Source organism: Amaranthus tricolor, chromosome 4, assembly GCF_026212465.1.
Source record: "Amaranthus tricolor cultivar Red isolate AtriRed21 chromosome 4, ASM2621246v1, whole genome shotgun sequence".
NCBI lineage: Eukaryota > Viridiplantae > Streptophyta > Magnoliopsida > Caryophyllales > Amaranthaceae > Amaranthus > Amaranthus tricolor.
The window spans coordinates 25,593,866-25,648,865 of NC_080050.1; the positions used below are offsets into that span (position 1 = coordinate 25,593,866).

General features: G+C 32.3%; 1 protein-coding gene across 1 annotated transcript; it reads right to left on the bottom strand.

Moving 5' to 3' along the window:
• Positions 1 to 31,685: 31,685 nt before the first annotated feature.
• LOC130810235 (phosphopantothenate--cysteine ligase 2-like) lies at positions 31,686 to 48,753 on the bottom strand. Its single transcript, XM_057676214.1, has 10 exons — positions 48,521 to 48,753; positions 47,249 to 47,421; positions 47,039 to 47,165; positions 46,913 to 46,957; positions 46,744 to 46,829; positions 46,598 to 46,650; positions 46,415 to 46,474; positions 45,397 to 45,498; positions 41,120 to 41,239; positions 31,686 to 32,296 (listed from the first exon to the last, which is right to left on the bottom strand). Exons 2-10 carry the CDS (start codon positions 47,394 to 47,396, stop codon positions 32,060 to 32,062), a joined length of 978 nt encoding a protein of 325 aa, XP_057532197.1. The 5' UTR covers positions 47,397 to 47,421; positions 48,521 to 48,753; the 3' UTR covers positions 31,686 to 32,059.
• Positions 48,754 to 55,000: the final 6,247 nt, after the last annotated feature.

The window sequence follows — 55,000 nt, forward strand, 5'->3', positions numbered from 1 at the left end:
ATATCATGTTTTAAAATAGGTTCTTAATACTTGTAGATAATAATTGTATTATTAGCAAATTGATATTATAACGCAAATTTTATATAGTAGTAACATTAATAATAATGTCAAATTGAAACTAATTAATTCCTAATTTTAAAGCACTAATTTTAACATAACCCCTTGCTGAAGATTTGACAATAATTGAATTTTTGGTTTATCAAAGTACAGTTTCTGTTTTTTTTTCTTGTTTATTACAAAGTATTATATTCTATATATACATGAATACAGCACCATTCAATTATAGTAACTGACAAAATGTAACTGCTGTAACTGCAATGTAACCTCTGTAACTGCTGTAACTGCATAATAACTGCATAATATAAACATCCTTTCCCATACTCCCCCTCAAGTTAGGTCGTGGGATTACCGATGCCTAACTTGCATAAAGTGCTATTGAAGACCTCTGATGAAACTGCTTTTGTGAGAATGTCAGCTAGTTGGTCTTTAGATCTAATAAAAGGGAGACGGATGACCTTACTTTCTAGTTTCTCCTTGATAAAGTGTCGATCGATCTCTACATGTTTCGTTCGATCATGTTGGACTGGATTTTCGGAGATGCTTATTGATGCTTTGTTATCACAATATAGAAGACTTGCCTGTGTCTGGTGAAAGCCTAGCTCTCCTAGAAGTTTCCTGATCCACAGAATTTCTGTAACTCCTTTCGCTATCCCTCTGAATTCTGCTTCAGCACTAGACAGAGCAACTACCTTCTGTTTCTTACTCTTCCAAGTGACTAGATTACCCCCTACAAGAGTAAAGTACCCCGAGGTAGACTTCCTGTCGTCCCGATCACCAGCCCAATCTGCATCTGTATAACCAATAAGATCAAGATTATTATTCTTTGAGTAAAAAACTCCTTTATTACTTTTTCCCTTTAAGTATTTCAGGATCCTCAAGACTGCTGCCATATGTTCCACTTGAGGTTGATGCATGATCCCTACTGCGTAGGCAATATCGGGTCTCGTGTGGGATAAATAGATCAGTTTTCCCACCATCCTTCTATAACGATCTTGATCTGCCACTTCTGGCCCTTCAACAATTTGTAGACCATGATTAGCTACCATAGGAGTATCTGCTGGCTTGCAGTCTAACATGCCTGTTTCTGCTAAGAGATCTAAAATGTACTTTCTCTGATTGATGAATATCCCCTTCCTTGATCTTAGGACTTCTATTCCAAGGAAGTTTTTCAGTTGTCCCAAATCCTTCATCTCAAACTCTTGGAATAATTTGCTCCTGAGTCGATCAATTTCCTTGGAGTCGTTTCCGGTAATCACCATATCATCTACATAGATCACGAGGCATGTAATTTGGTTTCCACTCCTCCTGAGAAATAGAGTATGGTCTGAGTTGCTTTGTTTGTAGCCAAATCTCTTTATTGCTGTAGTGAATCTCCCAAACCACGCTCTAGGGGATTGTTTTAAGCCGTATAGAGCTCTTTTAAGTCGACATCCCTCTCCTTGGCTAAACTTATCTGTGTACCCGGGAGGTGGCTTCATGTATACCTCTTCTTCAATCTCTCCATGTAGGAAGGCATTTTTTACATCAAATTGAAACAGAGGCCACTCTTTATTTGCTGCTACTGAGAAGAGGACCCGAATGGTATCAATTTTAGCCACAGGTGAGAATGTTTCCGAGTAGTCTACCCCGTAAGTTTGTGTGTACCCTTTAGCAACAAGCCTTGCCTTATACCGCTCAACGGTTCCATCAGCATGATACTTGACTGAAAAAACCCATCTGCAGCCAACCGTCTTCTTATCATCTGGTAATCTACACTTCTCCCACGTTCCATTTTTCTGGAGAGCTATGATCTCTTCGTTCATAGCTTGCTTCCACTTTGGTTCTTGGAGGGCTTCTTCAGTGGTTTGCGGAATAGTATTGGAATAAAGGGATGCATTGAAGGCAACAGCTGTTTGTGATAGTTGTTCATCACCCGGTCTACCAATAGGATATCGGGATCTCTGGGATTCAGACTCAGGATCATACCGCTTAGGAGGCATTCCTCTTATACTTCGAGGGGGCAGATTATATTTCCTGGGGATCACACTACTACTTGGCACAATATGGTCAGTGGATATATCAATGAAAGGAGCAGTAGGACTCGGTGTTACCTCTTGTTCGGCCGGATGCTCAGGGACTAGAGTGGTAGTCTGAGGAGATGATTCAGTAACAATATCGTTGGTAGTACCTACTTGCTCTTTGGGAGCTCGACTGTCAGCCAAGGGATGAATCAACCAGCTGAGATCCTCATTCATAATCTCCCCCTGAGATTGAGGCTGGGTGAAGTAAGGAGATTGTTCAAAGAAGTCACAGTCCATGGTGGTTTAAAGTTTGTGATGGACGGGATCATAACATCGGTAACCCTTTTGTGTAGTGCCATACCCAAGAAACACACATTTGACTGCCCGTGGTTCAAACTTTGTTCGGACTCTAGATGGAAGATGGACATACACAACACATCCGAAGATTCGAGGTGGAAGGGAGTGAGAAGAGGGAACAGGAGTAAAGGTATTGAGTGTGGCAAGAGGAGTCTGGAAGTTAAGGATTTTGTGGGGTAGGCGGTTGGTGAGATATGTGGCAGTAGCAATAGCCTTAGGCCAATACTGGACAGGTACATGAGTGTCAAACATGAGAGCGCGTGCTACCTCAAGAAGAGTACGGTTTTTTCGTTCAGCAACCCCATTTTGTTGTGGAGTGTCAGGGCAGGATGTTTGATGAATAAGACCATTATCAAGAAAAAATTGTTTCATTGCAAGAGAGATATATTCACCACCATTATCTGAGCGAAGGATTTTAGGTTTAACATGGAACTGAGTGAGGATCATGTTATAATATGTGACAAAAACATCAAAAACCTCAGATTTGTGTTTCAAAAAATAAACCCAGCACATCCGAGAGCAATCATCAATAAATAACACAAAATATGAAAAACCATGAGGGGTAGTGTGTGGGGCTGGATCCAATACATCAGAATGCACTACATCAAAGGGTTTGGGAGCACGAGTATTACTAGAAGAATAAGAGTGTTTATGGCTCTTAGCGAGTACACAAGTTTCACAATCTAAGGATTTAGTACAACTATTAAGAGAAGGAAAAAGTTGTTTTAAATAACTTAGGGATGGATGACCTAAGCGACGATGCCAAGTCCTCAATTGGTGAGCAGGAGATCCATGAGCAAGCATTGCACCACTATTTTGAATCACCTCATCGACATAGTAGAGTCCATCTCGTTCAGTACCACGCGCAATGATCGTCCCCGTCTGAGCATCCTGCACAATACAATTGTCAGAAGTTAAAAGCACAGTACAATTTAAGTCCTTGGTTAACTGGCTAACTGACAATAATTTATGAGACAAAGTGGGAATGAGTAAACAATTTTTAAGATGAAGAGAGGGAGAGATATTGACTGCTCCAGCGTGGGCAACCGGCACACAATCTCCATTAGCCATCCGGATATGGGTTAGGTTAGTAGGATGGGTGGATAAAAAATCACTGGGGTCGAAGGTCATCGTATCGGTTGCCCCACAGTCAAATATCCATTGAGAATTTGTGTTATGACTAAGGAGCCCTTTGGAATTGGTGTTTTGTGGGCCAGAAGAGTTATTGGGCCTGGGGATGGAAATTGGGCCGGAAGATTGTGAGGGAGGAGTATATAGGGTTTGATGGTTATAAAAGGGGGTGGTGGGACATTTAGGGTTGGGCGTCCCTTTCCCTTTCCCTTGCTTGACGGCTACTGTTCCTTTCTCTTCCCATTCCCGTTTCTCACCATGGTTGGCCTCCTGTTCTGTAGTTACGGTCACTTCTCCTTCCCCTTTGCTCCATCCTTCTGGTTCACCTGATTTCAGACATGATGTCGGTTGATCGGCAGTACCAAGGTTAGCCTTGCCGCCGGTCCGGCTTGCCGGTGCCTTGGTGGCGGCTCTCCTTTTCTGTAGATCGTCCCACCACTCAGGGTACCCCACAAGTTTGAAGCAACCCTCCTTTGTATGCCTGGAACCACCACAGTGAGTGCATTGGAGTTTCCTCCGGTCATCCTCTTCTCGGCTTCTTTGGAAAGGTTTGTTTCTCGTGGCTAATCCCGATCCAATCTCTGAGGGACGAGTCCCCGGTGATGAGACGCCGTTCATAATTTTCCGGCGTGTGATCTCCCTTCTAATTGATGCATAGGCTGTCTCCACCATTGGTAACGGTTCACTATTAAGAATTTCCCTTCTTTCTTTGTCTAGGTTGTCGTTAATCCCCGTGAGGAATTGATAAAGTCTCTGTCTTTGGATGTATTTGTTAAATTCTGTTATATCCTGTGGGCATGTCATTGGATTTGGCATTCTCCGATCAATTTCTTTCCATAGTATGTTGAGTTTACCGTAGTATCCTTCGATAGTATCATTGTCCTGCCTTAATGTCGCTGCCTTTGAACTCAAATCAAAAATTTGCAGTTCGTCCCGACCACATCCTAAAAGAGTTTCAATCCCTTGCCATAGGCTGTGTGCTGTTGTGTAGTCCAGGAATTGATTTACGATATCTCCATCTATGTTTTCAATTATCCATGCTATGACCATGGCATCTCTTTGTTCCCATTGGATATAATTTGGGTCTGACGGTGGTGGGGGTCCGGCAGTGATGTGGCTGAGCCGCCCCGACCCCCAATTGCGACGTGCATTAACTTGCACCATTTTGTATAATTGTGGTATGTAAGTTTCTTTGAAATTTTGAGTGATGTTGGATTTTCAGTCTGATTATTTGCTTTGTTGAGTTTCTGGAACATCTGAAATATTTGTTCCATCTGTTCCATTGACATTAGGGTTTGCTGTGTTTGCTCTTCTGATAAATCTGATAAATCGGCCATTTGCAAGGTAAGAAACGGTAGATGATGATGCCTTTTCCGGATTCAAACCCTATGGCTCTGATACTATGAAGATTTGACAATAATTGAATTTCTGGTTTATCAAAGTGCAGTTTCTGTTTTTTTTTTCTTGTTTATTACAAAGTATTATATTCTATATATACATGAATACAGCACCATTCAATTATAGTAACTGACAAAATGTAACTGCTGTAACTGCAATGTAAGCACTGTAACTGCAATGTAACTGCTGTAACTGCATAATAACTGCATAATATAAACATCCTTTCCCATACTTGCATCAAAATTCATTGATCATGGAGCACTTCTCTCCAATCTTCATTGATGCATATCTCATCATCCTCATAATCATGTTGATGCACATTATCACCAATCATAGATTCCTTGGAGCACTACTCTTTATTGTTACATTATCAACCAAAAATCTAAAATAAATTTTCTTCTATGACCATTTGTGCAATTTTTTCTTTCTCACCATTCTTGAACCTGCAATTTCTAGTTATATGCCCAAATCTTTTACAATCGTAGCATTGTGGGTTTCCTTTATGCAAATAATAATCATTTACCTCATGACCATTTTTGTGACAATGATTGCATTTTCCAAGCTTTCCTTTTCCCTTTTGATATGAAGACTTAGCAACTAGTGCATTTTTAAAAGATTCACCATCTCCATCTCCTATGCTTCTTTTTTTATCCGTGGCATGAAGTGGGTCTGTAAATGTCAACTTTGATAGATCTTTAGCATCTTTAAGAGAAGAAATTTTTTATTCATACCTTTCCGAAAGAGTAACTAAAAGTTTTCTACCACTCTTTGGCTTTTAAAGTATACACCAAGTAGCTTGATTTGATTGACGATGGACATCAACCGACTTCTGTACTCTTTGACTCCTTTACCGCTTTTCATCTCCCTTTTTTTGACTCTTTTTTAAGATTTAAAATTTGCATTAATTTAGTTTGAGCATTGCCCTTAAACTCCTCACTGAGTTTTTCCCATGCTACTTTTGGAGACTCACAATCCATAATAGTTGTGAAAATTTCGCCTACACACTAGAATGTAAACATGTATGTGCTTTAAGCTTTTTTGTCATTTGTTCATCATAACTGTTATAACTTGAAAAGACAATTCATGAATGCATTGGGTTCTTCAACCCTATCCTCATGAATAGTGTTGTGTAATTTGCCTATAAAAGCATTGCTTCTGTATTGTAAATACATGATAGATATTGATATACGAAGTAGGCATCAATCTCATATACTACATTTTCTCCTTATATTCTCCCTACCTTTTAACACATTATCAGCACCAATTTTCGTTCTCAAAACCCAAGAAGGTAATATTTTTTTTTCAAAACATTATAACATTTTTAGCCACAATATGGACCAATAATCAAATGGTATCAATATTATTATTCAAGGTGTTACTAACACCGTTCTATACTTTATCCTTGAAGAAAATTGTATATCTGTTACTACCAACCCAGCTAATAGTGATCTAAACCAATTGCGAAGACATAATCCAAATAATACCCATATAAATGAAAACTCAATGCCAAGTCCCAATAATGCAGCTAATCCACCAACACAACCACCTACTAATCAGCCACCACAATCTACTGATAACCCACCAGTCCAACCTATTAATGATCCTACAGTCCCACAAGAAAATAGGAAAAGAAAAAATGACGACGGCGAAGAAACTAGTAACAAACGTTTTCAGACTAATAACCCATAAAATAATTTATTTTAATAATGTCATTTAATCTTTATGTTCGTTTTTACTTTTTCAGCCGCCTATATGGACTGGCTAATATTATTTTGTAATGACCACCTTTATGGACTAGCTAATTTAGTATTATTATCGCCTTTATGGATAGTTTTATCTCTATTTATCTGATCATGTCATCATATTATGTGTATATGCATTTGGTTATTTTAGTCTATAAATTATATAATCACTTAATAAACTCATAAAATATAATTTCACCTTCAAATAATAATAAATAACGATTTTATTTGATTCTATTTTGTTTAACATTATAATAATAAATTGTCTTAATTTACCTAATAACACAGATTATTAGCAGACATGACCACATTATTTCTACACAACATAAAATCCTTTTTTAATTGTAAAATATCACCCTGGGATGAATGCCAGAGTGGTCCGAAAATTATAATTTAAGTAAATCGTCAAGGGTTCGATTCTGAAAAAAAAAATAATAATAATAATAAATAAATAATAAATTTTTTTTTACCTTTTTACCCCCTATAAATAGGGACTTCTACCCGTCACAAACACACACACCACTCACACCTTATCCCAAACACAATAAATAATTTTTTTTCTTCATCTTCTTCTTCCTTCAACCATCCATGGCAAACAATACATCTACAAACACCCACATCAATCCAATTGCCGACAATATAAGTAAAATACTAGACGCATTCCTTATCATTATGGGTTTAATTGTATTACTCGTAGCATTAATGCTCTACCTAATCATCCAAAAATAAATTATAAATCTTGCATTTGTTTAGCAATATGTATTTATTTTTTGTTTGTTTTATTATCTATTAATACTATCTATTTTATTTTTATTTATGATTATATTGTGCTTATTATGTTTGAGATATTAAATCAGGGGGAGATAAGACTAATATGCTTTTATATCTCTGATGATACACAAAATCATTAAATAACCTTGTCATTTTCTCAATTGTAGAAAATAATGGCTGATCTCAAAAAGAGAGAATTCAATGCCCTGGAATTAACAGGAAAAAATTTTATACAATGGGCTTCAGATGTTAAATTATATCTAAAAGGAAAAATTTTATTATGCACAATAATTGAACTTAATCCCACCGACAAAGGAAAGGGTATTGAAAGTGATCCCATAAAAATTGAGGAAGATAAAGCAAAAGCTGCATCAATTTTGAGACATCATTTAACCGACAGTCTCAAACATGAATACACCAATTATGAGGACCCAAAATTACTTTGGGAAGAGCTAAATGAAAGATTTGGCTATAATAAAAGTGTACTTCTCCCAAAGGCCATTGATGAATGGCGAGAGTTAAGATTTCAAGATTTCAAATCAATCAGTGATTATAATTCAGCCCTTCATCTGATAAAATCAAAATTAGTCTATTGTGGACAAATAATAATAGATGAAGAAATGATAGAAAAAACATTATCAACCTTTCACGTAAATAGCATTTTGTTACAATAACAATATCGTGAAAGACATTTCAAGAAATATCATGAATTGCTGAAAACACTTCTTGTTGCGGAGCAAAATAATGAAACAGGAGACCGGTTGGGACTATGCCCTTTAATGAAACAAATATGATTGAGAGGAATGTGCGCCATCGAGGTCGTGGGAACTATTTCATAAGAGGTAGAGGTCGTGAAAAATATCACGAAAAGGGCGGCATGAATACTTTTGAACAAGGAAATTTCTAGGGCCGTAGTCGTGGTCGTGGTCATGGAGTTAGTCGTGGCCGTGGACGTAGCCATGTTTATGAAAGAAATATATTCCCCCCCGAAATGATAATTTTAAACAAGTCCAGAAATACAAAAGCACATGTAATAGATGTGGCATGACTGGATATTGGGGGCGAACTTGTCGTACCGCCAAACATTTAGTGGATTTATATCAAGCTTCCCAGAAAAACAAAGGAAAAGGGGCAGAAACAAATTTTGTAAATGAAGCAAGTACATCTGGGCCCACCTTAGATGTCTCTGATTTCTTTACTGAGGATGTGAACCTCCACAAACTTGATCCCCAAGAAGAAGATAATTACATCTTTTGAGATAATTAGATGCATTTTCTGTTTATCTAACTTGTTTTTCATTTGATAAGTTGTGATTCTTTACTTATGTTTTTGTATTGAGTATTCTAGCTTTATATTAATAATATAAATTTTTTTCTTCTTCTTCTCTTGTCTTAGAAAAGGAAATGTCAGTTTTTGGATCAACATTCCATTGCCTCCTGAACAGTGGAGCAACACATACGATATTGAAAAATCGAGAATATTTTTCAAACCTAACATTGCTTGAAGCAAATGTCAATACCATATCAGGAACAGAAAAATAAATCGAAGGCACTGGAAAAGCATGCATCATACTCCCTATGGGGACAAAATTAGAAATAAATGATGCACTATACTCGAGTAAATCACGAAGAAATCTTATTAGTTTCAAGGCAATAAGACAAAATGGTTACCATATGGAAACCAAAAGTATAAATGAAAAAGAATTCTTATGCCTTACAGCAGAAAGAAATGGAACGAAAATTATCCTTGAAAGGATGCCAGCATATTCATCGGGGTTGTATCTCACCCATATACGCCCAATTGAAATAAATATGATAAGATTAGACAATAAGGAGCTATTCACTTTATCGCATGACCGCTTAGGTCATCCTGACACTGGGATGATGTATAAAATAATAGAAAATTCAGTCGGGCATCCACTAAGAAATATTAAGATTCCCCAGTCAAATGAGCTCTTATGCACCTCTTGTTCTCTTGGAAAATTTATTACTAGACCATCAGTAAATAAGATTGTTACTGAATCTCCTATATTTCTTGAAAGAATTCAAGGAGATATATATGGACCAATTAATCCACCATGTGGACCTTTTAAGTACTTCATGGTCTTAATAGATGTTTCCACAAGATGGTCACATGTAAGCCTTTTATCAAGTAGAAACAATGCATTTGCAAAACTACTTGCACAAATCATCAAATTGAAAAATCATTTTCCTGATTATACAATAAAAAGTATTAGATTGGACAATGCCGGCGAATTCACATCTCAAACTTTTAATGATTATTGCATGTCAATTGGAATTAAAGTGGAACACCCTGTGCCACATGTTCACACACAAAATGGTCTTGTTGAATCCTTAATTAAGAGATTGCAATTAATTGCAAGACCACTGCTAATGAAATCAAAATTACCATCATCGGCCTGGGGTTATGCAATATTACATGCAGCATCATTGATTAGGCTAAGACCTACAGCTTATCATAAATATTCGCCAATGCAATTAGTAGCTGGTCATGAACCAAATATTTCATATTTGAAAATCTTTGGATGCGCTGTATTTGTGCCCATTGCTCCCCCCTCAACGTACAAAAATGGGTCCACAAAGAAAAATGGGAATATATGTCGGTTTTGAATCTCCATCAATCATTCGATATCTTGAACCATTAACTGGTGATCAATTTCAAGCTAAATTTGTTGATTGCCACTTTAATGAGACAATATTCCCATCCTTAGGGGAGAGAATGTGGACTTACAGAAAAGAAATATGGAACTTATTTGGAAAGCAAAACACATTTAGAATATTTAGACCCAAAAACAAAATCATGTGAACAAGAAGTACAATGAATTGTTCATCTACAAAGTGTTGCTAACCAATTACCTGATGCATTCACAGATACTAAGAGAGTTATAAAATCACATATACCAGCAGCAAATACTCCAGCTCGAATAGAAATTCCTGATGAAAAAGCAAAAAGTGATGAAATTGTTGTGCAAAGAAAGCGTGGAAGGCCACTTGGTTCAAAAGATTTAAAACCAAGAAAATTGAGAAAACTAGAAGGTGCACCAAATAATATTCAAAATGAAAATGAAAATAAAAGAGAAAATCAAGACATTTCCGATAATGAAAAGGATGAAAATTATGAAATCTCAATGAATTATATTTTCTCCAAGAAAAAATGAAATCGAAAAGGGATCATTCCAAATGAATCCTTTGCTTATTCCGTAGCTATTGAAATAATAAATGATGAAAATGATCTTGAGCTAATATCGATAGATGAATGCAGAAAAAGACCTGATTGGCCAAGATGGAAAGAAGCAATTGAGGCAGAATTAAAATCATTAGAAAAAAGGGAAGTTTTTGGGCAAATTTTACAAACTCCAAAAGGCATAAAACCCGTAGGTTTCAAATGGATATTTGTAAGAAAAAGAAATGAGAAAAATGAAATTGTTAGATACAAGGCAAAACTTATAGCTCAAGGTTTTTCTCAAATGCCAGGAGTTGATTATGAAGAAACATATTCCCCAGCAGTTCATGTAACCACACTCAGATTTTTGGTAAGTTTAACGGTTTCTCAATCCATACACATGAGATTGATGGATCTCGTAACTGCGTGTTTATATGAGTCACTCGACACAGACATCTATATGAAGGTCCCTAAAGGGCTAAACTTACCAAAACAAAAATGTACCCAGAGAAATATTTTCTATAAAATTAAAGAAATCATTGTATAGGTTAAAGCAATCTGGGCGAATGTGGTATAATCGAGTGAATATCCTATGAAAGCAGGATTCAAAAACAACCAAATTAGCCCATGTGTATTCATCAAACGATCTCAAGTCGGTTTCGTAATAATTGTTGTGTATGTAGATGACTTAAATCTGATTGGAACCTCAAGAGAAATTGAGATAACAGCTAAATATTTGATGAAAGAATTTGAGATGAAGGAATTAGGAAAAACTAAATTCTGTCTTGGTCTACAAATTGAACATCTGAAAAGTGGAATATTTGTCCATCAGAGCAATTATACTGAGAAAGTTTTGAAACGATTTTACATGGACAAGGCTCATCCACTAAGTTCCCCAATGGTGGTACGATCATTAAATATAAAAGATGACCCATTTCGCCCACAAGAAGAAGACGAAGAAATTTTAGGCCCGGAAGTGCCATACTTGAGTGCCATTGGTGCTTTAATGTACTTAGCAAATAATACAAGACCTGATAAAGCATTTTCTGTAAATTTATTAGCTAGGTATAGCAATGCACCAACAGAAAGACATTGGAATGGGATAAAACATCTATTTCGATACCTAAAGGGAACTATAGACCTTGGATTATTTTTCCAGTCGGGAAATGATGCCATACTCACTGGGTATGCTGATGCAGGGTATCTATTTGATCCACATACGGCCAAGTCACAAACTGGATATGTATTTACATATGTAGGAACCGTAATATCTTGGAAATCAACAAAACAAACTCTAACGGCTACATCCTCAAATCATGCAGAACTGATAGCTTTATATGAAGCCAGCCGAGAGTGTGTATGGTTGAGGTCCATGATCGGCCAACTCCAAAAGGATTGTGGCTTAAACGATACAACTAGGACACCAACTACAGTTTATGAAGATAATGATGCATGTATCAATCAAGTCAAAGAAGGATACATCAGAGGAGACAGATTAAAACACTTGTCACCAAAATTATTCTTCGCACATGATCTACAGAGAGATAAAAAGATGAACATCCAAGAAATTCAATCTTGTGAAAACCACGCTGATTTATTCACAATATGTTAACTTCAGGGGGAGAAATATGCTCACTGTACTCTTTTTTTTTCCTTTGATCAGTTTTTTTTTATCCCACTGGGTTTTTCCTGATAAAGGTTTTTAATGAGACAGTTTTAGGATTATGAATGTCATAATAAAATTTTCACATATATGTAATGCATTCAAGGGGGGTGTTATAACTTGAAAAGACAATTCATGAATGCATTGGGTTCTTCAACTCTATCCTCATGAATAGTGTTGTGTAATTTGCCTATAAAAGCATTGCTTCTGTATTGTAAATACATGATAGATATTGATATACGAAGCAGGTATCAATCTCATATACTACATTTTCTCCTTATATTCTCCCTACCTTTTAACAATAACTTTTTAGTTGGGCAATAATTGTATTATTTAGAAGGGTTGGATTTTCATCCTTTTCAATACATCCCATAAACTCATTGCTCTTAAGTATGCTTTCATATTAATAGCCAAGGGTGATAATTTTTTCCATTAAATTCTAGAATGGAGAATGAAAAATATTTGGATACCATGAAGAAAAAACAAATATAGAATGCGATATGTTTAAAGGAAACTGGCTCAGATACCACTATGTTGGGAAAAATTAAATAAAGTAAGTATGGTAAAGTGATAAACGTATAACTACTATATTTAATAATCAGAAATATAGTTTATTTATAGACTTACAAAGTCATAAAAAAAATACCTTAATAAAGAAAACTAATTCTAGATAATGGGTCAACATGATCCTAATAATTTCCATATTTCTGGCAACTAATTTACCCACTAAGAAACAACTTGCAAACTAACTGTGAAGACTAATTTTTTACCACATTAATAATAATGTCTAATTAAAACTAATTATTTCCTAATTTTAAAGCACTAATTCTCACACATACCCATACCCATCACATATCCATTGCCTATTACAGGTAAAATTTTCATATCCACGTGGGCCAATCTGAATATGCATTCAAATCCATCTCCACTTACCATGGCCAACGGGTATATCCATCATGGACATACCAACCTTAAACCAGCCTCAACAATCACTACAAGATCGCGTTAGATGCACTTCATACAATCTCAATTACTTAAAAATTTAATTGTATATCTTAGTTTACATAGACCTTGCAATGTTATAATATAATTAATTAATCTCTTCAATTTATGTCAATAGTTTTAAATAAAAATATACAAAATTGATATAAAAAGTAGTACATTATAAATATGTTGTGCAGGCGTGTATGAAACAGGGCGGGTGGACATGGAACCGGTAAGTCCTCGTATCCACCACACTTAAATAATTATACGGGCTTTTCATTCTGTTAGAATTTGGTGAATGGGTCTGGCAATTCTGACAAGCACACAAACCCAAAAGAAATTCACTACTAAAACCAATTAGCAGTATTAGGAATTACTTCTCAATTTTATAAATTGGCATATTGTCTCCTTTTTCTCCTACCTATGACAATGCACATATGGATTTTAATAGACATTTTAACGTACATTGTACCCAAAATCACCTTCCGACCCACTTAACCACCCCTTTACCAAACCTAAGCAGTAAGCAAACTACAATCAACACCGCTCCATCTCCGTATCCACAGCCAGAAAACCCCAAAAATGAAAGATGGATTTTTAATTTGCATTGGAACAAAGGAAGAAAGATGAAAACAATCAGATTATGTGATGATTGTAGTTTGCAAAGTGGAACCCTTATGAACTATAAAATGAAACTAACAAATTCGACAGGTAGGAATTTGCATTCAGCATTAAAACCCCGAAATCATCGAATGTATTCTTCCTTTTTTCGAAAAATGTAAAATCCTTGAAATGCAAGATGAAATTTTGGCTAATGAGTAAAATAAAATAACCTATTAATATCCCTTCTTTGAATCTTTTGAGAACCTGCACATAGCCACTTTCGAGTGCAGCTCTGTATAGCATTCCATGGCAGCTCCTCTCAAATTGTATTACTAGAAAAGCCAAACTTTGATTTAAACTCAAACGAAGCCTTTAATTTCTTTCCAGTCCTTAAGGCCGGTATGTTCATAGGAGTGGTGTGGGTGTTTGCATGGACTAGGGTTCTTTGGTGTTTACCATAGCCTCAACGTAAATTTACTTTTAAAATTTTCACTTTTTAAGATATATATATATATATATATATATATATATATATATATATATATATATATATATATATATATATATATATATATATATATATATATATATATATATATATATATATATATATATATATATATATATATATATATATATATATATATATATATATATATATATATATATATATATATATATATATATATATATATATTTTAATTCCAACTTGATTTTTTTCTTGAAAAATTTCACTTTTGCCTCAATTTTCTAAGGACAAATAACATATTACTCCTAGATGAGTTCTATTTAATTTATCTCTCTTTAAAATATCTTACAAAAAAAAATTAAAAAAAAAAAAAATCCCTTGAAACCACCTTTCCTCGAAAACCTCCTACTCTTCCCTTCCCCTTCCTTGTAACTTGTCGCTTTGTTACTGCCTCAATTTGTCAACTCCAAAAGCTTGGCGATTTTTTTTTTTTTTTGTCTTTTTCTTGAGCGGCAAGTCTTGGCTTTTGCTGTATGGGCCTGGAAATGACTGGTTGCCGAGACTCTGACCTTGTGCTCCCTTCTTCTTCACTTGTTAGGAGTTGTAGACCAATTCTCCAAACTTTCACCCTTTTACATCTCCATAGTCTTTATCTATTGTCATAATATCTCTTATTTTACCTCAAAACACAATAAAATATTGTAATTATGATCAATATGAGAAATTACAAATATACATCATAAAACCATGCAAAATACGAAAATCAAAAATAAGTTCAGTCTAACACCAATAGGTCTGGTTAAATAAGTTAAAGTATAATTTGTTAAATAAGTTTAATTAAATGGTAAAGGACTTTATTCACAGATATTGATAAATCATCATCATCATCCTACCCGGTATATCCCGCTCTTAGAACACTAAGGTCAGGGTCTAGGGAGGGAAAGACGGCAGCAACTCATACCCATAAAAGAGAGCGTTGCCAAAGGAGTCTCCCGGCTCGAGATAGATAAAGAGACGTGATTATACGTGCAAGATAACTTAAAGGCATATAAAAAATAGAACCACTACAAAAGAAGACAAAGAACTAATAGTAAGAAAACAATAAGAGCAAGAGGTTAAAGAGACTACAAGGTAAACTACAAGGACATTGGTAATCTAAGACATGTATATGACGTCTCCAACTGCTCCTATTCCTAATCAGGTCCACCGAGAGGCTCGTGTAAATTATCTCAATCTTTTAAAATAAGCCTAACTAACTTAATAAAAAAAACTAATATTATAAAAAATGCAAATAATAAGAAAAAGAATTTGTCAAACTAGAATGTAATAAATTTCAAATAGTAAGATCAATTAAGTTCAATTTTGAAAATTTTAAGTTGGTTTGTTGCTCGAAAACATTCTATTTCACTCTTTGTATATATATATACACAGAGATCAACTCTCTCTCTTGTTTTGCATGTAAGAAATTAACATGATTGTGAAAAACAAAATGAAAGTTTAAATTAAACAAATACGATAATTAATAGTGGACACCATTAATATAAACTTCTATGTTAAGTTTTATTAATATTGATATTTACTTATAAATAATTTTCTTAGTTTGTGTTTAAATATAAACTTTCAGAAAAAATTTGCTACTTTATTAACATTAACATTTTAAAAAATTTATTAACATTTTAAAAAAATTCAATTCAGTTCATCTATTGTTAACTATGATAGATCGACTACAGTGATTGGCTTTTGAGTAAAATTACCATACCCCCACTAATAAATACGCTAATATGTTTATGACTGGATGGCTTAATTATTAGTACTAAATAGTGATAATGAACATAATTTATATTCTATATTTATGAAATGTATGATTTTATTTTCATGGTAATAAAACTGTGATTAGTAAAATATTTTTTTCATAATTTTTCATTATCATGTAATATTATATTTTCAAATCATAATGCATTGAAATAAATTATTTAAAACAAATATAAATATTAATTGAAAACAAATTCAAAAATTATCAAAATATTTTCCAACAAAAATTACACTAATATTTTCATTATAATTCATTATTTGATATTGATTATCAAAATTTAGTTGACCCAAAGGACATACAATAACAAAAAGTGACATAAAAAACAAACCCAATTCTTATATATCGCCACCCCTTTCATTTTATCGCCACCTCTGAGTAAATTACCAATTTGCCCTTAAATTTTTTAAAAATTACGATTTTTCCATTGAACATAAAATTTTCTATATATACCACACTCCCACTAAAATTATTCTCACCACAAGTAAAAACCAACTTACAAAAGCTAATTTTCGGAGAAAAAATTATGTTCAATCCGCAAATTATTAATCGAGGTAAGTTATTTTTAATTTAATTAGTTGCAAAAATTTTAAAAAAAAATTATGAATCGCCCAGATCTGGGCGATTCATTATAATTTTTTTTTTTTCCGTATGTTTTGGAATAATTATTATAAATTTTGAAGTATGTTATTATTGTTATTGTTATAATTGTTGTTAATGTTATTATTATTATTGTGATTGTTATTTTTTTTATTATTAAATATATGTTTATGTTTTGTTTTATAAATTATTAATGTAAATTTGTATGTTGTAATGTGTATTTATTTATTTTTTAGTAAGTTTTATATATTGTTTTTAATATAATAGTTATTAATAATTTAATTTATTGAAATTTAAAAAAAATATATATATGAATCGCCCAGATTTAGGCGACTGAACCGGGGTCCAGTCGCCCAATTCTGGGCGATTCATAAATAATTTTTTATTTTTTATTTTTTCGTATATTTTGGAATAATTATCATAAATTTTGAAGTATGTTATTATTGTTATTGTTATAATTGTTGTTAATGTTATTATTATTATTGTGATTGTTATTTTTTTATTATTAAATATACGTTTATGTTTTGTTTTATAAACTATTAATGTAAATTTGTATGTTGTAATGTTTATTTAATAATTTTTTTTAGTAAGTTTTATATATTGTTTTTAATATTATAGTTAATAATAATTTAATTTATTGAAATTTAAAAAAAAATAATAGGTGATTATTATTTTTAATTTTTTTTGTTTTAATTTTGATTGTTAAATTTTTTGTTGTTAAATTATTATTTATGTTTGAATTATTAATTTATTATTTGGTTTTTTTTGTTTTTTTTTCCATTTTTAATTTTGGATTAGTATTTTGTTTAGAAATATTATTATTTTTAATATTTAATGAAACTGTAAAAAATTGTAGAAAATGGCTGGTAATCTAGGAAAAGGAAAGGGTTTCTTTAGACAATTGTTGAGAGGTAATAGTTCTAGGCTTACCTTACTCAGAGGGGACCCGCATGAGAGGGGGGTAACGGGTTCTGCTAGGCAGGAAGAGGCTGCCAGACACAGTGAGGCCCAAAGGTCGAGTACGCTGAACCAAGTGCGTACTCATTTTGATGACCAAGCTGAACCATAATAAGCAATGGCAATGTTTAGAAACGTTGCTGCAGAGTACAAAGCCATTGGTGCATCCATCCAGCGCATAAAAACCAGGAAAATTATCTCTAATAGAATTCATAATAAAGGCGTTTGCATTCCGGTTGCACTAAGCTGTCGTGTGTGCTCCCGAATATCTACATTGATCCTATTCGCCCTTACATGACCATCTCTATACACTAAGAACGGGTGGTTATATTTTCCTTTTTCACCAGGACACACCCTTACCGTCCAAGGTCTTTCTGATGGTTTATGACTACTTCCTACAATCAAAAATTTACACCCGCAACTTCTACTTTTAGAACCAGGTCGTGCAGTATTATCTAGATTATGTACATCACCCCTAATATTACCATAGCGGTGACATCTTAAATAGACACTAACTCTAGAACGTCCTTCTTTCTTTTTATAAGGAGCACGTGTAAATTGAAAACCGATTGTTATTGTTATCGCATCGGCCCAACTATGTAACTCATCTACGGAGATAAATTCCCTATCCGTAACAAAGATACCGGAGTAGTCTACGTTGTCTCCAAAGTTTTCAAACTCCTGCAAATTTGAAATATAAATAATACTCCCTCCGATCCTTTAATTTAGTCCCATTTCCTTGGGCACGCATATTAAGGGTTGTGTGGGGTCCATGTAAAAGGTGGTAGTTGAGTATTTTTAAGTAAGTGGATTAATTGTTAATGACTCCCTCTTTTTGATTAATAAAGTACATAGAATGAATTTTGGAGGGAAAATTGGGTTTGACATTGTTTGAGACTTAATTGAAATTAATACATTTCCGAAATTTTTATAATTACACAACCATTAAACTAGTTAATTTAAATTACAAAAAATTACATCAAATAAATTACAAAAACCGTCAAAATCATAAAATAAGCTAAGTCTTCAATACTTCCTTGATTTCTTCAACGTTTTTTGAACGGCAATTGAAAACGAGCAACCCTCTCGCCACATGCGCATGCGGATATTAAATTTTTCGTTGACTTCAGATTTATAAAAAAACAAACACGGTATGCATTTAGTGTTCAAAATTATTTAAATAACTACAAAAAATCTAAATGTTTTCATTTTGAAAGGAAGCCATCAATGACAGTGGAACAAAAATAAGCTGATCAAAAGATTGAAACCATGAAACTGGAAGATTGAAAAAAAATAAAAAGAAGCCAACAATGAAAAGAAGATAAATACAGTAAAGGGAAAACAAGCCATCAATCCAATGAGTTGACAATTAGTAACACAGTAAAGGGAAACCAAAAAATTAATGTCAATGGCGCCAAGGTAAAAAAAAATGGCGCCCATAGATAACAAATTATGTATATAAGACAGCATTAAGTGAAGATATCAGACACTTCATTTAATTTCCACCAACTTCAATACAATATATACAATGGGAAAAAAAAAAGATGTAGATAATTTAACTAAGACTCAAATAATGCATGAGCTTTTAACGTCAGCAAACAGTAATGGGAAGCTACAACACGGGTACATCAATGAAATTGCGAAGAAGTACGATTTGCATAGGAGGACAATCGGAAGGATATGGAGACAGATACGGGATCAAAAAAAAACAAAGTTCCAATTAATTTCAACAATAAGAAGACAGTGACCAACGGTAGACCTTCAGTCCCCTTTGATGAAAACAAATTCAAATCAATTGAAAAAGTGAAGAAGACAACTTTAAGATCACTTTCAAGGGCCATGGAAGTTAGCTACAGCACAGTATGCAGATGGAAAAAAAACAGGTACTTTCGAAAGCACACCAACGCAATCAAACCGTTACTTACAGACAAAAATAAACTCGACAGGTTAATTTTTTGTCTTAGTAGTTGCATTTTAGATGAGCAAACAAGCAACTTCACATTTAATGAAATGACAAATGTAGTCCACATTGATGAAAAGTTGTTTTACATTACAAGGACACAACAAACATTTTATCTAACTCCAGATGAAATACAACCACATAGAGAAATCCAATCTAAAAGATTTATCCCCAAGATCATGTTTATATGTGCCGTTGCAAGACCAACCTTTTCTATTGAAGGTGAGATGATATTTGATGGAAAGATAGGCATTTTTCCTTTCACACATGAAGTGGCAGCACAAAGGAGTTCAAAAAACAGGAAGAGAGGAGAGCCAGAGACCAAACCAATACAATCAATCACTAAAGATCACACAAGAGACATGATTGTGCACAAGATACTACCAGCAATTAGAATTAAATGGCTATCACATTTAAGCAAAATAATTTTCATTCAACAGGACAATGCTAAACCACACATTTTAGATGATGATGAGGTGTTTAGAGAGGTGGCTACACTTGATGGATTTAACTTCCACTTAGTGCAACAACCTCCTAACTCACCGGATATGAATGTGCTTGACTTAGGGTTCTTTAGGTCAATACAATCTTTACAGCATAAAAAATCAGCATACAACTACGCACAATTAGTTAACGCAGTGACTACAGCATTTGACAATCTTACACCAAATGCACTGAAGAATGTATGGATCACATTACAAGCATGTAAAATTGAAGTTATTAAGAAACTAGGTGGTATGGATTATGAAATTCCACACATGAGCAAAGCAAAACTTGAAAGGGAAGGGAGACTCCCACATTGTTTGGGGGTACAGCAGGAAACAATTTACCAGGCACTAAGATATCTGGACACAAAGGTGGATAAAACTACATTGGAGGGCATTTTATTTTACTTGGGGATCAAAGACGAATCAGTTTTCCATCAACTTCATTTAACAAGAGCAAGCATAGAAGCAACAACAGAAGCAACAAGAGAAGCAGCAGCGTATATTCCGGCAAGAAATGAAGCAACAACAGAAGAAACACCAGCATGAACACCAGCAACATGTAAATATGATGACACACATGAGTATACTTTTGGGTTACCTTTTGTACTCACTTTTGGGTTACAGTGTAAGGTAAATGTTTAGGTCTAAACACGATGTAGAAATTAAATAGGGGAGATGTTTAGCCGTAAACATTTAGAAGGAAATATCATGTAACAATTTATTGATGGCTTCAAAAATAAAATGAAAAACAAATTCATCTCAGAGAACAATTTGAACTCATCACAGATAACCCAAATTCCATACTAATTGCCTCCTACATCTGGTAAGAACATAGCCTTCTAAACATAATATTTGGTGGCTTATGAACTGAAAACCCTAGATTGGTGGCAAAATGAATGGATTTAGGGATTTTGTAGCTATAATCAATTGTTTACCCTCAAAAAAAAAATCATAGGGCAACAAAAACAGAACACGAAAGACATGCATACCATACATAGCACATAAACAAAATCATCATTAGTCATAGAGGAAAGATGTATCCATACGAGAAAATGGGCCTCGAACATCAAAATCAAACACCAAATCATCATCATCCAATGATTCTTCATCTGAGGAAGGGAACAAGTTCTCAATGTATAGATCTTGAAGATCCAGTTGTAAATCAAACATTTCCTGTATTTCTTCATCTTCAGAAGTTATACTTCTTCCCCAGTTAGGATCCGTTTCATCAGAAGTCGTACACGATGCAGGTAGGCGATTGTAGAAATCGAACCACGGGTTAGGAGATCCAATCGTAGGATCACTTTCTTGGGACGAAGACAAACAAGAAAGACAAGACGTTAGTGAGGCCATGTTCGAAAAAACCCAGAAAACTTAAGAAAAAACCCAGATTTAAAAATCCCCTAAAAGCATTAGGGTTTCAAAGAAGACGAAGATGGTGGAAAAAAATGAAGATGAAGATTATAAACCGTAAACCAAGGTATTCTTGATGATGAAGATGAAGATCATTGAAGAACACGAAGAGTTATACACAGTTTGAGGATGGAGATGAGAGAGAGGGAGGGATGGGTAGGGATTCAGAGTAGGTGAGGTTATAAAAGGGAGGGAATGATTAAGGTGAGGTTATAATGTTAATTATTTTAGGTTAGTAGGGTTTACGGGGGTAAATTCGTAATTACGTGTGTGAACTAAGGGTATCTAAGTAAAAAAGGATTGCCAAAAATAAAAATTGGACTAATTCAAAGGTTTTGCCAAATAAGAAAATGGGACTAAATTAAAAGATCGGAGGGAGTATAAATTAAGTACATTAATGACTACAATAATAATAATAATAATGACAACAACAACAACAACAACAACAATAATAATAATAATAATAATAATAAATAAATAAATAAATAAATAAATAAATAAATAAATAACGAAAAGTCAAATTAATAATGACAAGAACAATAACAATTATAATAATAATAAAAATATTACGTAAATTAAAAAGTGAAAAAAATTTTTTAAAAAAATTATCAACAATAAAAATAATAATAATGACAACAATAATAATAATAATAATAATAATAATAATAATAATAATAATAATAGTAATAACAATAATAAAAAAATAAAAAAAACTAAAACAACAACAACAATAATAATAATAATAATAATTAAAAAAAACATGAATAGTAAATTAAAATTTTAAAAAAAAATAAAAAATATGACAATCGCACAAAATGGGGCGGCTGAACCATGGTTCAGTCGCAGAAAATTGGGCGACTGAACTTAGGATCAGTCGCTCAGTTTTGTGCGACTGAACCATGGTCCAATCGCCCAGTTTTGTGCACTTGAACCATGGTTCAATCGCCCAATTTTGTGCGATTTTTTTAATTTTTTTTTAAAATTTCTAACGATTCCAATCGAAAACTTTACGTACCGCATCCGACTCATTGTCGCTTTCGTTAGCCATATTTAACCAATTACGGGTTACAACTTCCTGAACAATTTTTAGAGAGATAGTACCATGTTTGAATTCGTACTTCATACGCATCTCAGAATTCGATATATATAAACAAATCTTCCGCATTAAATTCTTAGTAGTGTTATTAAGCGTGATTTAAATTTATTAATTAAGTTTTAAGTCCAGTGACATTTTTGTAATTTTTTAAACTCTAGGGGCAAATACGTAATTTTAAGAAGAGGTTGCGATAAAATAAAAAGAATGACGAATTTTAGCAATATGGTGTCCCTAAAAGCGTGATTGTCAAAATTTAGTTGACCCAAAGGACATACAATAAAAAAAGTGACATAAAAAACAAAAGAAGGAAAAAGATAAATAATGTGTAAAAATGACGTAGGGAATGTGTGGTGTCCCTAAATTGAGGTGAGAGATCATGTGAGGATTCTGTGCTCCCGTACCCTCTGCTGTCAGCTGCCAGGAAACCATTCCTCTTATTTTCATTCTCTCTCTTCTCCTACTTCTCTTTCTTTCACATCTCACTACTATTTACTTTTTAAAAAAGTGTTTATTAAATGAAGAATAAATTGTTAATTAGAGTTTAAAAGTTTAGGTTTTTTCTGGATTTAAATTTTAACTTTTTATTTAATTACAGTCATTAAAGTATTTAAGTCTAAAATATCCAAGCTAAATCATACTAATTGTAACTATTTTAATAGTCAAAATTTTAAGATAAGTGATAAGAATTATATAGTTTAATCTAAACATTGTAAACTTCAATACTTTAATATATCATAAACTATAAGGTTGTATATAGTTCACAAATTATTTTTAAATTGAAAAGATAAGTTAAATATTCTTTTGTATTATGCCTATAAAATCTATTTATTTTTGGGTTACTATTCTCTTATTATTTTTAATCTATAAGTTAAAATATGTTAGAAAAGTAATACCTTTATTTTGAAATACTTGTTACATATTGCGGTTAGCGTGTAAGAAAAATATAGATTTGTAGGATCTTGTTTAAATTTTTTAATCGCGTATTTTCACGTTATTAAATTTTGATGATTTTAAGTTATGCATTACCCGAGATAAAAATGATCAAAAGAATACATTAAATTGCATCATAAAAAGTAAACAAATTTAATGTAACTAACGGTCCGTTTGATAAGTGGTATTAAACAGTGATGATGAGAATGAAAATTAGGGTAATTTTGGTTGAAAAATTTCTTGGTTACCTTATGGTCATGCTTGTCCAAGTTCAATCATCTCATTTTCTTCATAAAATTCATTTCAATGCATTATCATTGATAGCTCATTTGGTTATGGTACTAAATGATGGTAATGGTAATGATTTATGGTGTAAAATTTATTAAAAGTTCCATATCATTCCAATGGTAATGAAATTTTGATCAAAAAAAATATTTTTTGTACAAATTTCCATTACCACCTAATACCACCTCTCTCAATAGTAATGTATTAGAATGAATTTTATTAAGAAAATGAGATGATTGAAGTTAAACAACCATGGCCATCAAGGTTAAGAGATTTTTCAACTAAAATTGCACTAGTTTTTCATTTCCATTATCAACGTTTATTACTACCTACCAAACGGGTCGTCAGAGATTTGGTATTAAATGATAATGAAAATTTGTAAAAAAAAAAATTTGTATCCAAAGTTTCATCATCAGGGAATGACATGGAATTTTTAATGAAATATTACAGTAATTACACTATAAAATCATTCTTATTAAGTACCATTAATCAAATAGGTACTAAATACGACGTATCATTTTATAAAATACTACATGTCCTTATATATTTGCTCTATTTGGTTTGTATTTTTTTTTTTTTTTTTGGGTCAAATGTGGCTAACTTTGAAGGACGGATGATGGATACTCGTCCAAAAATCAAAACCCAGCACACCTGTAAGCCTCTGACTGTGAGGCTCTAAATGACCTAACTCCCGTTTTCTGTTTCCCGTTTTCCGTTTTCAGTTTTCCGTTTTCCGTTTTCCCGTTCCGTTGGAATGCATGCAACAATGTATTCTGCAAAATGGTCCTCTCTCTGATTCTGATACCACTGCAAACCCAGAAAAAGATAGGACTCCCTCATCTCATTTAAATTTATCTTTTTTTTAAAATTAAAATGAATTTGTTTAGGGCTAGCTAATAAGTGCTTTTAGAATTGAGTAATGAGTAGAAGGTGATGAGTAGTGGTAATTTGTATGCATAAGAAGCTAAGATTGTTTTGTCTTGTAATGAGAAGAGAGAGAAAGAGTGAAAACAAGAAAAAGATGAGTGGACGTCAGATAAATAAAAGGCTAAGGACATGGATGTTGACAACACCATGTAAAGGCAGAATACTGAGATAAACTTTCATTTTCTCCCTCTACCTCACTATGGGTAGACCGCCCAATTTGCTATCCAACAACCGCGAGAACTATGTAAATCTCGATCGTTTTCAGGTAGTATTCGAATTATTAAGGGGTTTAAACTTTAAATTGAGTTAATTTTTATAATTAAAAATTAATATTTACAAGTAGCTTTTAGGATAGATCAAACTTGCAACATTAGATTTTCAATTAAGCATATAACTACTGAACTACATAGCGGGAGAAAAAAATAACTCAAACTTTATTTATATAAAGGAACCCTTTTTATTTTTCGCCTAGGGTCTAAAAATTGTCAGGAACGGTACTGACTGATAGGGAAGGTGAAATAGGCGGGTGGATACGGTATACTCTTTTTATACCCATAACGGATAAAATTTTCTTATTCACACCCATCCATTTGATAATATATTCAAACTCATTTCCATCCATTATGACTATTAGCCCATCATGAGGTCTACTTCCACCTTACATTCACTCCAAATTCGCATTATATACGTCATAAATCTTTACAAGCTTAATTGTAAATCTAATTTTAGGTGGATATTGGATAAACCCATTATGTTCAAGTTGACCTAAACATCATAGATAAACCCACCTTGTATATCTAATTTTGGGTGGGTATGGGGCTGGGCGAGTGGGTTTAAGGCGGGTAAGGCTTCATACTCACTATCTACTCATTGCATATGGTAGGTAGAATTTTTCATACTCATAGCCACCTACTCCCCACCAAAATCATCCCCATACACACTGCAACTGGGGAGAAACATTGCAAAGCCAACATAATTTTATCTGTCCGCCATCTCTAATCATAATGAGAAATCAATTAATTAATTAATCAATTAATAGATATAAGCTATTGAAAAATGCAGAGTTATAATAAAAAAAAATTATACTATTAGGTTAAGATTGCTACTTAAATTGACCCAATAAATTTTGTTATTGAAAAATCAATTATAACAATCTTTATAAAACACAGGAGTAATATTATTTACATCCCCATTTTTAGTTATACTCAATTTAATTTTGCACTATTTATTATTTATGGTATTTTGAGTGTTATGGTTATTATACAATAAAAAAAACATATTTATGGAGATCTTGTTTCTAGTTGTATGATTTCATAATATTAATTTTTTTCTAATTTTTATTTATGTACTTCTATAACTATGGATATAAACAATCCAACAAACGCATAAGACTACGAAGTAGTTAGTCACTTTGTCCTCCTCTTTTAGCACAATTTTTCATTTTTGTTTGTCCTATTGATTTTGCGCACTTTTCTTGTTTGACAATGGTCTCACTTTTAATCTTTTAATCTCATCTATAAACTTGTATTTTTTCTCCATCTTAATCAATTATTTATAGGAAAAATTATCAAGAATAATCTAACTTCTTTATGATTTTCCTACAATAATTCTACCTATTGATTAACTATGAATAATCTCACCTTTAAGGGATATTTGCTTAGAGTAAACTTGATAAACCCAATGACATACTATAGTAGGTAATTCACCAAAACAGTAAACTGAAAATTAATTTAAATTAAAGAAAAATTTTGTATAATAAAAAACGTTATAAGTTTTTTAACTTTTTTTCGAAATTTTATTTGTAATTTATCTTTTTTTTTAAAAATAAAACTTGTTATAGCAAATTATCTGGTTACCGGTTTAATCTATAAAATAATCCTCAAAGCTGGAATTATTCATAGTTAATCAATAAGTGAGATTATTGTAGGAAATTCATGAATAGATTGAATTATTTTATTTAATTTTTCCTTATTTATATCCTCCACATATTTTTTTTCTTCAAACTCCAACTCAATTTGTCATTCACTAAATTTATTCCATTCATATTAAATGCAAAATAAAAGGGACATAGTGAATAAAGAAAATACTCCTTCCGTTCCATTTAATTTATTTTTGTTCGTCCCACTTAATTTACATTATTTTTATTTTTGGACTATGGCCCACCACTTCTTTTTAATCTCATCCATACATTTTAACTCTCTTTTAATTTTATCCACACAACTCATTTTCTCTCTTTATTTATTACTATTTACTTTTTTATAAAAATAATATTTTTATTATTAAGAACCGAGGAAGTAAGAGATAATGTAGTAATTTTTTTTGAATTGAGGAATCAATTTGGATATAATTTCCATTTTAAATTGCCATATTTGATGCTTTTGGCAGCCTTTGTAATTTGCCTCTTTCCCTTTGTCAACGTGTCTTATTCTTGGTGGGTGGATAATGGGGGGTCCTCTATCTTCACTTACTTCATTAGGGCAAACTGTAAACAGCTCATTATATTATAGGAGTACTTGATATACTACACTTGATCATCTTTTTTCCACCATTTTTACTTTCTCTATTTCTTAAGCATTCCTAAATCTTTGGCTTTTTTAAAACCTAAAGATTATGAGGGGCAAAAAGGTACTAAGAGTAGTATAATTGCACAAAATGTTATAGTCCTTTTTATAGCAAAAAATGGTATTATATATGGGGGTCCTACAAGGATTCTCCTTTTTTTCTTGGGTCCCCTCCCCTATCAGACTTGGGACCATAATTTGTAGCTAAACATTGAAGAAAGCCTCTTATTTAGCTAAGCAAAAGTTCATTAACTATCATCTACTATGATGTATATCTGCATAATCTACTTAATACTATGTATTTATGTTTGTTTACTTGTGTCAAAAGCTGATACTTTTCATTAATAGATCTATATTGAGTTGTATGTCTTTATTGATTCGTAATTTTAACCTATGGAGACTTTGTCCTTTCAATTTAGTAGCAAAAAGAAAATAAGGTGTTTTTAAAAAATCGTGTATATATATGTTGATAAATGAAAAGAAAATTTGAATTTTGTGTATGAAGCTGAAATAAGTAAAAATGTATGGATAAGATTAAAAAAAATATTGATTCGTCGTCTGAAAATAAATTTAATGCAAAATGAATAAAACAACGAATTAAAATAAAAGAATTATAGAGAGCTATTAAGAGTTAGAGAACAATAAAGGTCAAGAAGGGAAAATGTACAGTTAGTTGAAGAATATGAAAGCCGAAAGGGATAGAAGAATTGGAGGATGGGATGATAAGGGTTAAGTTGGATGAGTTATGTTAATTGATCAAAGGTAAAAAAGTGAAGTTAAAAGTTAAATCAATTTAGTAGGTCATTAAAATATGTTCGGTTAATCATTTGACTATAATGGTTACACTTTTCGATTTATAATGGTTATATCTCAAAAAATAAGTGAGGTTAATATTCCAACACTTAATAAGCGTGGCTAAATGCAAACACCATATCACAATTAAGTTTTTGGAGTTTAAGGGTCTGGGTCGAATTTGGATCTAAAAAATAATTAACGGGTTCGGGTTCGAGTCTGGGTCTAAACCGTTAGACCCAAACCCTGTCCTGGACGGTAGACCCATCCCTCAAACTCGGACCCTAAAAAAATTAAATATTCTAATCTACATTCTACATAAGTTTCTGGATACTTGAGCAAATTAGAATGGGATAATTTTGTGAGCTTAAATGATGCATTTTATTTATCCTCATTACTCGAATTTGTGGGTAAGAACTCACAGCTGTACTGTTACTTACAAAAACATGTTGGGTTATTACTATACTGATTCTTGTAATGGAATAGTGTTTTTAATAATTACTGTATTTGAATTTCATGAACTCGAATTAGTGCTTATAATTGAATTTAAGTTTATATGGATGACGCTATAGATGTATAATTAGTATTAAATATTTGAAAAATATGCTATTAAGTCCCCTTAAAAATATGAAAAATGTAATGACACGGTTTAAATTTTACAAATTAAAGAGACTTTTTTAGACTCATTAAAGACCCTAACCCATTAGATCCAGAGGGTTTAGGTCAAGGTTTAGGTATGAAAATTTTAGACCCTTATGGTTTGGGTTCGAGTCTGGATCTATAAAAAATAAAAAGGTCCGCGTCCAGATCTGACTGGACTCACTCCAGACCCGTCCCATGCCCATCCCTACTATTAACACTTCATCTACCTTCCCTATTCTTCCCTGATAACGACGCTTCATACCCATTTTAGTCCCAAGTACTAGTGAAAAAAAATTATTTGCTGCATTTTTTAAGGCCATATATATTACAATTTAGACCCCAAGTAATTTTAAGACCAACAAATTGAATATTACCTGCTCTTGTTTAAAATTGGAGTATAAAACAAACAATAATTTGTATAGCGATGACCTTTTCCTAATACTTCTGTTATGAATTTTACTCTCATAAATATTCATTAATATCCCTTTAAATCTCTCTCTCTCTCCCCACTCATTAAACAAATAAAAGATTTTTAATCTTTTTAATCCGCTTCCCTTCCCTTCATTTCTCTAAATCAAATTAAGTGTTAAATAATTATATTGTCTATCGCGTGCTCTAAATTGTTTGTTTTCATTTGCATGTCTTTCTCGAACCAAATATATCTGTATATAAATATACCTAGATTATTTTCATACTAAGTTGATCCTATTTATAATACAAACTACATAATATACATATATATATATATATTATATATATATATATATATATATATATATATATATATATATATATATATATATATATATATATATATATATATATATATATATATATATATATTAGAGTTGAAGGATAACGTATTGTTTTGAAAAGTTTAACTGCAATTTTTATTATTTATGCTAGCAAGTTGAGAGGAGAAGAAACAATGTAAATCAAAACCTGTGGGCTTGAGCAACTATGGTGGAACAAGCATCAAACAAGGAAATTGACTTCTTAGATTCTAAGAGCTACTTATAAGTATGAAGAAGATATCCTGAGTTGGATTTAGTCAAGGGACTGCAAAACAAAGTGAAGGAAGAGTTTGGCATAGTGGAAGGGTATTATAAATGTTGGTAGGTGTGGTAAGAGCCAAGGTAATGTTGCATGGGGATGGTGCTGATAAATTCAAGAGAGTGTACGATTTAGTGAGGAAGCACAATTCTAGTAGCACTGATTTATTCAAAGTTTTATTAGGGGTAAAGAGACCCTTATTTTAGAGCTTGTTTCTTTGTCTTAAGTTATTATTGAAAGGATTTTTAGCAGATTGTAAACCTATTGCTGGATTGGATGGGTGTCACTTGACGGGCATATACTGAGATTTTGTTAGACAGTAGTGGGCAACTACGAATACAACAACATTTACCCATTGGCTTGGGCAATTGTTGATGTCAATGTTTTCAAAGGTGTTCTTGACTTGTTTAACAGTGACCATAGAAAGTGATACTGAAAAAAGGGTGTACATTCATGTGAACATACATAAGATCTATACATATAATATCCTTTGAATGTTACTTATTGTTTGGAAGTTTTGTGATAACTAAACTATCTTTTTTTTATGACATGGACTTATTAGGGCATTAGATGATTTTGTTGTAGGTACATGTACAAGGTAATGTTGGAGACATTTTTTGGGAAAATTTAAACATAACAAATATCTCTATGATCTACTAATAAAGCCATAACTAAGGTAAATATCAGTTTTTTCATCTACAAAGCCATTTATTCTTAGGATCAGATAATTAATTCTAATTTTCATTTATTGTTAGTAATAAGCTATGTTTAAAGAGAAAATGTCTGAGTTAAAAAAACTCAATGCACAGGCTCGTGATTTCATGGCATCAATTCAACCAAGTTCATGAAGTAGGCGTGTATTTAATACAGTTGCAAGTCAAACATGTTATTGAACAACTTGTACAAGTCTTTTAAACATGCGTTAAAACCAGCTAGTGACAGTTCGTTGTTTGTTTTAACACATATGGAGTGGATAAGAAGATTCTTTATACAAAGGCACCACATAAAGAGGGACAGATTTAATGTATTAGAGGGTGGTTGTTTCCCTACGTGAAACATTAGTTCGAGTGGGCTGCTAATGAGGCTTATAAAGGGTATATTGTTAGAGTAGCTAGAACTGTAGTTTTTGAGATTAATTTCAAGGAAGACTTAATTAGTTGATTTAGATAAGAGGACTTGTAGTTTCTTGAGATGGAAATTGACTGGTTGTCATGCTTACGCAACCATAATGAAAAGTAGAGGAAATTGTACACGTTTGTGCATGAGTATTATAACAGATCAAGCTATACTAAGAACCATGCTCCAATAATCAAACTCATGCCTGGTTATAAACAATCCAACTCCTTTGTACAGATAAACTTATAGCCACAGTAGCCCTCTATATTGATGTTTATAGGGTTGATCAAGAGAAGGGAAGAAACTAGTGAGAGATTATTTGACTTTGTGTATAAAATTTGAATATCACTAAGCTGTTAACAAAAGACTAAACAAGATGAATCGGAGACAAAGTTTGTTTAGTAATGCTTGTACTGAAGATGAATTTGACATCACCAAAAGACTCTGTTTGGCACAGACATGAATAGTGATTTTCATTACAAAACCATTAATAATTAACATTTAAGTACAACTCCGATTGTTAAACAACCATTATTCGATCATATTCAATTAACACAGTAAAGGGTTATTTTTTAGAGGTGAAAACGAAAAGGAAAGGAAAGGGTCGAGGAATAATACATGTTATTAATATTAATTATTTGTTATAAAAAAGGTAAAGAGTACGACTACGAGAATGGTGAGAGAGGAAATGAGAAGAATGTCGTGATTTGCTTTTTTTTTTTTTTTTTTTTTTTTTTTGTTCTCCCATGTCGTTATAACAAAGTAAACGAACTGTTTAAATGATAAAGTAATGAAAACATTATCCACACAAACAAAACAAACATTAAATAATGGATTTGCTGATTTGATTCCATTCCTAATCCTTCAAATTGGAAGCTAATTTCAATTCATTCAATTATACACTTCAAATTTAAAGTTGCTCTTATTACAACTTAGGTTGACCATATGTTATTTACTTTCTCCAGACTAGAAGCTCCTATCGTTGTTGTATGGTTGTTCATCAAAGAAATACTCCTAACCCAACTTAACAATTGACACATTCCGCGGGAAATAACATGTTTCATCTGATCATTGATTTTGTGGCGTACCAGCGACATGCGTCATATGCTTCTCTACAAGAAGTTCAACCAGTGGATTCTCTATGTCATCTCCGACTTCACGACGAATACAAGTTTTCCCATCTGGAGTGACCACCGTCACCTCCTCTTTGCGAGTAGCTAATTCATTAGCTATGACTGCATGCATGTTGTACTTCTTAAGCGCCAAAGAAGCTTTCTCCAACAGGATTTCCGAATTTGTTTCTAACTGCTCAAATGTCAAAGACAAAACCCAACAAAGAACCAATGAATCATCATAATTTAACATTTATAACTGGAAAGATATCAAAATGTCCCTAGTATTTGTAAGTCGATCTCTTCTTTGGAAGTTCTCAAATGTCCCTAATACGATTGCAGATGGTTCCATTTATACAAGTATGGAGATACTAACATTTACTTTTTAGTCGCCTAAAAGAAGTTACGAATGTAACATTCTCCCATCATGCAAATAGAAAAGGAACATTTTCATTATAATGATGTAGCGATAATTTTAGCAACTCGAAAGCCTCATGCAGACACGGACAATTCAACGTACAAGAAACAGAAAATGATAGAACTTCATGTAATCTCACATAATTTCGTTCCAAACCACCCATCAACCATCATAATTGGGGAATCTAGAAACATTACATATCTCAGAAAGTATCATACATTATTCCAGCTACAAGACCTAGGAATGTATTACTCATACACAAGAATATTATCTCAAGTGTCATAAAAGCCTATACTCAACTTCAAAATCTAACTTTTTTAACCAAATGGTAATTGTGAATACAAACTTTCCAACTACAAGATCCGGAATAGTATCACAACTTAAAAAAAAGAAATTTATCTAAGAAGTTATACAAACCTATAACTTCAAAACATTCTAGAAGAAACTTCTACAGTTCTACTAGATCGAAAATCAAGATCCCCAAAACCACCCTAAGAAAGAAAATTTCATTTCCCCAATGCCATTAAGTTGCAGAGTTTTGGAGTCAAATGTATGCAATCAAACCTTTGTACTGTTAACTATTAACAAAGATGGTTTATGATTGACCCATGATAGCAAACATCTACAACTGCACATGAATAAAATATGTGCATTGTCATTGCAAATGCCAAGCCATCTGAAGTGGAAAAGGTCGGTGAGCTTATCCGACCAATCATTGGAGAATATATGGCCAAGAAAATCAAGCATCGAAGGGGCTATGGGAAGGCTATGCAAAGGTTTTCAAATGAGGGCTTCTGAGTGAGCAGAAGGCAACAAAGGTAGAAATTCTGGATGCCAGATGCTCGAACGAGCAGCAACTTCATAAGCAATCTAGAGCAGCAAAAGTGTTCTACTCAAACAAACATCCAAATGCTCGAACGAACAGTTTGGTCGAGCAAAGATGTTTTGTCTGGAGCAGCAGATGTGCTCGCCGCACGAGCTTGCTCAGACCAGCACATTACATCAAAGCCTTGGTTTTAGAGGATGCATTTGTTCTTTTGTGGGTTCAAGACATTGAGGAATGATTCCTCCGAACATTTGTGGTCTTTAAAAAGGAATTTGCTAAATAAATTCAAAGTGTGGTGAAGTGTGTGAAGCTTGTTGATGTTAATCAACCTCCATGAAAAGCTTTACGACTTATAGTGACAAGCCCATCATTTTGATAGCTTCATAAAGCTATTATTGAAACATTTCAGAGGCAGTCCAAACTAGATCTGTGCAACGGTTTGGGGCCTCGTTGAAGGCCCTTATCCAACACTTAATTTCAAGGGTTTAAAAAGGGCCGTGTTGAAAGCGGGGTGGGCCTTATTAATATGGGCTGGATAAGGGTTGAACAAGGGTTGTGGAGCTGCTGAGAGGACGAAGTAGAAAGATGGATCTGTTGTGCTTTTGTAGTCCATTATTATGAGCGAACAACGTTGAAGACATTTGAGGCTGAGTGACAAAGGAAGTGTATGTATGTGTTGTGTCAATTTGTTATTGTGTACATTACTTATGGGAAATACAATTTGATGAATAAAGTGGCATCAAAAAATGAAAAAATAACCATCAAAATACTCGTCACTCTTTCTTGCCTCTTTTGTTTTTGTTTTTTGTTGTCATTGTTTTTCCTCTCAATTCCTAGCTTGAAGTGGGCATAATTTCACAACAGTTGGTATCAAGATAGGAATAAGAATTCTTGGTGTATTGAGAGAGGTGAAATTGCAGTAAGTTGGAGAGTTGACAGATGGTGGAAGTGGTCATGTGCGTCGAGGACTTGTTGAAACCATTAAATTTGTTAAAAATTATACATCGAGGAATCCGATAAGATTCTTGAAATTGAAGTTTGACGATGGAGTTCTTAAGAGAGGAAGAGAACATGGAAAAAAATTGTGGAATAACAAAGAGAGACGGTAAAGTCTGTTTTTGAGGATACACGATCATAAAAAAGCTACACGGTGTAGTAGCATTGAAGGTTAAAATCTATCTAAGAAAAATCTTGAAAAGAAAATCACCGTCAAGACTCAAGAGGGCAAGTATTGGTATGGAGATAAGGTGTGCTACTACTTGCCATAAGGATCATATTCAATACCATTAGCGAAGCTACATGAAGATCCAGATATAAAACTAGATATCACACAATTAAGTAAGGTTTAACGGTCAAAATCGTAAAAGTAAAGCATAAGGTCTGAATTTTGGTCTTTCATACACTCACACAAAACTTACCGACATCTTCACAGCCTCCAAAGTTCTCAAACATCAAATTATAAAATTTTTCCGTCCCAAAAAAACTTAGGCTTTTGACTTGTTTTTATATAACTGTTTTGCTAGTGTATCCGTCATTGAATGTATATTTTTTGCCACAGCAAGTCATCTAACTACAATTTTTTTTTTAGTGTATCGGTTATCCGACTCAAAGTTACACGAAACGAATATCGAACACGTACTAGAAACGGATATGAAAACGAGAAAGGTCAATTTAAAGTTTTAGAAATGTAGGAAACAAAATTTGATATGAAACGAAATATATTTTTTATTTACTAAATAAGAAATGTTAGGCCAAAACTAAGAAAAATAAAAGAAAGAATTATATATATATATATATATATATAGGGTCAGGTTCTAGTGAGAATCAAGCTTATATAAGAACCGTGAGAACCAATTTTTTCGATAAAAATGTGTTACTTTTTCAGAGAAAAAGCGTTACTTTTGAACAAAAAAATGTTACTTTTGTTCGGAAAAAAATTGGTACTTTTTAGCAAAAAAGTGCTACTTTCAGAAAAAAAAAATTTAAATACAATGCAACACGCTTTTTTCAAAAAGTAACACCTTTTGTGAGTTTTCTTCAAAATTTTTTTCTTAAAGTAACACTTATTTGCCTAAAAGTATCATCATTTTTTTTCCAAAAAAATCTTTTTTTGCCCAAAAGTAACACCTTTTAAGTAAAAAAGTAACACTTTTTTGTCAGACAGATTGGTTCTTACGATTCTTATATAAGCATGGTTTTCACTTGAACTTCTTCATATATATATATATATATATATATATATATATATATATATATATAAAGAGCGTTCTTTTAAGTTTGTCCACCTTACTATAACGAGTAGTTTCAAAAGTTTGTCCACTTTAGAATACTTTCCATTTTTGGAAATCTTTTTTTCCCTAATATACCCTTATTTCTCTCTCTCACTTCCTTATTTCTCTAGTATATTCACTCTCTCACTCATTTTTTTGTTCTTTAAATTTTGTTTTATTTTAAGTTTCTCTCTCATACTTCCAAAATAATCTTTACTTTACACCACTATCTAATTACAATAATACCTACTATAATAAAAGATTCTATTTTTCTTAATAAGTGTGAAAAACTCAAATTGAACAAACTTAAAAGAATGAAGGGAGTACCATTTATTATTAGTACTAGCTACAGTTTATGAAGTAGAAAAAAGAGGGTAAAGTCGGAAAACATTAAATATTAGTAGTATATTGCAACATTGGTAGTCAGACATTGCACAAGTTTTCCTCTTCCTTTCTCTCTCATCACACTCCGTTTTTCCCTCTTTAGTTTACCTTTTTTGTATAAGCTTAATCTTTCAAAATGATAATGGTGTTTCAAAAAATTAAGTGTGCTTTCTTTCTTTTTTGCTTTCCGTTCTTCATTCTTTGCTTCAATCCTCAGCAAAAGGAAACACCACCGTTAGAGTCCCAAATTGCGCTCCGGTATCGATTCAATACGAATGGTTCAGATCGAAAATCGAAGGAGATTTCCCGCTTCGCACTTCAATAATCCGACTATAATTTTTTACTCACCTAACTATCATTTTTTCGCTAGGGTATCTGTTGTTTGACTATAACTTTTTTGCTAGTGCATCCACTATTCCCCTCCCCCCCGATTAAAATTTTTGGGGGTTCAATATACTTGCAGTATACTTACGAGAAGATGAAAAGAGACCTTCGAAATTTGAGATTTTTGGAAATGATGAAGAAGCCAACTATGAGTGTTGGAGATGAAAGTTCAGTTGGAAAGGAAAATTTCTAATCAAGAAGTTTAAAAGGCAACCAATTTGAAGATATGGATGGTAAAAAGAAGCTCTCAAACAATGTTGATCCAAGAGTGATACCGATGATGGGCATATGTTGATGGCCAAGTGTACAAACTATGGTGATTGGGTATTCGACATATCACAAAAGTAGAGATGAAATGTTAATAAGAACAATGGATTATGAGCATGAGAGGGTAACATGCCCAGTGGTGAGGAAGTTGATGTGAAGCCATTGGAGAGGTGTGTTTGAAAATTTGAAATGGTATTGTGAGAAAAACTTCAGTGTAAGGTACATTGATGATGATGAAACTAAAATCATTGAAAGGGTAGGTAATATAGGAGTACACCATGAATAGATTTGACAGTGGAGTCTTGGCACCAAGGAGCATAGTTCTCTTAAGAGGTGTATTGGGAAGACGGGGCCGCTGGAGGAGGCTTAGGAACGACCCTTAATTATGTGGGTTTTTAACGAGACAGGCTAAACAGACCATTGATTTACATAAGTGGGGAAGACTTTAAGCTAGCACTAAAAGGGAATTTATGATTTTTTTTATTAATAGCTGAACATGATTTCACTCCAAATTTAAATATGGTTCTAATCTCTCCTATAGTCTGCCTCTACACAATATGAGATCAACTCATAATAATCTTTGCAACAGGTATCTCTAAAGAATATCCGGTGATGAGCAAATCCCAACACAGTAATACAGATTTTCAAATGAACTATGAGAGTATCCTAACTAATATCAAGCAACATCATACATTATTGTCCAAGTACTCCTCTGCAAGTAGTATTCATCTTAGATATCCAAATCATGATTCCCAGTAAACTGATTTACATGCTCGAAAAGTTGCATGATAACATAGAAAAATTGGAACAACAACGAATGTAGAAAGTTTTTCGAGCCCATTTTCATTCAAACCATGCTTGGTTCGTATCTGCCGGTTGCCCAAGTCTAGGCACCACCATGATGAATGGTGTCATAGGAGCTCAGCTTTAAAAAGCTTGCCTATGTGCACCTAAGCCAAGCATCTTGGGCGGGCGATGGATTAGGCGCTTCGATAGGGCTTGGCTTGGTGAATCCTTAAGGAGAGCACCTTTTGGGCCCTAGAGAACCTTAAAGTCTTTTGTGTCTTAGCCTTAAAAGAACATTATTTGGAGTGCACGCCCATCACATATCTTATCTCTTCTTTATTTCTTTTATCTTCTTTTTCATTTACCTTCTTTTGATTTATCTAGGGGTTTTTAAGGATTAATTTATTTTTTACTAGATTAGGGTGTCTTACACCCTAAAGCTAGGAGTTGGTAATGTATGGACTTAATGCACACCAACCTTAAACTTGAAGAGTATAGGTTGGAATGTGTGGATTAGTGGAGTAGGTAGTGAAGGGGTGATAGAAAAGTGGTGTACAATAAATATATTGTGAACTAATTCTATATTAGCCTTATTCTAAAGCAAGAATCTTCGCGCAACGCCTACGCTCTTGGGGTGTTTAGCGTCTTGGAGCACCATACACCTTTTAACCTAAGGTAAGGAGTTGGATTTGAGCGGGAGATTGTTGTTGCAAGTGCAAAGCTTGGAGCTCATCCAAACAAGCATGGGAGGAATAGAGGCAAGCATAGGAAGGGATATAAGAAGGCAATGTCGCAGGTGCACAGGTTCGGAAGCAACATAGAGCAGAACTAGAAGTAAACTTGAGCAGTCATGTGCTTGAACGAGTTGTTTGGTCGAGCAAAGATGTATGGATCAAGCATGATGTGTAAAGGCTAAGCTCAGACATATGGAGTTTGGACGAGCACCAAAGCCTTGGTTTTAACACATGCATGCATCTTTAATTTTGTGGGGTTCAAGGAATAATCCCTCAGCACATTTGTGGTTTTTGATAATTCAAAAGTGTGGTGAAACATGTGAAGGTTGTTGATGTTGAACAACCTTCAAGAGAGGCTAAGCTCTAACTCGAGAAGGAAGCACCACCATTGAGGGGGAGAAACTTGTAGAAAGGTTTTCACTGTTGTTCGATGAGGATAGCTTATGTTGAGAGCTTGTTAAAGCTATTATTGAGTGACCAAGTCACCAAACATTTGAAAGGGGGGTGTAAAGTGCAAACATAAGAAAGCAAGAAAGAACTAAGAGCGTTTGAGGTTGAGTGAGAAACACTTAATAAGTGTTTGAATGTGTTGTACGTATTTGTAATTGTGTATATTACTTATGGGAAATACAATTTAATGATTAAAGTGGTTTCAAAAGAAACCCACCAATTAACATGTCCTTCATTTGTTCTCCAAAAGATCACATTACCATGTCTTTGTAGTCAATAATTTTCCTCTCAATCCTAGCTTAACGAGGAGTTTGATTTCACAAGACACATAAATTAGTAAGTCAACTTACTATAATCAATTATATTTCGAAACTAAAAAAAGTATAAATCATTGGTTGTAGGAAGCCTGGAAAGAAATCTCAACTACACTTTCTAGTAGTACCCTAAAGCGAGCTCTAACTAGCAGCAAGGTAAAGAAATTAAAACTTTGCTTTAATAACTTGTGAATTATAAACTATAGCCTCAAAGTTCCCCTCAGTTATAAATTCTGCTAAGATTGTTATAAGCGAGTTATAGCCATTATACATCAAAAAGTGCAAGCATAACCACATCATCGGATTCCGATCATCGAAAATAAAATGACCTACTAACCTCTTTAATGACCTTTGACTTCCCTAAAATACCTTTGACCTAACCCAACTTTCAACCCATCTGCTTCACATCTCCATTTATACGGTCTCAAAGCTTCAACAATGGCTTCAAAATTCACACAAGTGAAATTTCCAAAAATATTGAAATTTTCTCAATGCTTTGTTGCCACAACTATTTGTCATGAAGTTTCGCAAATCAAACCCACTCAAGAACTTAAATGGTATTGTTTTATAATGGAGATAAGCACCAAGAGACCAAGGTTTAACATTCAAAGTTTTTTTGAACAAAGAATAGACCCTGAAAATTCAAAATCTTATCCTTTGAAATCAAAATCAATTGAGAGAAATCAAACTAGATAAATTCCCTAACCTACAATACAACTTAAATTGAACCACATGAATCGAACAGAGAGAAAGGGATAAGATGGGGAGGGTTTTTAATAAAGTAAAGAAGATGATAATTTTTGTGTTGTGAGGGAGAGAATGAGGGAAGAGATCAATGGGTTTGAAGTCATTGTTAAAAGGTTGGGTTAGGTCAAAGATAATTTGGGGAAGTTAAAGGTCAATTTATGTTCCAATGACCGAAATTCAAAAAGGTGGTTACAACTTACCGTTGCTTGCACCTTTTTATTTATATAGAGACTAAAACTCGCAAATAATAAACTTTGCGACTATAATTTATAAATGGGTTTAACTTTGAGATTATAATTGACAAATGATTTCATTTTAAAAAAATCTTAACTTTTTGAAAAATTCAAAAGAAAAACATACATGGACCTTTATAATGATGACATGTATACGCATTTATTTCTTACAGTGGTCATCAATAGATTAGATATTTTAAAATAATAAGCCCTCAAAAGTTAGGGTTCAAAATAATATCACAAAGTGGGGCTTTTCAAATTTGAAAAACCTAAAGTTTGGATTTTTAATTTAAATTTTTCCTAATAACTTCTAGTATGATCGAATATGGTTATCCCTAACTAGTCCTAGTTGGCCGCCATTCCATTTGTCCAATTAAACGAGCAAGTATGGAATAATATTTTGAAAAAAATTAACTTGGATGACTAAAGCCGAGGTAGCGACACGAAAAAAATACTTGAGGGCAAGCCCGCCGGCCAATTAATTAAAAATATATTTTGAAAACTTTCAAATCTCAAACATAACTTTTTGCTTATGGGCCAAATTTTCTTCTTTAGCTTTCTTTGTCAAATAGACATCTTTATTACAAAAAAGTCATCATGTAATTCATTGTACAAAAAATCAATAGCACATCAGCACAAGTATTATACTCCCTCCTATTCATCTTAAGTGGCCCATTTACTTTATCCACTCTATCCAATTCACTTATTCGATCCTTAATATATCGAGTTATGTATAATTAAAAATTATAAAAAGTTGATATTAAAAATCTTTACATCTAAACGAATCAAATAAAATCCCACATGACTATATTTTAACTTATAGATTAATAATAAAATGCAATTTAAGAGTGATAGATGAATCGTGTCCCAAAAATAAATGGGACACCTAAGGTGAATAGGAGGGAGTATAGTATATAAGTTTTTTGCATTGAGAATTTAAGTGGTTTAACATTTATTAAAACGAAATTTCTCGTTACTTCATTTTATTCTTTTTCTTTTCTTTGATAGTAAATTATATCAAGTCCATTTACTTAGGTCCTATCCGCAAAGAAAATGGGTTGGTACATGAACACCCTAACGAATGTGTATGTTACTCCACAATCCACTTTTGTGCTTTGAATCATACTTTCTATTATTTGGAGTTTATGCTCACAAGGGTTACAAAAAGTACAAAACAAACAACTAAATGTATAATATGCTAACCTTAAAGGATATGCAAAAAGCTTGAGGGGCCCAGTCCTTTCTGAGCATAGAGAGCATCTTTGGCACTTGAGCAAGACGCATATCTAGGGGTCCTGCCGCAGATTGAATCTTATGTTCTTCCTGCAAAATTGTGTTTACCCATCAAAACTGAATTCAATCTGATACGAGAAACGAAAATGGTAACAAGAAACGTTAATATGCAGTTTCAAAACCGTAGGAAACAACAAACACTAATATATACTTTGTTTGTCCGAACAGATTTGGAGCAAAGAGAAAGTGGGGGATTTTTAAGCAAAAAATACATATTCGTATTAAATGAAAAGAGAGAATCAAGTGTGAATAAAATTAAAAGAGAGTTAAAATGTAAAGATGAGGTTTAAATAAGTGGTAGACCATATTGTTCAAAAATAAAAATGATGCAAAATGAGTGGGACGAATCAAAACTGTAATTAAGGATGGCAATGGATATTGGACCCAGTCCGGATCCGTGGATCCATATCCATTTTCGCCGTTTTGGGTCCTTAAAATTTGGACCCGTCGGATTCGGATCCGTTTTGCATTCTGCGAATCCGGTCCGGATCTCAAAAAATGCCCGAACCCATGGATCCGGAGGACCCGTTTTTATTATTAACCCTAAGTATTACTGGGCTATATAGCAAAAGCCCTCCCAGCTACTGCCTTATCCCTCCTAAGAATATTAGTGTTTGCATTAGTCTTTGATGAGGAAATTGTTGTGGTTTGTTTGTCAAGTTTGATGTTAGTCAATGATGATCTGTTGGATATAATTGTAATTCTCACTGATACAAGTATATCTAACTATTAGAGTTTGCTAGTGCTTTTTTTGTTCCTCGCATGCTGTTAGTTTGCTTGTTTTTGTAACTACGATTAAGGATATGATTGTATTTGCATTAGTACTTGTTTTAATCCTCAAGTCATATTATATATATTATTATCATTAGTCAATGAATTTAGCTTTATCGCAATGTCAATACGATCCAAAATAAATAAAAAATGCAAAAAATAGTCAGACCCGTTTTGGACCCGGATCCGAATATGGGTCTTGAAAATGTAGACCCGCGGATCCGTGTCCGAATTTGGGTCTTGCTCAAGAAAACAGATCGGGATCCGGGTCCACCTAGCCCCGGTCCAGATTCGACCCGTTGCCATCCCTAACTATAATTGATACAAAATGAGTAGGACGGAAGGAGTAGTAAAAATAAGAGGAACAAATAGAGTAAAAGAAATTCTATATGATATACAAGTATAAAAAAGATGGGTAAAAAGAAAATATAAGAAAAAGAAAAGTAAGAGAAAAAAAAATTAAAATGATTAAAAAGTATATATAGTAAAAAGGGGGGGAAAAGAATGAAACTATAAAGAGATAAGTACTACTAATCAAATAATTAAATAAAGGGACATAACTAGAGTCATAATTGAAGACTTTGTATATTTCCAAAACTACCATTGCAAAATTCCATGACAGGAAGTTTAATTGTAAAGGAAAGTAATAGGTCAATTTTGAAGAAGTAACAATTAGTAGTACAATAAATGAAAGAAAAAAGCATAAAAAAACCAACTCCCAAAGGTACAATACATCATCAAAGAGAGAAAAAACTAAGAAGGCCGAAAGACAACCATAGAGAAGGGAGGAACGAGTACAATTATAGTAGTTGTACAATAAGTATCTTTCTCCTATATCACTTCTTTCTCTTTTTCTCACCATTTTTTTCCATACTTTTTATTGGGCTTAGTTTGTCTTCTTATTTTCTTTTTAGTTTGTCTTCTTATTTTTTTTCTTTTCCTCTTCGATTGACACCATTTTTGGGCGGTTAAGAAGTACTCTGGTCATTGGTGGATTTATATTGGGGCACATGCAGGCACGTGCCCATACGTCATCGGCCGAAAAAAATATTTAAATGCTTTCTAGAATTCCCCAAACTCTTTCCCCTTTCCGTCTCAATTCTTATTTGGCAAAACACGACATACCCTAAACGTCACAACTCACTCCCCTTAGCCTGGGAAAAATTGATCCGCCCTAAAAAATAATCTGAAAGCCAACCAAAAAAACTAGGTTGTAACCCAGAAATTTTGACCTAAACCCAAAAAAAGATCGAACCCGAGCGGGTTAGGTCAGGGTTGACGCGTTGGGTTCTGAAAAAAGGGTAAAACTTCTCCATAAGGGCCCACAAACAAAAAAACTTATGTTTCTTTATTTAATATGTACTTTACTTTCATACTCTTAACATTCAAGTTGTTGTATTATGTTTGAGTCATTTGGATATATTTTTTGTAGTATGATGCATTTTAGACTTTTTAATGTTACTTTATGCTGAATTATTATTATTTGATAATATAAAAATTGTGTTGCTATTTTATCATGATTTGGCTAGGTGCTAGTAAATTTTTTCGAAAAAAAAAAGATTATCTATTTTCAAATTCGATGATAAAATAAGAAATCCAAGAAATTTTTTGTAAGTTAACCTAGAAAAAAATAAAATAGTAACACGTTGGGTCAATCCGAACCCACCGGAACCCGGAGTAATCCGATCTGAAATTGACCCGATCCAAAACTGACTTGACCCGAAAATGACCCGACCGGAATTGATCCGACCGATCGACCGTTTTCCCAGGTTTTGGAGTTGAAGTGTTGGCTAGATAAGTTACAAAACTAATTTACAAGTTTTTATTACTTATTAATTAAACTTGGGATTTATTGAATTATGAATGTACTTTTAGTGTTTTTATTTTCAGTGAATTTGAGGAATGTGGACTATGATTGTGAATGTGTTGTTATTACAAATTGTAAGTTGATTGTGATTAATACCATTCAAGAATCAGCATATGAATGGCTTCCAGAAACAAATATTAATTCATGAAAGTTATTTTAAGATTGGGTTGTGGATTTAATATTTGGTATGATGATATGTTGGCATTAGTCTAAATTCAGATTAACAAGTTTGAAAATATAACATTGAGAAATTAATTAATTTTGGTTTTCCACAATGTAACCAAATTTGCGGTTTGAATTCGTAGTTCACCCAAAATTAGTCAAATGGGATTCGCAATTTTATTTTATACTATTTCTCTATGTATAGTATTATTTCTTGGTGTTTAATATTGCTCATTGGTAATGACTTATCAACCTATCTAGATCAATGAGAACTTAAAAATCAATTTTATTTTGAAGCATCACAGAGTTTTCTCTTCTGATATAACATCCTCTGTCAACTAGTCTAATATAATTGGGGGTCAAGAAATGATACACTCATTATTTTTCTATGTTAGGAGATAATTAGAAGGACATGAGATGAAAAGCATGTGGGGGTATGGTTTATTGCCAAGTTTCTAGGCAATTTCTTTACGGATACAATATCATACCCTTTAACACAAGAAAATCAAGAACACTTGTAACATAATGGCATATAGTCAGGTGTATGATGAAACTATGCCAAATTTTCCGCAAAATTTTCTTCCATATGGAGGTGCCACGGGGGAATATAAAACCAGGATCTGACCCTGACTCCAGCTAAAGCTAATCAGATCGTTGCTGCAGGCATTTCAGATCACAAATCCGTGCGATTTCGGTTTTAGCCCGAGTTAATTGGCACATCCATCCAATTGGAAAGAAAAATTTTTTATCACAAATATTATTGAAGCATGATCGGGTCAATAAAACATATTTACTCGTGAACAAAACATGCATACGTTCCAACCCTTAGTAACATACAGCATGTGTTACTTCACATAAGAAAAGATGCATATGAAATATGTTAATTGTATTGTCCCCATACAAACATAAATAAGCAAATAAAAAAACAAGACTCCAGACTACAGTTGTGTGCACCAAATCCAGTTTAGAGTTACAGATCGGGAATGGAAGGCCACGAATTTTTTTTTTCTTTTTTTGCAGGTTATGTTAGTTTTGTGGGAAGTTTATTGAACACATGAACAAACTATTTGTTGACACTGCTAGTTGCAAGTGTGCTTTTTCCGGAGGGGGGGAGCGGGAAATAAAACTTTGTTTTCCACATAAAAAGGTCTGAACATTCATATTATTTGATCAAACAATTATATAACCCACTAGAACATTTTTTGCATTTCAGGGTGTAGCTAGAGATAATCAAGCTTCAGTTGTGTTGCATAAATTGGTAAAAGGGGGTTACTCTTTTGGCTATCCTTATATTATCATCAGTGTGCATCATCTCAAAGACAATTTCCAACTGCAAAAATTTAAGATAAGTAGCGAAAGTTTCAAAGCTCATAAAACAAGTATGTACCATGGTCTCCCAAGGAACATAGAAATCTGAGACAGCAGCAGCAAGATAGAACATAGCATGTGGCCCAAGATCTCTTAGTGCAATTGCAATCATCTGCAAAAGCTGATTTTAATAGAAACTAATTCAGCAATGCGGAAAGATCAATCACTAGAATAGCTAAAGAGGAAGTAGACACAACTATAAACATGGACACGTTCCACCCTGGCTGAAGTAAAATCTGACATTCACTGTGAATTAAAAAAGACAGAACCCTACACAAGAATGTAGTCAACAAGAGCAATATCAGAGAAAATAAAATATATCAAAGACAATTGTTTGGAAAAAATGCATTACATAAAGCTCTATGGCCTATCTCAATATCCAAAAGTCTAAAATAAGAGTTAAAAGTCAGGTTAATAACAAAAAGGATGTAACGTGATATTGCAGGGTAGAAATATAATTCAATCAATTAACTCTAAAATAACTATAAAACTAGTGCATAAAAACAACCAAATTTATATCAAACAATTTCATGTCAAAAGATTAGTTTGACAGGAATAATTAAAAATGCTCTTATTTTCAGAACCAGAGTGACACAATTGGCAACTAAAAGGTACAGTTGAGTATGGTGCACACAGTGCAGTAAAAAGCAGATAGTTCTTAGTTTTCAGAATAGCACCTTTGTTCATTCAAAGGAAGTCTTATTAAATCATCTCGTCACCTATTAGTCATTTACTGTAAATTTCCAAGGTCAAGGTTACCAAATTTTGAAAGCAGGGAATCACCCAAGTTCAAACTTCAAACCAAACATGCCCAATTGAAACCCTCTTAACACTAACCAGAACAACCAAGACAGAGAGATTTTTGCCTTCTCCTCCGTCCAAGTTCTAAATACAAAAAGCATACATCAAATTAAAATTAAAGGACAGTCAGCAAAATAACACCGCCATTTACAACTGCTGTAGTTTTCATAAAGCTATTATAACCTGAAGTACAATCACAAAAGGAATTATAAATAGTAAAGATAAAGGAAGTTAACCTGTAGATACTCAAATATGGTCGTGAAAGGTAGTTTTAACAAGATCCCTAATTCATGTGCCTGCCATCCATGACCCACAATTACGACTAATTATATAAGTGATTGCAGAAGAGATAAATGAATATTTAGTTGTATATATGCAACAAAAAAAAATTATACAACAAAGATAATTCATGTCCATACTGCATGGTGATTCATAACTGTCTTCCTTACTGCCTCAGCATGTGACTGCTGCACTGAAAAAATAAAGATTATGTAAGAAAAATGTGAAATAAATGTTATAAAAAATATTAAAAGCTATAGATAATTGTAGGTGTGGAATAACTAACCTCGAATATTTGAATCACTATCCAATTCAAAACATTCAAGCAAAGGATCATCAGGCAAAGATCTACAATATGGCTGGAACGTTCCTCTGAACCAATTATCAGACAATGGCTTCAACATCAATATACAGTAAAGTTAAAGATAAAGCGCAAAGAGAAAATAAATTGCTACCTCCGATACAAGAAGATAACTGCATATCCATGCTTGAGAAAGTACCTGTATGCTAACATGCTGTCACTTAAAACATTGGCCTAAATAAAATCCTAAGAAGTACAAAGATTAGTCACACGTCTTTACTCTGTTGAAGCAGCCCCTCTGTGTCCTGAACTGAAGTTATCAATATAACGGACGCATCTTTGCTCAAGGGGAACAGTTGTGCCACCTGAGGTAACACAGACAATCTTCCTCATAGACGCTCCATTTTCTGTAAGCCAATTGTGTTCCCAAATGAGCTAAAGTTGAAGCCATAGTAAAGGCAACAATGGTCAATCAGAAACTACAACTCACCAGACGCATGAGAATTGAGCTCAATAAATCTCTTTAACTTTTTGCTTATGGAAGCATGATCTTTAAGCGTAGGTGCAGTATCAAAAAAGAATCCAACTTCCTTCCTGAATAGATCTTCAGAGTCGTATGATCTGCTACTTGAAGACATGAAATTTTGATCTTCTTTTAGCACCCTAGAAAAGCAAGTAAAAATTTAAAATTATTGAGTTTATGAAAATGAATAAAACTGGAAAATTGATATAGATATTCAATCTACATACGACAAACCAAGATAGCAGTAAGGATGTCTAGTAAATGTATAAATCATTGCACAGCTCCAAGACAATTGACATAATTTTGTTCTTCAAGAACAACAATGCCAAAATTTATTGCCACAAGATGAGGGCAGCTACATGAGCCAAAACCAAAAAAAAAGGCTCATGTAATTGTCAGCAACAATGCTAGTACAAAGATGAAAGATGAATAGCTCAAATAAATAGAAATACTAAAATCACAATAGAGTTTTAAGAGTTTATTTGGAAAGAAAGTCATAATCTTTATCCATAAAATACAGAAAAAAAATGATTTAATGTCATAAACAAGCTTGACATTACCTGTCTTGGAATTAAGTAGGTATAAGATCAATAGATTCGAGGTAGAAAAAAGAGGCTATTTATGTTTCCCACCAAAAATTCCAACACACATCAATGAAAAAAAGGATTCACACCCACCAAAAATCCAACTACCCAATTCCATGACCATCACCCATCTGCACCGCCACCACCAAAAAAGTACTTCTCACAGCCACCAAATACCTCTGTCCATCCCCCAACATTCCCTACGCACCATCACAACCAGCTTATAACGCCACCTTAAACATCCCTCGCATCACCACCATGCCCAAAATTATCCCAAATATTCCTTCAAAACCCTTTGACAAATTCCAAAATTAAAAAAGAAAAATAACCAGAAGTCCCACATCAATTTCACATGAATTATAAAGACAAGCAACACTTATTTTCCAATCAAACAAATAATACAACTATAATACAACCTTTAAACTATCGAACTAATTAATCACAATTGCTAAATAGAAAAACAAATAAAAAAAACCCTGATTTCGCCCCTGAATTTCTCTAACATGCATCCACCAATTTCATATGAAGAACCAAAAACAAAACAAATATAATTTCATTATAATTTCACTAATCTTCCAAAAAATACACATAAATAAGTTCTAATTTAGAAATCCACATGCAATATAAAAATCCAAAAATGTTTATCGGTGTGTACCTTGTCCCTTGATGTGACTAGGGTATTAACTGGTGAGTAACGACGGGCGGTAGGCGGCGGCGGGCTGGGTTGTGACGATGGACGTTAGGCAGCAGGGACTGGCTAAGATTGGCAGTAGCCGGGCGAACAAACGACCGAGGAGGAGATAGAGTCTCCTCCCTGACGCAGATACTTTTTAAGGAACAAAAAATAAAAAAGAAAGATGCGGGAAAAGAAAAGAATTTGGAAAATGAGTTGGGGTTCGTGAGTGATTAGGATAATTACTCCATCTTATTCTCTTAAAATTTCCTATTTTATTTTTCTAACATTGTTCGTCAATCATTTTTATTATCTATTTTATTTTTAATATAAAAGTTAAAATATAGTTAAAATTAGATTTTGTTTAATTTATTTTATTATAAATCTATAATCTATCTATAAAAACTACTAATAAAGAAACAGGACTGACACGTGTCATACTCTCAGCGAAAATTTTTTCGCTCATTTTTATATTGACGTGGCATGTGAATTTGTAATGAAAAATATTTTCCTAATATAATATATTTAACGTGCACAAGAAGATTTAGTAAGCAGTATTATTTCCAAACTATTTACCTTAGTAGAACAAAATACTTCTTGATATGATAAAATGAAACCTGACTAAATTTGTAAACCAATATTATTTTTCAATATTATTTTCAAAATAAAAGAGAATAATATCTTGATATAGAAAAATTATTTTTCGAGATTATTTACCAGCTGTAGAATTATTATATCTTCGTAAATATACTGATTTGCAAATTCATGCTACTTATCTACTTTATACTCCTATTTGCTTAAAAAATTAGTTTATTTAATAAAAGAGTAATTTCACTATAAATATTTTTTTAAAAATAATTTTACTATAAACTAGTTTATTCAAGATTTTTAAAATAAATGTGAGCAAATTTGTAATATTTTTAGCTCTTTTTAAAAAAATTCAAAAAAACATTCAATTATTCAAAAAATTAAGCTTTATCAGAAAAAAAAAATTATATTAGTTTATTAAAAACTTTAAAGTAAAGTTATTCATAAAAATATAGTTATAAAAATAATAAAATATAAGATCTCACTTGACTTCTATCTATCTATAATATATCTATAAAAACTATTAATCTATAAAAATTAGACGTGTCAAACACTAAGTGAAGTATTGAATTTTAAAAAAAAAATTCAAAAAATTATTCAATTATTCAAAACTTTAAGCTTTATTATAAAAAAATAAATTTATACTTCTTACTAAAAACTTTAAAGTAATTTTTTTCATAAACATATGGTTATGAAAAAAAATATAAGATTTCATTTGACTATGTTTTATCTAAAAGAGGTCAAAGAGTTACCTGTTGTCCGTTGAACAACCAATCGATAAGGATAAAGTAATAAAGTTTGGAAATTGGATTAAAGCGACATGAATTTGCGTTTCACTTCATAATTTCACTGACATGATACATTTGCTCAAATTACTTTCCTACTTTCTATTTGCTCAAAAAAAAGTTTTATTCACTAAATGGATAATTTCACCAAAAAATATTTATTTTAAATAAAAATTCTACAAACAGTCCTATTTTTCAAGATCTTTAAATTTGAAAAAATTTGTCAATTATTCAAATAAAAAAGAATTAAACTTTATTAAAATAAATCATTTTGAATTTATTTTAAAATTGTGAATTAGTTGTTATCACAAACTTAATGATACATTTTGTTTTACCATTTATTATTTTCATATTTTATTGAAAATTTTTTTTAAATATTCATTATATATATATATATATATATATATATATATATATATATATATATATATATATATATATATATATATATATATATATATATATATATATATATATATATAATCTTTAAAATACTAACAAATAACCTTCTTTATAATCTTTAAAACAAATATTGTACAAGTATAAAATTAACTTTAAAACTTTTTTTTTTTCAATTTCCGTGCATGGCAAAGGTATCAATCTAGTTTTATTAATATTAACTTTTTATAATTTGTACTCAAGTACAACTAAAGATATTTAAGATTGAGATAGTATATTAATAAATGTGTCAAAATTAAATGGAACTTTTAAAGAATATGGGGAAATATTTTTAAGAAATTAAATAGTAGATCATGAAAGGAGAAGGAGAGTTTGGTGAAAAAAGTATTATTTGTTCTCCAATTTAGATAAAATGTGATTCTCAATAATTAAGATAATTCTTTACTAATATACTCCCGTTGAAAGTTTGTTAATTTTGGAATTTTTGGTAGTTTCAAAGCGTGTCAAGCCTTAATATCTTTGAAAACATTTTATAAAAATGTATATATATTTTCTCCATTTTTTAAAGTTGTTCCCATAAAATATGTACACGATAATTAAGAGAAATAGAATCTTTTAAATGGTAGATATATTATTTTATCGAATTATAAATTTGATAAAGAAAAACTGAAGTCCACAAGCATTAAAATAATAAAATATTAAAATAAACTTAGCGAAAAAAATATGACTATAACTATTAAAAAATATTTAAATAGTGGATATTTTATTTTATTGTTATTTAGAGAACACTTGGTGAAAAGAGCTTAATATACTCGGATTCACAATGAAATCTCAACCGTTTAAATGATATTTTCTTGAATCATATATGCTGGCATGTTTTATGAAAGACGAATTTACATGATTTATTTTAAAGCTGAAATGTTTTGAACTTTTACTTTTTAAAGTGGAAAATTAATATAATGTTTTTACAAGTGGAATTGAAATTTTGTAATCTTATTACGCATAATCTTATTTATATGAAAATTATTTGGTAATGATTTTTTCCCAAGTTCTGATTTAAATTTACTCCCTCTTATTCAACCTATTTATCCTATTAAATTTTTCACATTTGTCGAGACAATATTTTAATTCTTAATATCTCAAATTAAGTATAATAAAAAATTATGAAAAGCCGATATTAACAATTTTTGCATTAAAACGAATGTAATAAGATCTCACTTGAATATATTTTAACTTATAGAATTTGAATAAAATACAAATTAAGAGTGATTAGTATATAATAAATAGAGTAGTAATTAAAAAGTAAATGAGACCAGTAAGAAAAATTGGATGGAGTATCATTTAATCATATATAAGATTAGTTTGGCTTGGTTGTCAAGTCATTGTTATTTGCTTGATGGCCTAGAAATATACTGGATACTTTGATTTTAATTTTTAGAACCATAAACCTATGGGTAGATTGTGTAGCACCATAGGGAAAGGTACCCCTTTGAGGTTCTAAGTTCCCCTAGCATGGGGCCTTAGGGCAACCAAGGGAATATAATCATGATTAAGTTGTATGCGTCCGAATAGGTCAGGCTTTGTGTATGAATGAGGCCTTTCTTTAGTCCAGTTAAATTTTTTAGGACTTGTGTATATCACTTTGCCGTTGAATGGGTTTTAGAATTGAAATTTACAAAGTGAACTTATATTCAAAAAAGATTAGAATTTTAGTGTTTAAAGAAAGGTTCTATTAAAAGTTTTAAACAAGCATTTATGTTTCCAAAGTCACATGTCAAGATCATGGTGCAGTTATAAATTATTTTAAAAAGTAAATTTATGTCATATTAATTTACGTTTTACTTTTCTCATTTCTTTTGTTTTATAGTAACAACTCGTTCCTTTACTTGTTAAAATCGGCACTTGTGATCCTTTATTGATACAAATTTGTCATGCAATTTTCATACCCACCACCCATGACGAATAAATTTTTCATTTTCACGCCTGCACACGTGAGTTTATACTCGATACAATTCCTGCCCACTTTATTCGCCTTATAACAATCCACATTACCCACTTCATACCCGCCATATTCCCACTTCATACCCTTCTCATACTGTTGGGATGAGTTATCCCACATCAATAAATTGAAAATGGTATGCACGCTTTATAAGCTATTAGAGACCTTCTTCCCATTGCCTTATGGTTTTGGGATGGTATATATCTCCTTGGCTTATGAAGTGTGTGCACTTGTGTCCCCCCGTTAATATGCTGGCATTCATAATAAGTCCAGCCTAATTTAACACATACCAACTTGAGTTTTATCAAATAAACAAAAAATGCACAATTCAAATGCTCATAGATCAAAATTCCTCCACTACAGCTAAATTATAGAATTCTAGGAGGAGTTCATCATATGAATTTTTAAGGTATTTAATTTTTTTTTCAATCCAATTGAGTAAAACGTAATTATACTAATTAAACATATTATAATAGATCATAAGACTAGAAAAAAATTCTTTAGTTTGTCCACCATACAAAAATGCAAATTTCATTTTTTATAAATTATATGATAGGGTATGAAACCGGCGAGTATAAGGTGGGGTAGCGTGGATAATACTTTATACCCACCACCTATTAACAATTCATATCGGGTATAACTTTTCATAAACATATGCATAATTCATTATCTACCAAACTCGCACTCATACGCGCCCTAAGTAAGGTGGATGCGGTGCGAAACACGCATAATCGAACACATCTAAGTCAGAAACAAGAACAAAACATAAGAAGTTACAACAATAAGTACACCAACATAACCATTATAACAACAACAACAATAACAACAACAAAAGAAAAAAAAGTAGCAAGTCTAGAGGTGTTCAAACCGAATATCAAATCGATCTTGATTCAGAATTTTTGAACATTTTGTTGTCTAGATAGTAAAATAAACCAACAGCAACAACAATGACAACATAAGCGGCAATAGCAACAACAACAACTACAACAATAATAACAACATCAACAATAGCAGAGCAATAGCAGCATCAACAATATCATTAGCATCATCATCAATAACAACAACACCAATAACAACAACATCATCATCAAACATCAGCAACAACAATATCAATAACAACAATAACAACAAGAATAACAATAACGAAAAAAAAATCAATAAACAACAACAATGACAACAACAAAAACGACAACAATAACAAAATTATCAACAAAAACAACAATATCATCTAATACAACAACAACAACAACACATCAATAGTAACAAAACAATGATAGCAACAACAACAACAGTAACAACAATAATAACGATAGAAACAAAAATAACAACAACAACAACAACAACAACATCACCAATAACCACTATAATAGAGTAGAAACACTAACAACAATAACAACATAAATAACAACAACAACAACAACAACAACAACAACAACAATAATAATAATAATAATAATAATAATAATAATAATAATAATAAATACTTTCTATTTAACTTTAATAGAAATTAGATTAGATCAGACCATATCAAATTAGATTAAAAAAAATCAAATCAAACTAAATTAGACCAAATTAGATCAAATTAAATCAAACCAGACCAAACTTAATCAAATCATAATATTATATCAGACCATAACAGATTAAACTAGATTAGAACCAGACCAAGCTAGACCAAATTAAGTAAGATTAACCTTAATAAATTCAGACATTATTCAACCTAATCAAATGAAAAGAATAAGCTGCAAGTTACTTCACCCAACCTTTAATATTTCTTATAGCATTTGTAGTTAACATATATTTTCCCACCAATTCATCGTAATTATCTCATTTGTTTTTATAAGCATAATCCTCAATTATTTTTAATTTTTATTTTATTTTTGATCTAAAAGTTTAAATATAATTAAGTGAGATTTTACTTAATTCATCCTAATGAAAATATTACTAATATTAACTTTTTTTTAATAATTTTTAATTATGTTTGAATAATTAAGTGCATTGAAATGTGTGCAAAATAAAATGTATCAACTATATTAAATCGAAAAGATTATTATACTTCCTCCATCTCATTTTGTTGGTTACATATGCTTTTTCACAATTTTCAAAACATAACTCGAGTTTCAAAATTTATAAATATGTTTTATTAAAAAAATATATAAAGTATATATTTGAGATCAATTAAACAAGATTTCAATTGAATATATTTTAACTTTTATATATCAATTAAAAAATTTGTTTAAATTTATCTTTCGATCTCCTTGTATAGAATACTCTAAATGTAACCAACAAAATAAAATGAAAAAAATAAATACTATATATATCCAGTTGGACTACAAATCATTACTTGTAAGTAATGATAACATGTTCAGTGAAGAAATATCACTATTAATAACAAGTACTCTCTCCGTTTTTTTTTGATCTTCCACTTTGGGTTTTTCACACATAATAAGGAAGATAGAATCTTTGGGTTGTAGTGGGTATTATTTTAATTAAATAGCAGTGTGAAGTAATGATTGTATTGAAAGTATGAGGTTGTAGTGGGTATTATTTTAATTAAATAGTAGTGTGGAGTAATGATTGTATTAAAAGTATGAGAGAGAAAATAATTATAAATAAAAGAAAATGGGTACATTAAACGAAAAGGGGGGGTTTAAGGGGTAAAAGTGAGATAAAAACTTTCTAAAAATAGAAAGT

What these genes read in the sequence shown, in the direction of transcription:
- LOC130810235 (XM_057676214.1), bottom strand. Translation starts at nt 47,396, where the DNA reads ATGTCTTCAAGTAGCAGATCATACGACTCTGAAGATCTATTCAGGAAG. An exon ending in GTTATCTTCTTGTATCGGAG is followed by an intron (nt 46,830 to 46,912) that starts GTAGCAATTTAT and finishes TAATTGGTTCAG; the next exon opens with AGGAACGTTCCAGCCATATT. An exon ending in TAGTGATTCAAATATTCGAG is followed by an intron (nt 46,651 to 46,743) that starts GTTAGTTATTCC and finishes TTATTTTTTCAG; the next exon opens with TGCAGCAGTCACATGCTGAG.